At 35.7% G+C, this 60,919-nt stretch overlaps 1 protein-coding gene across 1 annotated transcript; it reads left to right on the forward strand.

Moving 5' to 3' along the window:
- Positions 1-4,981: 4,981 nt before the first annotated feature.
- Positions 4,982-44,041, forward strand: LOC121728387 (fatty acid synthase-like). Its single transcript, XM_042116562.1, has 36 exons — positions 4,982-5,053; positions 10,084-10,273; positions 13,937-14,057; positions 14,143-14,346; positions 15,131-15,247; positions 16,018-16,196; positions 25,037-25,179; positions 26,496-26,699; positions 27,211-27,397; positions 29,012-29,174; positions 29,867-30,036; positions 33,294-33,445; positions 33,523-33,706; positions 35,041-35,189; positions 35,773-35,957; positions 36,082-36,201; positions 36,339-36,448; positions 36,592-36,782; positions 36,874-37,022; positions 37,296-37,550; positions 37,626-37,725; positions 38,070-38,219; positions 38,310-38,422; positions 38,527-38,677; positions 38,761-38,932; positions 39,006-39,118; positions 39,543-39,707; positions 40,288-40,460; positions 40,732-40,881; positions 41,122-41,319; positions 41,542-41,650; positions 41,733-41,886; positions 41,997-42,153; positions 42,241-42,385; positions 42,630-42,909; positions 43,432-44,041. The coding sequence occupies exons 1-36, from the start codon at positions 4,991-4,993 to the stop codon at positions 43,995-43,997; spliced, it is 6,132 nt and encodes a 2,043-aa protein (XP_041972496.1). The 5' UTR covers positions 4,982-4,990; the 3' UTR covers positions 43,998-44,041.
- The last annotated feature ends 16,878 nt before the right edge of the window (positions 44,042-60,919 follow it).

The following is a 60,919-nucleotide window of genomic DNA, read 5'->3' on the forward strand; positions in this document are numbered from 1 at the left end:
ATAATTTCAAATATGTACAGAAATAGTTGGGATTTTGACGAATTCTGGAAAAGGCACTATTAGAGAAATAATTATTTAATACTGTTTATTTAATATTCTTATTGCTTTTACGTTGGAAGTTGGTTTTAATTTTTTGTTAAAAAAATAATAATTGGTGGGATATGACTTAAATGAATATTTTCGAAGATATTACATAATTATTAAAACATTGCGAGACGTAGCTTTTACGGTAGGCCGTGGCCGTGGTTAGTAATCTATACTAATATTATAAAGCGGAAGAGTTTGTTAGTTAGTTTGTTTGTTTGTTTGAACGCGCTAATCTCAGGAACTGCTGGTCCGATTTGAAAAATTATTGCAGTGTTAGATAGCTTATTTATCGAGAAAGGCTATAGGCTATATTTTATCACGCTAAGACTAGTAGGAGCAAAGAAATAGATGAAAATGTGTAAAAAACGGGGGAAATTATATAAAATTGCTTATTATCTTAAGAGCTACTGGAGCAATGTTTATGTTATTTGACAAACATGAAGCATAGACCACGTGAAGGGACATAGGCTATTTTTTGCGGAAACTGTACGGTTCCGTGAAATTCCAAAATTGCGGGTGAAGCCGCGCGGAACATCTAGTAATGAATATAAATCAAAACTGCTGAATCGATTTTAATCATTTTTTCAGTGGCTATAATATATTCTATACCCGTGCAATGCCGGGGCGTGTCGCTAGTCTAGTTATAATACAGATACCTACTGCGCGTCCTAGAAACTTACGTAAGTACATATTATCATAAATTTTGGTTTGAATCGCTATTTAAAAAGGCTAATTAAATCGTGTCTTAGTAGTGTCTGGTGGTCTGACCCTGACAAGTAACCAAGTATTGTTAAAAGTCTAGGTATTTCGATGAATACAGGATGTAAGTATTTGATTCCACCTTAATAATTATGTCTATTGCTACTGTAACAAAATCTATACTAATAGTATAATCTATATACAAAATATAATAAAATCGTAGGAAAATCAACTCTGTACATTGAATATTTTTGAAAAATAATACTTGCGACGTGATCTACAATCGATATGGAAGCCAAAAATATAGTTTTTATAATTTTTGTCTGTTTGTCTGTATGTATATCCGGGATAAACTCGGAAAGTACTGGATGGATTTACTTCAAATTTTGCACGGATATTACTTAGAGGTCGGGTCAACACATAGGCTATATATTATAACGATATCACCTAGGGTGGGGGAGGGAGGGGCTCAAGTTTCATTATTTTTAGTTTTTTGCTCATATAGCTAAAACGATGCGTTGTAGAGAAAAAAAGTGTGGTACACAATGGAAGCTCATAAAATTTCCTACAAATTTCTCCTTTACACTTTGTATCTATCTCCACTCCTTGCTTTGCTATGAGCTTTTATCGCTCTGATATATACAGATTTCGAGTGTCGTTTTTAACCGACTTCCAAAAAGGAGGAGGTTATGTGTTCGGCTCATCAGTTTAAATAGAAGTCTTTGGTTCGGCTGTGGAGATTTTTTTTTTGTATGTTCAACGATTACTTCGCCGTTTGTGAACCGATTTTCAAAATCATGTTAACAAAAATGGTGACCTGATGAAGGGATCCAGGAGTAATCGAGGGAACTCCTCAAAATTTATAAGGAAATATATGGTGATTTTGGTTGTATGAGAAGTATCCTAAGCATATGCTACCAAAACGCAAGATTTGGCACCAAGGTATACTATGGTTCCGAAGATACTAAGAAAACTCCAGATTCCTAATAGATACAAGTTTGGTGGTTTCGGCGTTGTTTTAAGAACTAAAAGCATATGCTACTATGCAAATTACATTCATCATTATCATTACCACGTCACCACCAATGTCACCAAAATTGAACATAACAAATTCAACCTTAACTCCAGAGCGTAAGGCACACATTCCTTCTGAGAAGTAAGTTGCTTCGATAATACATTAATTGCACTAGTATAAATGAAAGGAAACTGAAAATCAATCTACTTGATGTACTTATTTGATATTTATATTATACTTCATACTTGATATTATGATTAAAAGGAATAAGAAACCTAATCGCATTTATGAGTAAAAAAAATACTTCGTAATTGTATTTTTATTTATAATTACACGATTTTGCACCTTATTTCCATACATATACAGATCGTTTTTTTTTATGTAATAAGGGGGCAAACGAGCAAACGGGTCACCTGATGGAAAGCAACTTCCATCGCCCATGGACACTCGCAGCATCAGAAGAGCTGCAAGTGCGTTGCCGACCTTTTAAGAGGGAATAGGGTAATAGGGGAGGATAGGGAAGGGAAGGGAAGGGAATAGTTGAGGGCAGGGAAGGGAATAGGGTAGGGGTTAGGGGATTGGGCCTCCGGTAAACTCACTCACTCGGCGAAACACAGCGCAAGCGCTGTTTTATGCCGGTTTTCTGTGAGAACGTGGTATTTATCCGGTCGAGCCGGCCCATTCGTGCCGAAGAATGGCTCTCCCACGAATTCCTTTGTAAGTTTAATGTCTATACAATTTTAATCTGTTAGTGTCTAAACACACTAGGCTGAATTAGGCCGGCGTAAATTCCGGAGCGTTTCAAACGCAAACAAAATACGGAACGCGATGGACGACACACGAGATTGGAGATACTAATTTGAATCTGGGACAAGGAATATTTTTTGTCCCAGAAAAATGTGCGGTTCCCACACAATACTTTTCTGATTTGCGCGTAAACGACTCAATCTGTGTACGGGAACAACAGCTATAAACTAAAGTCCACGCGGAAGAAGTCGCGGGCAACAGCTAGTTATACAAAATTTATTACTATAGTAGTGCGGTATTGCGGCGCAACTCTGCCTAACTCAAGGGATGCAAGATCGTACAGCCATATCGCTCACACTTTTTTAAATCTTTTTGTGTAGCAAATAGCAATCGAAGTTCAAATTTAAAGGCCTTTAATCAAAGTTCATCAAAATATCGCAACGCAATGTTTGTTTAGTAGTGGTCTGACAGCAAAATATGATGAAATAACAATATTTTAATATTGTTATACACTTCCACAAAATAAGAGATTTGATAAATGTGTGATGCCTACAAGATTTAATAACAAACTGTATATAGTGTATAACGTTAGTGACGTTGGTTGGTTAACATTGGCCGTATTGAACTTAAAATTAGCGAACTTCTTGATAATTAGATATTTAAATGAAAACATTAAAGAGTCATTGTAAGTGGTTTTGTAAAAAAAAAAAAAAGTAGTTGCTTTTCGATATAAATGGCAGTGCACCAAAAAATACTTAATAGGGTACACATCATTCGACGCCGTTAGAAGTGTCCTGTAAATAATTGAATAACTCCAGGTAAATTTTGTAATTTATTTTCCTAACTGCAAATAACATATACATAAATATTTTTGACGTGGGAGAGCCATGCTTCGGCACGAATGGGCCGGCTCGACCACGTCAATAAAAAATAATAACATGTAGTAAATGACAGAACGATTATGAATATTAATTAATAATACCTACTTAATCATAATAAGCATTAAGCACATAGGGCAGCTTGTCTCCACATGCTGTTGGGGAGTAGCGACCCGACGTACCCGAGCTCCCAGGGAAGCCACTCTTCTCTATCTCCGACTTGCCTTTACCGGCCGGCTGGAGTAATAATTGTAAATAAAGTAGTACACAGTAAATAAAGGCAAACATTAGGTACAACCTCCGATTTCGTTGAACCTATATACTAAATCTATGGAGAATTGGATGAAAATTTGGGATTAAGGCGGGGATTAATCTCAATCCAAAACGATATCCTTGCACATAACCAAAGACCAAGCGTATACACATCGCAATAAGATTCATTTTAGCTTAGCATAAAACTGTAACTATTTGGGCGGATCTTCTCTATTTTTCATGTTTTTTTTAAATATCTTTAGAAATAAATATTAAGAAACAAAATTGTTCGGTTAAGGATTTTAATATAGATTTACTAACAATTTATTCAAATAAAATGTATAATTATCCTAGTTAATACTTATATTTCGATGAAATAGATTTTTTTTCGGAGGTGAGTTTGTAAATTAATTACAGCCAAAGTATTACGTTTTATTAAAATGTTTATGGTTTAAGGTATTTTAAATATTGTGCTTTATATCTCATATTTTTAACACTTCGTTTTTATATTGGAACTAGGTAAACCGGGAGTCACGGAATAACAAATTGGGGTTTATCGCCTTAAGTATGTTTTACCCTCTAATTTGAAAGTGACATAATGAAACACAATTAGTTAAGCCAGAATGGTTAAATCTGCATTATTATCGTTTTAAATAAAAGGGGTGGATTTCACCCCTAAAATACAAAAAGCGCAATACCGCTCGTATTGTGTTTCGTTATATCTTCTAAACTATCTGACTTAGATCATAAAAGTAAATGAATTTATTTAAGATGGAAACCTATCTTTTTAAAATTAAAATAAAAAACAGCATAATGGGCTTGATTTTTCACAAAAAGGTATTAATGAAAAAATACAAATCTTTTTCTTAAACTTTGTTTTTTTCCACGAATTTCATAACATATTGTCTGTGTAAGCGTAGTCCACAAGTTAAGCTATCAATTGAGGTCTTTTTTATTTTAATTGGATATTTACATGAGAAGTATTGGTCAGACTAGTGTGAAAGCCCGAGAAAAACTAAAATGGCTGCCATTTTACAACCGTGAGAGAGAGAAGAGAAACAATTTTCCGATAAAAATGCCATACATCATGACATTAAAGGATCGGACACCAGTGTCGAGACACATTGTGTATAACTTGTGTTAACTTCAGACTGTTTTTAATATTTTTTTATTTATTAATATAATATAATTTAATATAATATTAAGTATAGATTATTTTCTTGCATTGTAGACAATGGCATCAAATGCGCAAGAGAATATTTCTAACGGAGAGTGGAGAGACAACGTGGGTGAAGGAATTGTTATCTCTGGAATGGCGGGGCTGTACCCAAATTCCTACGATGTGAAGCAATTATCGGATATATTGTATAACAAGGTAAAATATAATCTATTTACTTTATCTATACTAATATTATAATTCTGCAGAGTTTGTTTGTTTGAACGCGCTAATCTCAGGAACTACTGGTCCGATTTGAAAAATTTTTTTACTGTTGGATTTTATCACGCTAAGACTAATAGGAGCGAAGAAATAGAGGAAAATGTGGAAAAAACGGGGGAAATTATATGAAAGGGCTTATTTGAACGCGCTAATCTCAAGAACTACTGGTCTGATTTGAAAAATTCTTTCAGTGTTAGATAGCCTATTAATTCAGGAAGGCTATAGGCTATATTTTATTACGCTAAGACTAATAGTAGCGAATAAATAGAGGAAAATGTGGAAAAAACGGGGGAAATTATTTGAAAGGGCTTATTTGAACGCGCTAATCTCAGGAACTACTGGTTCGATTTGAAAAATTCTTTCAGTGTTAGATAGCCCATTTATCGAGAAAGGCTATAGGCTATATTTTATCTCGCTAAGACTAAAAAAAGCTAAGAAATAGAGGAAAATGTGGAAAAAACGTGGGAAATTATATGAAAGGGCTTATTTGAACGCGCTAATCTCAAGAACTACTGGTCCTATTAGAAAAATTCTTTCAGGGTTAGATAGTCCATTTATCGAGGAAGGCTATAGGCTATATTTTATTACGCTAACACTAATAGGAGCTAAGAAATAGAGGAAAGTGTAGAAAAAACGGGGGGAAATTATTTGAGAGGGCTTATCTCACGAACTACTGGAACAATATTTTTTTTGTTATTTGGCACAGATAAAAAATAGACCACCTGAAAGATCATAGGCTATTTTTTGTGGACTTATTTGTCTGTGAAATATCAAATTTACGCGGGCGAATTTATTTCGCCTTAATTATATTTAATTATATATTTCGCGTGGTCACGACATCACGCGTAAACGGCTGGACCCATTTTGCTGAAATTTGGTATAAAGATAATTTGAGTCCCGAAAAATAACATAGGATACAATTTGTCCTGAAAAAATGTACGGTTACTGCACAATATACTTTTATGATCAACTCGCACTTGGCCGATTTCTTTTCTTTTTTTAAAGACCACATCGTGAAATTAAATCGGGCAAGTGATTGGTTTTAACTTTTACCAAACCTTAGGCCGTGGTCGCGCCATGCCGACTGTATGGGCGCCGCAGACTCGATCACACAAAAAGCATGTCGTCTGCGATCTCCCCTATTTTGATAAAATTTGGCATGGCAATACTTTCAGTCTCGGGAAAGGACAAGGGATACTTTTTATCCCGGAAAATATACGGTTCCCGCACAATAAACTTTTATGATTCTCGCATAAACTATTTAATCTATTTTGATGTTGTCATGGTGATTGGAGATTCTAATTTGAATCTGGGACAAGGAATGTTTTTTTTTTTTTTCAATTACAATTTATTTATTTGTTCTAAAAGTGTAATACAGTAGGTAGTAATGATGTTCTTATAGTCTAACACTTTTAGCTATATTATAAAATAGCATGCAAATATACATAATTATTATAATAGTTGAGTAATAAATCGTAGATGACATGTCAGTACAATTATTGTTTAAATTAATTATCACGTTTATATTATAATAGGAAAGAAAAACAGAGAAGAAGTTTTGTCCCGGAAAAATGTTCGGTTCCCACAAAATATACTTTTCTGATTTGCGCGTAAGTTACTCAATCGATGTACCCGAACAACTATAAATTTAAAGTTTAAATTTAAAGTTAAAAGTGACATTCACTCTAGGAATACTAGAAATAAGCACAAGCTAGATATGCCAGTGATCAGACTTAGTAAAGTCAGTAAATCTTTTAAAGGTCAATGTATACGCCTTTACAACAAAATCCCAGAAAACGTTCAAAATCTTTCCATTAATAAATTTAAAAAAGTAGTTAAAGAACGTTTGTGTGCCAAAGCCTATTATAAGGTCAATGATTTCATAAACGATGGCACACCTTGGGAGTAGGATGGCTTCTTGCAAGGCTACTTCTTCATTATTATAGGACTTACAATTATGTATGTGGATATTGTATATAATATTTAGTTACAAAATTGTAAACTTTATTTTAAAAGATTAATTTTTTCTCACTTTTTTTGGTAAAAAAGTGGGCCCCGTGCGAGTTTCTTACGCCGGTTCTTCTCGCCGGGTTAGTTCCCGAACCGGTGGTAGGCATCATGTAGGACTTTCTGAAAACATTTATTTTAAATTTATTCAGAAATAAAACAATTTTGATTTGATTTGATTTGATATAAACTAAAGTCCACGCGGACGAAGTCGCGAGCAACAGCTAGTAAAATATAACGGGGCTATGCTCAATATAATACTTGATACAACGTTTAAAAAATTAAATTAAGAAATTAAAAAAAAATCCGCCAAACAACTTTAAAAGTAATGAAATAATATATTTTACTGACATTAAGTTTAAATAATTCCTAAGTCTAAAGTGATATGTTAGTCCAAAATTGTATTCACGGTGTGTAGGGGGACCGCCAACTAGCTAGGTTAAAAAGAGATTTATAATATGATACCTTATAAAACAGAGCATTACTTGATAATTGGTTTTCTTAATTTATTTAGTTAATGATTGAATAACAAGCATTTTCTCGTTAGAGTGGCCTTACATGGCTCAGGGTCCTTACGAGGTATTTTATTTGTATACTTACGATCACAAAACTGAAGAAGGCAAATATAATAATTGTAGTCCAGTGATTTTAGGCCAAATTAGGAATCTCGGAAAATCGACATAATTTCCAGTATATTACCACGTATAAATTTGTATTTTCGTATGCTAAAATAGTTCTCAAAATTCTCATATAATTGGATAGTCGCAAGGTGGTCGCAAGTTTTAAAATCAGGTTAATAATGGGGCCAAGTTCCTATTGGCTAATTGTGCGCCTTAAAAAAAAGTTAAAATCCAATCCAAAGCCAAGTTTAGATGCACTTCAAAATCGATCATAATCGTCATCTCAACAACCTGATCCTTAATACTTCTAAATTTGAACTTGGCATGTTTTCAGGCTATACGTAGCTCTTAATAAATAATTTATTTATTGTAAAACTTTTTAATTATTAGATACCTATTTATGTGAATAAATTAACCTGCCTAGTTCAAATTACAAGTATTATGGAGCAGGCTGTTGAGTGTTGATGAATATAATTATGATCGATTTTGAAGTGCATCTAAACTTGGCATCGGATTGGATTTCAACTCTTTTTTAAGGCGAAAAATTAGTCAATAGGAACTTTTAACTAAAAGGCCCCATTTTTACCAGGTATGTTTTTGGTGGGATCTAATTTTTACTAATAACTTTCATATTATGTAGTATAGAAACAGGCGAACACACTATCACATTTATAATATTATACATTTAATTTCAAATAATTTATTAAGCATACAATAATATAAAATAGTATAAAAGCTAGGTAGCGTACATCACGTCGTCTAATCCCATGCTAAGTAAAAACTTGTGTTATGGCAATCAGACAACAGATGCACGCCGAACAATTTTATCCTAATATATATTATTTACACATTCACCCACACAATCACACTACACTTTATCACGTAAATTCTCTTTCGGCGACGTGATGCGCGCTTCGTTCGGGAGCCTCCCCCGGAACTTACCGGCGGGCCAGAACTCCTCCACCTCGAAGATGAATAAATCTTGTATTATATAGTACTAGCTGTGTCCCGCGGTGTTACCCGCGGTTTAAGTGATATATCATAAAAGACTATTAAAGTACCAATAATAGGGTAAAAACGGGATGACACATGGTTCTATAACGGTTTATGGTAGTGATGATGATTAAGATAAGAAATTTGCATAGTAGCATATACTTACCGCTCTTAAAACAACGTTGAAACTCCCAAACTTGTATCTATAAAGAATCAGGAGTTCTCTCAGCACCTTCCGAACCACGGTATAGCAGGTAAACCTCGGTGCAAAATCTTACTTGTTGGTAGCATATGCTTAGAATACTGCTCACGAAACCGAAGTCACCACATATTTCCATATAAATTTTGGGGAGTTCCCTCGATAACTTATGGATCTCTTCATCATGTCACCACTTTTATGAATGTGGTACCAAATTGGAATGATAACCTATACACCAAATGACAAATTTTGAAAATCGGTTCACAAACGGCGGAGTAATCGTTGAAGATAAAAAAATGAACATAACACCTCCTTCATTTCGAAAGTCGGTGAAAATTGTAGCCTATGTGTTATTGTGATATATAAGCTATATTATTGTAAAGTTTCATTAAAATCCGTTCAGCAGTTTTTGCGTGAAAGAGTAACAAGCATCCAAACATCCATACATCCAAACAAACTTTCACCTTTATAATATTAAAGTAAGAAGTAAGATTATAATAATACTTGTATATATAGTACTATAATAATATACTATGTAATATCAGTAAGTATTAATTTTTTTCTAGTCCATTTTTGATAAACTAGATGTTCCGCGCGGCTTCGCCCGTGTCATTTAGGAATGTCACGGAAACCGGTCATTTTTCCGCAAAAAAAGAAACCTATGTTCTTTCACGTGGTCAATTCTTCATGTGTGCCCAATAACAAAAAAATTGCTCCAGTAGTTTCTAAAGTTCTTCCGTTTTTTCCACGTATTCCTCTATTTCTTCGCTCCGATTAGTCTTAGCGTTATAAAATATAGCTTATAGCCTTCCTCGATAAATTAGCTATCTAACACTGAAAGAATTTTTCAAATCAGACCAGTAGTTCCTGAGATTAGCGCGTTCAAATAAGTCCTTTCAAATAATTTCCCCCGTTTTTTCCACACTTTCCTCTATTTCTTCGCTCCTATTAGTCTTAGCGTAATAAAATATAGCCTATAGCCTTTCCCAACAAATGGGCTATCTAAAACTGAAAGAATTTTTGAAATCGGAACAGTAGTTCCTGAGATTAGTACATTATGCGGAAGCCGGGTGAAGTTAAACTGGAGGTATTACATTTTTAGGCGAGCATGCACTTAAAATATAAAATATGATTTTATTATTTTACAGAAAAATCCATTTACCAAGTCAAGCCGTTGGGTATGTGACCATCCTGAAGTGTCACAGCTAACTGGCCACATCCCTGATCTTGAGTGTTTCGATGCTCAGTTCTTCAAAGTGCACTATCGCCTCTGCAATTTGATGGACCCCATGTCTCGGAAAATGCTCGAGCAAACCTATCAAGCCTTGTTTGATGCAGGTATGTCGAAAGTCAGCTAGTTACTTACTTAGCTTACAGTGATGACTTTTTAACTGACTTTAAAAAAGGTTATATTATATTATCTGTTTATATCTGGGGGCACGGCAATGCCCCCGCCAAGACGAGCCAAGCGAAGTGCCCCTTGCACGTCGCTAGCCGTCTTCGCGGGGGCATAGCAGTAGTTTACTTTGCTAAGCTAAATAAAACTATAAGATTTTTAGAAAATTTTCAGAGATTAATGCTCGTCGTAACCAAGATAAAAGGGTTTGGGAGGATTTCAGGGTTGTAACTTGTAACTAAAAGTGTGTTATACGCACTTATTGTGCGTATTTAATTTTTAGAGAAATTATGAGTTTTAAGTACCTACTTTAAAACGTTTTAATAATATCTCCAAAAAAGTGTAAAATAGAGCAAATTTTTTTCGCTCCATTTGATGTGAGAATTTATTGAACTAAGAGCTAAAAAGTTAAATGCATCGACAAATGAAAGGCTTTTTCTAGCGTTTGAAATATATTTAAACTTCCTATTAAAAGCCAGAAAAAAATTGGGTGCTACATATCTCATCTTTAAAATTTTATTACAAAAAAGGTAAAAACGCAACACAACGCGAAAAAAATTTGTGATGTTTATGGACCTAATGCAGTATCCGTGAGAGTAGCGCAAATTTGGTTTAAGCGTTTTCAATCTGGAAATTTTGATATCAAGTCGCCCTGTTACGGACATTTATTAACTGATGCCATTTTTGAAAAAGAGGAGCAAAATCGGCATATTAGTAGTTACGATGTAGCTGAAGAACTGGGGATTGACCACAAAATGGTTTTGGCGCATTTGAAAAAAGCTGGGTACACAAAAAAGCTCGATATTTGGGTGCCACTGCTCACTGAAAGAAACCTAATGAACCGTGTACTCATTTGTGATTCTTTATTACGACGTAATGAAAACGAACCATTTTTGAAGAAGCTGATTACTGGTGATGAAAAGTGGATCACGTACGACAAGAACGTGCGAAAAAGATCGTGGTCGAAGACCGGTCATGCAGCATGCAAAACAATTTACCTTCAATTCACCTATAATTCACTTTAAATGACAATTCACAATTGTACCAACAAATGTGGAAGCTGTGCGAACTTTGTCAGCTGCTGGCTACCTTGTGGCGAATATCAGGAGCCGTTTGGCAGAGTACACAATTAATACCTTAACTTTTTACATACTTTTAAAAGCTTGGGCAGTATGTATGTAACGGAATCTTAAAGTACGCTTTTTACGTATATTTCGAGGAAAAAGAGTAATTTTAATAAAATATAATAAAATTAATAAGCGTGTTTTTTAGTATTTTTTCTATTATTACGTAGCTATTTAAAAAAAATAGTTTTTTAATATTTTTATATATTAAAGACTGAAGTATTAATAAACCCTAGTAAAAAAAAATTGTCTGGCATAATTTGTTTTATTTGAGTTTCTAAGAATAAAACGGGGTCTATCAAGTCAAGTCATTATAACGATTTATTTTAGGGTGGTTTTAGAAAAATATGGAAACTTTGTTTGCCTATTTTTCAGTTAAAATCAATACTTATTATTTAATACCACTATTGCTAAATAATAATTTACAATGTGTTTAATTTATCCCCTAAATTATGTTAAAAGTAACATTATATTAGTTAATTAAAATCTGTTTTATACGTCCCAAATGTCAGGCCCTAGGCATGTCCGTTCTCCGAAATTTTGTGTTTAGGAATCCATATTTAAAAAAGTACTATGTTTATACTTATTTTTATTAATATCTTTTAAATTGTAGCTAATTATGTTAGTATTTTGTAGTAAAAATAAATAATAATTATTTTTTCTCGAATGAGTTTAGTGTCCTCAACTTTATTCGCCAGGCCCTAGCCACTTACGAATTTTAAAATTTCGCGACATCATACGTTGAATATTATTGGTGAATTTTAGAGTATTACATGAAGTTATTCTCTGACAACACTCGCTCTGCGGCGGTCACTTTATAAATCAGTGCAAAAATGAAAGTTCGTGGGCCACCAAATGGTAATTCCAGTCACTTGTTTAATCCCTAGATAAGTAATTTTGTTGTTTATTGATATTAAATTCTTATGAATTAATCAATATTTATAAGTAATACGTCGGCATTGTTCGAAATATCATATTAGACTTCATAATGTTATTTGCAACAGTATTTCAAGTTTAATTTTATTCCAAACGAGGTATTTTGCCCGCGGCTTCGCTCGCGTTAAGTAGTATTATTAGTTAAAAAAGTTTTATCCCCTATTTTAACCCCATGGGGTGGAATTGATCAAAATCCTTTCTTAGCAGATGCCTACGTCATAACATCTACCTGCATGCCAAATTTCAGCCCGATCGGTCCAGTGGTTTAGGCTGTGCGTTGGTAGATCACCATGTCAGTCAGTCACTTTTGAGTTTTATATCTAAGAAGATAATCAGTCCCTAGACCATCAGGCCCTAGCTTCTATAGGCGCTTGGACTGACGTTTAGTATGAAAACATCAGTACTGTAATGAAATACATATATTATTTAAGCCTTCTCAACTGAAAAATAATAATAGACATAAGAAAAACAATTATTGAAAATATATCAAAAGCTAAAACTCATCAAGAGCAGCCAAACTTCAAACAACTTTGGTCTGGCCCAAATGTTGAAAAATATATGCTTTGGTGATACAGTTCCACTCTTTATATCATATAAGAATTTTCGACCCAGATGTCCTAAAATAATATAAAATCGGATAAGTGCGAGTCAGACTCGCGCATTAAGGGCTTAAAGTTGTCAGTCCCTAGATGCCTAAATTAGCAAAACTCTAAAAATTTCCTAAAATAAGGCATAAAGTGACTGGCCCTTTTAGATAAGACATAATTATTAATTGATCACCTATCATGTACACTAACAGGGAATTTAATAACAAATTAAATATGATGAAGACAAAAAACCTTCAAAAGTTGTCCTATTTTTGTGAAAGCACACTTTAAAAGTTTAAGTCCACCCTGCGGGATCCAGCAAATACCGGGATCCAGCGGGATTGTGATGGTTCAGTCCCGCAAATACCGGGAATGAAATTATTAATATGTTGCGGGATTGCATTCCCTAATTAACAAGGTAACAGATAGTACTATTTATCGTGATAATAATTATGGTATAATTAATTTATTTTTACTCGAAGTGAGATTAACTTTTAAGTTGTGAACTTATGGTCATTGGTCACCCAAAATAACAAATATTACAAAGTCGGTTTCATATTATTAAATGACTTTACTAAATGACGTTCAGTCAACGACTTGACAAGTTGCCTTTAGTCATTCAATTGAATGGATCATTCAATGAACGTGCTAGTCATTCAATAAAATAGCAGATTGAACCATTTGACTGCTACGTAATATATACCGAGTGCTCGGCCAAGGGCACTGTCTCGCCATTTTACTCGGCAGGTGTAATCAGGCCCTTAATAAGTAGATATAATATCAAGTCTATACCGAACGACATAATATTTTAATCGTAGGACCAAAATGGTGAATGAAATTATTAGAATTTGCCTGTTGGTCCTTCAAGTAGCAACTTAGTCTTAATAGGTATGATAATATGATTGGAGGTATAAGAATTTAGGTCTAGAGGAATTTATTGGTGCTTCTTTACATGCAGGTATCAACCCAGAATATCTGTCGGGAAAGAAGGTCGGTGTGTACATTGGTACTTGCTTTTCTGAGGCAGAAAAGGCTTGCTTGTATACAGCCTCTGCAAAGACAGGTCTTAGCATTGCTGGGTATGTACCTTTTCTATAACCGACTTTACGTAATATTTTATTATCACTTTTCCTTGCAAGTTACTTATTGTAAAATTATTTTCAGATGCAACAGAAGCATGTTTGCAAACCGAATTTCCTATTACCTGAACCTTAAAGGTCCTTCTATGTCCATCGACGTATCGTGCTGTAGCTCTGCCTCTGCGTTGGAGCTAGCGTATGCTGCCATATCTCGCGGAGAATGCGAAGCTGCTATAGTGGGAGGTGCTAACTTGTGTCTACATCCACAATCATCGGTACATTATGGAAGGTAATATTTTGTGACCTCCAAATTTGTGTCCATTAGTAATCGAGGGAACTCCTCAAAATGTGTATGGAAGCATATTATGGTGATTTCGGTTTCATGAGAAGTATATATCTTACTGTCACATATTTGTATGTATATTCAATACGCTGTACTTTCCGTTTAATCTGTGAACAAGGGTGTGGGTTGTGTTTACCACTTCCAAACCATAGGCAATTGTGATAACTAAGTTTTAACATGTAACTGTTTATTGTTCCACATAAAGAAAATAAAATAAAAAAAAATAAAAAAAGTATTCCAAGCTTATGCTACCAAAAAGTAAGATTTTGCACCAAGGTATACCATGGTTCGGAATGTGCTGAGAGAACTCCTGACTCCTTATAGATACAAGTTTGGGGGTTTCAGCGTTGTTTTAAGAACGGAAAGCGTACTTTACTACTGTGTAAATTGCATTTATCATCATAATCATGGTCAGTACAATGCTGACATATTCTCGTGTCATGATCTCATTTTTGCATCATGTCTAACCATATTCAAAAGCCTGTACCGTATTAAAAGTAAAACTGCCCAAAGTGAAACTAAAGACGGATATGGTTCGTAGTTTCATCGAAATCGACTTGGACAAGTTGTGTGCTGATGCACAAAGTCTGGATTGGTCACCGGTTACTTCAGCTGATCGATGATAAGATAGAAACTTTTACATCCATGATTACAAAACTATTATAATATGACAGCCATGCACCTCTTAAGGCAGTTAGATTAAAAGTTATTTTATTTAATATATTTTCAGAGTCATAAATATTAGCAAGGACGGAAAAACGAAATCGTTTGATAAAAATGCTGACGGATGCTCTAAGTCGGAGGCAATTAATATTCTGTTCTTACAAAAAGCCAAGGATTCCCTCAGGTACTGAACCATAACATTTCACATTGTTTAAAGCATATTGTCAAAGCTTTTACACGAGTGGTCTATGGGTCAACTATACACAGAGAACCTATAATGCACTCAGAGTGCAATATAATAACATTTTCAGGGCGCTGGTGCGATTACCCCGGTACTGTAGTGCCTCAGGCATGTTTGCAGATGCTCACATTGATGATTTTTATGCTATCATGAGGAAGAAAACATGTTCTGTAGTACAAAGGTTAAGGGGTACTTGCAATATCATCCTGGAAATGATAGCAGGGAGGCTGGACTCAGCAGTTTTGGGTTGATTCACTGAGTTGCATGTGAGAGGTGCAACTGAGTGACTTGACTCACCTGAGTCGTCTCTGGTCTTTTTGTTTTCCTTTTTATTTAAAATCTTAACTAACATAGGATAAGTTTTATGCTACCCACTAACAAATATGGACTGTAATTGTCTGAAATAAATAAATTATAATTTTAATTAAAAATTTAAGAACATACAAAAACATAACATACTTATTAGTATTAATAAAACTTCATATTATGTACAGGGTCATATTAAACTCTAATATTTTCACGGACATTAAGGGAAATCGCAGACGGCACACTTTTTGTGTGATCGAGTCTGCGGCGCACATACAGTTTGCATGGCGCGGGGCCCATGCAAAGTGCAAACTGTATGTGCGCCGCAGACTCGATCACACAAAAACGTGTGCCGTCTGCGATCTCCCTATCAATGATTGTTTCTGAAATATAGACTAATTTTGCAGAATTTATGCTTATATCGTTTACGCTAAATGCGAATACCTGTCATTACCTGAATGTGAAACTGGTGCCAAATATGGCTTCATTCGTAATCCAACCGACATGACTGGATTTCTGAAGAGATTCTACGATCAGGCCCATGTCTCTCCCAAAGCTGTACAATATGTAGAAGCTTTCGGTGCTGGTAAGTTTATTACTATAAAATTAATATAACATATTATTCTTGGCAAACATCGTACACGCAAAGTAAAATCACTCAGAAGTCATTAATTTATCGCTTTAAATATCACTAGCTATTTGACCGAGCTTTGCTCGGTATTTGATAAAACACGAATTTAATGACATTATCTAAAAATGATTCCTAGCTAGATCGATTTATCGCCCCTGAAACCCCCTATATACTAAATTTCATGAAAAAAAGCATAATAATTTCAAAATAAAATTAGCTCGATGTACTCCTTCACCATATTTAAACTAAAACTGTGCAAAAATTTCATTCACCTACGTTTCCCCATTTTTCGTCTAAAGGGATACAAAGTTTTTGGCTCACGTAGGTATATTATAATCTATAAGTATATAGGTATATATACTTATAGATTATAATTTTTCAATTGAAATGAACCACTTATATATTTTGCATATTATAAATTATAATAAATTATTTAAAACAAAAAAACTTTTTGAAAAAAAGCTTTTATTTAAAAATCTAAAAAGAAGAAAATAAACTCCTTAAAATTTTAACTATTAAGTTCCTCAATATATTCTCATTACATCACAATATATTTTCAATTTGCATTATAATAAAAGCTTGTCGCGCGATTTGTAAATAAACTAGTACCACTTTATTTAAATAACTATATAACTGAGTAAATTGATATATTATATTTTTATTAAAAAAAAATATCAAGTACTGATAGATTGTTAAGTCAAGCGACAAGCTTTTATTATCATGCAAATTGTACAATATACTGAGGATTTTAACTTAAGAGTTAAATTTTAAGGAGTTTATCTCTTCTTTTTAGACTATTTATATAAAAGCTTTTTTCCAAAAAGTTTTTTGGATTTAATTTATTTTATGTTTTTAGTTATCTCTGGCTAGATTTCGGCATGACTAAAAATTTAAATTTCATTTAACAAAAGTGACCGGATTCAACCGGGCATTTTATGAAACCCGGCTGTCAGTCACGTCGTTTCACGTCACGTCACGTCACGTGACGTCACGTCATGACACGACACGTCACGTGACGTCACGACAGGTCAAGTCACGTCACGTCTGCTACGCAGACGACACCTACATGCTAGCCAGCGGAGCTAGTTTTGAAGAGGCGATTCGCCTGGCGAGGGTGAGTGCGTCCCAAGTTATTACACGGATCGAGGCGCAGGGTTTGCGCGTGGCCATAGAAAAGACTGAGGCCATTTTCTTCCACGGTCCTTGTAGACGGCCTCCTGCTGATACATCCCTCCTTATTGGTGAAGTCAGGGTGCCAATCGGCAGGGAGATGAAGTACTTGGGTTTGGTCCTAGGCTCCAGGTGGTCCTTCACGCCCCACTTTCGCAGATTGGCACCAAAGCTAAAAAAGACGGCCATGGTTGTTGAACGCCTCCTGCCCAACTTGTGGGGTCCGGGATCCGCCTGCAGGAGACTTTATGCGGGGGTCCTTCAATCCATGGCCCTCTATGGAGTTCCTGTCTGGGCGGATAATCTCAATGCGCAGAGAAGAGCCTTATTGAGGAGTCTGCAGCGAACAATGGCCCTGCGGATGATTCGCGGTTACCGGACGGTGGCCACCGAAGCGGCGTTTGCATTAGCCGGTACCCCTCCATGGGACCTGAAAGCCCGTGTGCATACGGAAATCTACTCCCGCACTGCAGCAGCAAAGGAAAGAGGAGAACGGGTGCCACCAGATCTGGCAGCCCAATGGCGTCGCCAAGCGCGAATGTTGATAATGCGCACCTGACAAGACCAAATGGCATCTCCAACTGCCGGTCATAGATTTGTTGCAGCAATTCGGCCAGTACTGAAGGATTGGGTGGCGCAGCGTAATGGCACTCTCTCCTACCGTATGGTGCAGATGCTGACAGGACATGGGTGTTTCGGTCACTACCTGCACCATACGGGATACGCCAGACGGGAGCCAACGCCCCAGTGCCATCACTGTATGGAGAAGGACGACACGGCGCAGCATACGCTCGTTGCCTGCCCAGCCAACGCACAACGGGCAGAACTCTGCGCCGCTATATGACCAGACCTGACACTCCCGGACATAATAAGAGCATTAGTCCGGTCGAGAGAAGCCTGGGAGGCGGTCTCTACTTTCTGCGAGTCCATCATGACGCAGAAGAAGGCCGCTGAGAGAAATCGGGAAGCCGATGAAGCAGTTGACCCGATAAGGAGAAGACGCGGAGGACGAAGACGCGCTCAACATGAGCGTCAACTCCCGCCATAATAGGGCTCAGGCCATGGATTGGGGAATCCGTCGCCTATTGCACGAGCTCTTCCGGTAGAAGAGCGGCCGGAGCCTGGAGAAATCGGCAGAAGCCGCGCGGATGGTTCTGCTGGTAGAGCAGATGCCGCTGTCTGGGCTGCTGCAGTTATCGCCTCAGGCGGGTCCAGCAGCTCAGCGAGACGTGGAGAGGAGGCACCGTTAGGTTTTAGTGGGTAGCCACGGGTGCTCCTCCTTACCGCAGCACCCGAGGAGTCCCACATATCCAGGCGGCCCCCCCAGGCTGTCGCATGAATGCAGGAAGCATTTCCCAACAAAGCAAAAAAAAACATCTTGGATGGTTGGCCATATTGGATTTAGAGTGATGTCACATACCATATCGTGCATGGTCTTCCAAACTAAACGCGTATGCAAAATTTCAGCTCAATCGGTTAAATATATCTACCTTTAAATTGAGATCCAAAATTCCACCGTAACATACTTACATACATACAGAGCAAGTTAAATAAAAGCTTTTAAAAACGTCAACTTCGACCCACCTTTTGGGATGCATTTTCACAAATACCTGGTATAAATGTTGGGCAGCAACTAAATAAAATGCACTCGTCTGGCAACCCAACAAATTTCTGCGACTGAAATTCCCCGACTCACAACACACAAATCTACGCTCGTGTGGTAGTCCAACAGAATTTCGGCTGGGCAGAATTCTGCCCCGCAGAAATTCTGCGACTCACAACCCACAAATCACGCTCGTTTGGCTTTACCCTTATTAGAATCTCAAAACGCGCGTTAGCAAAGCACGCGCTTCAAAACGCCCAATGTATACCTGCTCTTACAGTTAACGTCTAAGGGCGTGGACATGTCGCAGGCGGATTGCATAGATATTGACACCGTTTGCGGCACCGTGACACGGTGCGGCACCGTACCGTGTTACGGTTGCGTACCGTTGCACGGCAAACGGCGCCGCATCGTAGACATATTGTGTCTGTCGCAGGCGGATTGTATAATTCGGCTTTTTACATTACGGCTAGCTGTTTTAAAAAACAGGGCCGTTTTGTAATGCGACGGTTTAACGCTTAGCCGGATTGTCATTGCGATCATACGTTCTTTAATATGGCGGCACACGTTTAGCCGCATCGTACTTTCCTCATACCGGTACTTTCTTTACTGTTTTACATCGAGATTATTAAAAATTCTTTAATTGCACCTGACAATTGTTCTGACTGATTTCTTTGTTTAATTCACTCAAAACTTCGCAATTTAACAACACACTTTCGGTATCCAACGCCATTGCTGTTGCTATGTCATAGGCAGCGCCAAGAGGCGAGAGTATTAAAAATCGGAACTAAAAACTGTCAATGAGGCGACTTAACTTTTGCTTTATTACATTATGGCTAGCCGTTTTGAATAATGAATGGCGTCTAATACATTTCGGCGATTTTTCATTCAGCTGCATTCAATCCAGCTAATCAATAAATCGCCGCATTTCAAAACGGCCCTGATTTTTTAAAACAGCTAGCCGTAATGTAAAAAGCCGAATTATACAATCCGCCTGCGACAGACACAATATGTCTACGATGCGGCGCCGTTTGCCGTGCAACGGTACGCCACCGTAACACGGTACGGTGCCGCACCGTGTCACGGTGCCGCAAACGGTGTCAATATCTACTATATTTCATAACATATAAAAGGATCTGACACTGGTAGAGGTATACATTCTATACGAGGCGTACTTATGCAAATAGTGAATTATTTTAGGGGTAATATTAATATTTCATATCAACTATACAGTAAACCTGATTTTTTGGCCTTTTTCGCTCGTAATCAAAGATAAGCACTCGAAATATTCATGAAATCCTTAATAATATGTTTACTTTATATTTAACAAAATAAAATTTAAATAAATTATTATTAAATTAAAATAAACGTACAAATCGTTTGGCGAAAAAAAAATTACACCTTTGCAGTGGTATGGTGGCCATTGGGACCTGTCGGAAAAGTATGGCAAGGTGCCGAGCGCACAAGAGAGAGAGAGGCGCTCGACCCCAGAAGACGGCCAAGGCGAAGACGTCGTGCCAACAATGGCGACAACAACGTCCCGCCATAACCAGGGTGCTCAGGGCGACGGTATGGGGATGCCGTCGTCCATTGCACTGAGCCCCCGAGAGGGTCGTGATGCGCAGGGTGCTCGTGTGCATCGCGACAAAAGGCAGTGGAATGGTCTAAGCAAGCCCCTAAAGGGGCCTCTGTTTGGCCTGGGGGGCGAGTAAACGCCCCCACAGAGAGGAGTCTGCAACAAGCAGACGTCCACTGACGGTGATGTGGTGTCTGTACAGTTCCCACGTCACCGTTAAAAGTGGTGGAGAGGAGCACCGCAGAGTTTTAGTGGGTAGGGCCGCGGCACTCACCATCTTCGCCGCGGCGAGCCCCACATATCCGCAGTGGGAGTCCCCATCCCCTGCGTCGAATGCGTAACAGCATTTCTCTGCGAAAAAAAAAAAAAAAAAAAAAAAAAAAGTATGGCAAGGTGATTTTCGTGAATGGCTACTCGACGATGATTAGCTATGCAAAAATTAGCCTGGTACAAATGGTTCAATTTTTTTATTAAAATTAACGTATTCGCGTCGGTATGGCGGGCTGTAAGCCGCACCCGACAAGTATGGCATTACCCTTTCGCCATCTTTTTTTTTCCACTATCTGAAAATACAAGCATTTTTGTGGAACAAATCGTTCGACACTCGTTTAATATATCCGACTTTTTGCCTTTACGTAATTATACCCCTGTAGAACCGCCAGCCTGGTACAAATGACCAAGAATTTTGTGTCAGTATCTCCAGGCCCACAAGTGTTGGGACACATTGTATATTATAAATTATAATATAAAGCACAAAGTTTTTTTATAACAAAAAATCGAATAAGATTTTATGTTTTATTGAAGACCATACAATAAAATATCTTTCTTCTATATTTTATTATCTTCAATAATTCCTGACACGTTTTTAGATAAGGTCAATGTGTCGAAGTCCGTCTGGGAGGTAAGTCCGTCTAGCGGCAATAACTTCCATATTTGAACGACTAGTTTCATATGGCTCAGTAGGTAAAACAATATTGCAAAGTTAGTTTGATCATAAAACAGACATGTCGCTACTAACTACCTGTTACGAAAAAAACGATCTCAATTTTTTTCCGTTTTGTACTCGCAATCGGAGTGTAAGTCTCTGCCAAAAAAATTTTAAAAAGTGGGAATACAAAGGAGTTTTTGGAGTTTATTGGATTACATAAGTAATTCAGTGATCCTTTTACTTATTACTGGTGTTCGATTCGTTAATATTGCTTTAATTTCGTTATTATCACCTGCAACATATGTCTAACCTAAAATTGCAATAATTGGGAAGTCCGTCTAGTTTTCATAAGGAAAGGCCGTCATATGCCGGTCTTGCCTCGAATCAGATATTGACAACCTTTTCAAATATACATGTCTTTATTGGTAATTTGCATTTAAACTATGGACTACTAAATCATAGCATTCCCAAATTTTACTGCACGAAAAGAGCATACAAGAGGGGCTGATAAAAATTGCAAAAGTTATAAACTACTAAGTAAAAAAAGAAGGGTTTGGTTTTTTAATATTCCAAAAACCAAAAATATTTGAGATAATCAAAATTTGAAAAAAGATCCTTAAAGAGCAGGAAATTTTCATAAAATATCCTACCTCCCGGACCAACAACCTTATAATTTTAATTGAGCGGCGAAAATAATGGTAAAAACGCATAACTTTCGCGTGCATGGCCCCAATCTGCCACGTAAACTAAAAAGTTATTTTAAGTAACTAAATATTAATATGAAGGAATAAAAAAAGAGGTACTAAGTATACATATCAATGACAATAATCAAATCAAAATTAAGTAGGGGAGTACCTATGTTGAAAAATGTCTCATCCCATAAATGATGATGAAGCAAAGTTGTTGATTTTACTGCCACTATTTAATATAATTTTGTTGTAATAAACATTTATGTTTATACTTAGTGTTTAATTTTTCAAAAAATGCACTATAATTTTAATGAAAATGTTTGCAACCACTTAGACTTACGATATGCTTGCTTAAAATGATATAAAATTAATTTTCTCTGGAATGCGAACTTTATTACCGACACCTTAAACACATATTTGAGTGGCCGTTTTGCGGCTTTGCTAGAACCGTTGCCATGCATTTTACTTCATAAGTTATGGCTATACTGCTGCTAGACGGACTTATCTCAAACTGTAAGGGAAGTCCGTCTACACGCCGAGTTTTTAAAAAATACCACGTAAGTAAACAAATACGGCAACTAAGATTATTTTTAGATCAAATTAATATGCCTATAATTTCCGATGACACAAGTTTCTTTAAAAAGCGAATCTCAAGTCAATAAATTATGTTAAACTTTAATTTTAGAAAAGTATGCCGGACACATTGACCTTACTTCATAAATTGCAAATAATTTTAAAGTTTCTTGATCTGTGTATTGTAATTACACCAATAAATAATGTTTTGACGCCGATAAAGCGTACTCTATTAAATACCGGGTGAAATTAAACCTTCCGGCCAATTTTTTTTTTTTTATGAAATAAGGGGGCAAACGAGCAAACGGGTCACCTGATGGAAAGCAACTTCCGTCGCCCATGGACACTCGCAGCATCAGAAGAGCTGCATGTGCGTTGCCGGCCTTTTAAGAAGGAATAGGGTAATAGGGGAGGGTAAGGAAGGGAATAGGGGAGGTTAGGAAAGAGAATAGGGTAGGGGATTGGGCCACCGGTAAACTCACTCAGCGAAACACAGCGCAAGCGCTGTTTCACGCCAGTTTTCTGTGAGAACGTGGTATTTATCCGGTCGAGCCGGCCCATTCGTGCCGAAACATGGCTCTCCCACATATAAATTTTTAAATTATATAAATGATATAATTTTTATTGATATTTGTTAAAAATTAAAATATATATGTTACGCTCAAAGACCGAAATCGCTCAGTGAGCGAAAAAAATAGCTCACTACGCGTTGTGGTCACAGTGAAACAGTCACGACGCGTTCTGGCAGTCACAAAAAGACCATAACGCGAATTTCGTGTTGTGGCTGATGTGCTATTCGTTTTTCTTGATTTGTTCTTGATTGATTAATCGTCCATAGGTATGAAAGATTATATTTGAATTACCACGCGTACTATAAAATATTTTTTCTTTTACTAAATCACTGCATAACGCGTTTTTCATTATTATTTGAAAATATCCATAGTTCCATAATATCCGTGCTAATATTATTACTGTCTGTCTATCTGGCGCAATGTGTTAATGTTTGTTGTTGTTTTTTATATAAGGTAATCTGATCTTAATAAATTATAAAAATTTAGTTTTATTTTTATTTATATAATTTAAATATAATACTACCGTACCGTACTAATATTATTACTGTATATCTGGACATACAGTAATAATATTAGTACGGTTAGTATGGAACTATGGATATTTTATAAATAATAATGATAAACACGTTATGCAGTGATTTAGTAAAAGACAAAATATTTTGTAGTACGCGTGGTAGTTCAAATATAATCTTCCATACCTATGGACGATTAATCAAACAAGAACAAATCAAGAAAAACGAATAGCATATATCAGCCACGACACGAATTTCGCGTTATGGTCTTTTTGTGATTGCCAGAACGCGTCGTGGCCGTTTTCATTAGAGCCACGACGCGAATTTCGCGTCGTGGCTGTTTCACTGTGACCACAACGCGTTGTGAGCCATTTTTTCGCTCATTGAGCGATTTCGGTCTTTGAGCGTAACATATATATTTTTTATAATTACTCAGTACTAAAATGTTGAGAAATAGCTTCCAAAAGTTTTCCTAAAAAACAATGCGTCACAGGCGCGTGAGGCACGCGCCTCCCTGACGGGGGTGGCCCCATCACCCCCGCTCTACCAACCGCCGCGAAGTGACCGTTCTTCAACGATTTTAAATGGGATAAAATATGTTATTGTTAAAAAATCTGCCAAGTGCGAGTCGGACTCGTGCACTAAGGGTTCTGTACCGTTATAAAGCGAAAGTAGGGAAAAATTGTGTTTTTTTATGGGAGCCCTTTATAATTTATTTTATTTTAATTTTATTGTTAAATAATAAAAAACACATATAATTGAGGATTTTGTGAAAATTTCGAATGCCTGCAATGCCTATAGACATGTTGCCATTTAATTAACGAGCCAAAAATACCGTATGGGAGCCCCCCTTAAATATTAGGTTTATTTTGTTTTTGTATTTGTTTTCATAGCCGCACCAGATATACACAATCTGTGAAAATTTCAGAAGTCTAGCTATAGCGGTTCTTGAGATACAGCCTGGAGACAGACAGACAGACGGACAGACATCGAAGTATCAGTAATAGGGTCCCGTTTTTACCCTTTGGGTACGGAACCCTAAAAATGAACACCCTATTTGGTTAAATGGACTCTCATTAATATGATCCCTAAGCCCTAAAAAAAATTGGCCGATAGGTTTAGTTGCACCCTGTACGTAACATATAAAATTAAAGTATTATTTTTAATTTTAGCATCGCTTGAGAGTGATAAGATTGAACTAGATGTGATAGACGAATTTTTCTGCAAAGGAAGAAGTAAGCCATTAATGGTCGGCAGTGTAATGTCCAACATTGGATATGTCGAATCAGCATCTGGAACGACAGCTTTGACTAAGGTAAGTATTTTTAATAGATTAGTATAAGTATTGTGTTATAATATTATCATCTAATTAATAGTCCATTGACAATAATTGTTTATAAATACAATGTGTCCCGACACCGGTGCCCGATCATTAATTAATGTCATGATGTATAGCATATTTTATCGAAAATTTGGCTCTTTTTTTCTCTTTCTCACAGTCGTAAAATGGCAGTCATTTAAGTTTTTTTTTAGTTTTTCTCATGCCCTAATCTGACCAATATTTCTCATGTAAATATCCTATGACGATAAAAAGGTCTCATTTGATAGCTAAACTTAATTATGGACTACGTTTACACAGGTATTATGTTATGAATTTCGTAGACTTAAACATAGCAAAACCAAAGGATAAGGGTGTATTTTTTAATTAATGGTTTTTTGTGGAAAATCTAGCTCATTAAACTAGTTCTTTTTATAAAAAAAAATTGAGAGGTTCTCATCTTAAATAAGTTCCTTTACTTCTATACTCTAAGTCAGATAGTTTAGAAGTTATAACAAATTTCTTATGAAGTGTTAGTTAGATTAGTATGACCCATAAAGATAATATTATACCTAGCGGAATAGAGAATCAAAGGCCTGAGCAAGTCGAGAGATGTCACTATCAGTAACACTGCATGTTAAAAAGTGACGTGTGATACAATATGACAGCAGCACTCTTTTTTTGACGTCCAGTCGGCACGTGCCGCACGTTGACAATTTAATCTCATAGGAATCATGTTCAATCATGCTTGTGTAAGTGTATACGTACACATATTTTAACACACAGATGAAACCAATTTCGGTTTCGTTTGACAGCTCGAGATTGTTGCTCTATTCCGCTAGGTATATTAACTTTATGGTATGACCCAGAGATTTTTTTTTTCGAAAGTTAGAGAAAATAAATGTTTGAGAGTCAATTCGACGATAAAAATATGCCATCGATCATAACATAAAAGGATCGGACACCGGTGTTGGGACACATTGTATAATATAATATAATAATATGTTACCGTTAGAATGCGGAATACTTTAATGTTCACATTAACTATGTATAATGCAGATTTCCTGATACCATCCGGTGAAGGGTGAAATTTAATTCTATTTTACTTTAGTTATGTCTTTAATTTTTTTTTTTTTTATATTAGTTGCTGTTGAAAATGTAATATAATAATAACTCGTATAATAATATTATGTATGTTAGTTTACGTAAATGAGCTAGTATTATTAAATAGTAATAATAAATAATAATACTATTTTTATATTATCAACATTCTTCTATTTTCATCTGTTGATAAACTGCCTATCAAAAAATAGGTGCTGCTAGGTTACCATTGCGGCAAACTGGCCGGTAACCTTCACTATAATACACCACGAGATGATATAGCAGCGATAAGAGATGGACGTATTGAGATACTTACCGACAATAAGGAGTTTGTTCCCACATACACTGCAGTCAATGGCTTGTCTTTAAGCGGAAGTTTTTCACATGTTCTTCTGCATGGCTTTTATAAGGAAAAGGTACGTAGATTTCGAAGTTAAAAAAAGAAAATATTTTAATTTATAAAGCGATCAAGCGTTAGAGTCAGGTGTTTACAAAATATACTCGAACTTTCCCAAACAACTCAATTCTACTATACTTGGACTGGTGTGTGCGAATTTCAGCTCTATATTAGCTCAAAGTTACAGGTATTTATAGTACTAATGACAATTAACGATTTACTAATGACATTGGAACCAAATCATGGGATTTGGTCTCAAGTTCATGTAATTTCGTCCATCGAGGTTAAATGGTTTTATTCATTCTTACCAGACTAGTTTGAGTCTCTGTTAAATGTTGTCTCTGTTATTTTTGTTTTTCAGCATATTTTGATAATTCTCAAAATTGTCATGTGATTTTTTAAATAATTATTCGGATTTTTTCAATAGATAAAACACACATTAACGAAGTCTAGAGATATATAATATGGAAACATGATATCCATAGTCATTATCGATGGGTGTAAATTTGTATCTCTAAATTTTATTCTAGGACCTAAACAAATACAAATCAAATATACCGCGTATCGTGTTATGTTCTGGAAGACAGGAAAGCTCCGTAAAAAAAATTATCAATGATCTCAAAAGTCGACCAATCGATCCAGAAGAACATGCTCTTCTTCATCATTTTCATGAGACACGAGTAACTGGGCATTTGGGACGAGGTTTTGTTATACTGGGTAAATTACTCTCCTCTAATTTTATAACCTTAATTTATAAACATTTTTTTTTGTTAAAAATTATGGCCCAAGAGCCAGCAGCAGCCAGACCTTCGTCATTTTATAAAACTACTTATAAAAGTTATTACATATACAGGTAATAACGACAAGCAGCTTGGGAGTTTGGACCACGTATCCTTTAGGAAATATCAAGTGCCGGACACTATTATAGGAGGGGAAGGTTTTAATTTTGTAGTCACTCGAGCGTCATGGAGATCTAGTAGGTTTCTTACATTAGGTAAAACTGATAAAAAAATAATAAGAGCCTTTTTTTATTTTAGCGGTGGGTTCAGAAACTGCAGCTATTTTAAAGTTTTGAAAAAGAAAATAATATCCAGACTATTGCTTATTTAGGTTAATTATAAATATATTTTAGACAACAAGGACTAAATCATTTAGTTTAGTTAGGAAAATATGAAGTTTTATTTTTTATATTTTAAAATGTCTCTACAGGCTTACCTAACCTTTGAATCGTCAGTGCTTTATATGGAAGCTTCTTTGGGGTATACTAAATTGCGGAAGACCGGCGCTGAATATGCCCCTGGGTGTACCAGCACATGCCGAGCATGAGCCAATTTGCGGCTGCAATTTGGAATTGTCTTGTTTTAAAGTATGTGTGCATGTATCATTAATGTAGTTGCAAATAAACTTTATTATTATTATTAAATATCCCCTATCTTAATTTGAGCCAGATCCGATGATATTTCAATATAAAATAAAAAAAATGAACCCACATGTGAGAAATCTGATTTATATACAATGATAACTAGACACAATATGTCGGAAGCCTATATAGTATACAAGCTTAATCTGACACGCTCAAACTTGTCCCGAAATCCCCTCTTCCCCTCCCCAACTACTATTAGTATTATGATAGTTGTTTCCTGCTACTAGACAACCATAAAGTCATTCAAACACTTTAGGACTGTCTGCCAGTGGGAACAACTGTCAAAAATGCCCGTTAGTGTAAGACGAGATTCCTAAAGTTAGCCCGAAGGAAATGAGATAAAAAATTGCTTTTTCATTAAAATAATAACACCACCCTAAATAGATAAAATAGCCACCTGAAATAACCGCGACCAAAACTCCATAGTTGCTCCTGTAGCCCTAGCACGGCCATCAGTAGAAATGCGAAAGTATAGACAAACTGTGGACATAAACTATAGGTGCCGTTCCGATCTTTACTGCGGCCAATCGCGACTGACAAAAATTCAATTAAAATGCCACTTTATGACAGACTATAATATATGTCATAGAGTAGGATATTATTTGAATTTTTTGGACTATAGTCTGTTATTAAGTGGCATTTTAATTGAATTTTTCGTAATGAAAAAAGATCGGAACACCACCTTAAGTTTATTTCTACGGTTTGTCTATACTTTCGCATTTCTACTGGTGGCCGTGCTAGATCTACAGGAGCAACTTTGGAGTTTTGGTCGCGGTTATTTAAGGTGTTCTTACGCCTGCAAAGGACAAAAAAATTACGAAGTTCTGGTTGCCGCTTGATCTTACTATAATTCTATAGTTTCGACAAAAAAATGTTTATTTAATATTACATTATGTTGTTTCTTACAGATACAAAAGAAAATAATAATACTGTAAGTCTAAGTGAAGAATGTGCTTATTTTGACCAAGGAAAACGTCCTCTGTGGTTCGTATACAGTGGAATGGGCTCGCAGTGGGTAGGGATGGGGAAAGATCTTATGCGTATACCAGTCTTCGCTGCTGCTATGGAAAAGTAGGTATTATAAACAAAGAGTGCAATAACATTAAAACTAAATTTATATGAAGTTGTAACCATATGTTTTTTTACGTGGAAGAGCCATGCTTCGGCCTGAATGGACCGGCTCGACCGGAGAAATACCACGTTCTCACAGAAAACCGGCGTGAAACAGCGCTTGCGCTGTGTTTCGCCGAGTGAGTGAGTTTATATTTTTATGATAAACTTTCCTGCTTGTGAAACGATTTCCAACTTTTCGCAGTGTAAAGGACAGTGAGACGGAGGACGGGATGGGAGGACGGCACATCTTTACTAATATTATAAATCTGAAGAGTTTGTTTGTTTGAACGCGCTAATCTCATTACTGATCCAATTTTAAAAAATCTTAACTCATTTATCCAGGAAGGCTATACTAGAGTGTATCAGGAGTTTTTCCTCCATTTTGAAGTCGGTTAAAAATGTAGCCTATGTGTTAATCCAGGATGTCAGCTACCTCCTTGTAAAATTTTGTCGAAATTGGTCCAGCCGTTTAAGCGTGAAAAAGTAACAAACATACAAACTCACAAACTCACACACTATCGGCTTTATAATATAAATAGGATTTAGTTTGATTTTATTTTTAGTATGAATTATTACTTAATGGATTTAGTAACTGAGTAGACTAATGATTGTGCAACAAATAATAATATTTTATTCTTAAACATTTTTAGATGTCACCAAGTACTTAAAACAAAAGGCATCAATATTGTTGATATAATTACATCGGACGATAAAAAAATGTTTGATAACATATTGCACTCATTTGTTGGTATTAACGCTATACAAATTGGACTTACGGACATATTAAGAGCAATGGATATCATCCCAGACAACATTATCGGTAAGAACGTTACATTTTATAGTCTATAAGTTTACCTTTTTTATTTTATATGATATAAATTTTTGTTTATGTGTCGAATATATTTTATTTGCGAATTTGTTTTTATAAAGATCCAAATAAGTGTTATTCATCACAACTATTTAATATACTTACAAACAACAAAATTGTCTTTTCAATCATTCGATTTCAATGAATATCTTAGGAGATATTGCAGTTTTAAAATAACATTGCAGTAAAATAATAATCAACAGATGTATCGGAGAGTAAAAAAAAAAGGGGATACTAATACTTTATATCTAAATTTAATATACGAATATTAAATAGCTAACAGACACAATTTATTTTCACATGGATGAAACCTGTGTGTTTCTGCCATTGTTTCTGCTGCTCTCCGTGTGACACCTAGGCAGGTACCTGTAGCTCTACCATGAGTTTAAAGTATTTATCGATACTTGACACCGACTACGTAAATATTTACTACTAGATGTCCCGCGCGGCTTCGCCCGCGATATTTATGAATTTTACGGAAACCGTACATTTTCCCATAAAAAATAGCTATAGTCCCTTCACGTAATCTACTCTATATCTGTGCCAAATATTGCCATAAAAATTTCTACAGTAGTTTGTGAGATAAACCCTTTCTAATATTTCCTCCGTTTTTCCCACATTTTCCTGAGTTTCTTCGGTCGTAGTAGTCTTACCGTGATAATATTATATAGCCTATAGCCTTACTCGATAAATAAGTTTTTAAATCGGACCTGTAGTTCCTGAGATTAGCGCGTTCAAGCAAACATACTCTTCAGGTTTATAATATTATGTAGGTATAGATTTTTTTAAATTATCGCTTGACAAAGTCGAGTCTCGATCTAAAAGACTATGAAATGGTATAATATAGTAGTGATGATGATGATGATGATGATGATGATTATGATGATGATGAATGTAATTTGCATAGTAGCATAATATGCTTTCCGTTCTTAAAACAACGCTGAAACTCCCAAACTTGTATCTATAAAGAATCAGGAGTGCTCTCAGCACCTTCCGAACCACAGTATACCAGGTATATATCGGTGCAAAATCTTACTTGTTGGTAGCATATGCTCAGAATACTTCTCACGAAACCGAAGTCACCACACGTTTCCCTATAAATTTTGAGGAGTTCCCTCGATTACTTATGCATCCTTCATCAGATCACCACTTTTGGGAATATTATACCAAATTGCGATGATACCCTATATACCAAAAGAAAAATTTTGAAATCAGTTAACAAACGGCGGAGTAATCGTTGAACATAAAAAAATGAACATAACACCTCCCACATTTTGAATGTCGGTTAAAATTGTAGCCTATGTGCTATTCTGATGTATAAGCTATATTATTGTAAAGTTTCATTAAAATCCGTTCAGTAGTTTTTGCGTGATGTGATGATATATCCTAACAAACTTTCACCTTTCTAATATTAGTAGGAAGTAGGATGTAGAACTTTACTAGTGGGATAGTAGGAAGTAGGATAGCGATTTTAGTTCCGCAAGTAACCACTAGAGGCGCTATAAAATTTGCCATACTAAAAATTTACGTAGACGGTATCGAGTATCGATAAATACTATAGCTTTAAACTCATGGTAGAGCTACAGATCAAATTTGTTTGACCGATGAAACATAACTTTGTTGTAGTTACCTTAACCCGGCGAGAATGTGGCAGGGTATTTTACACCCTGCCCATCACTAACATAATATTATGTAAAAGTCAGAAATGTAAAAATAAGTAAGGAGCTTTAAAGCGTCTGACAAAATTGTTGGTCCATGAAAACTGTCTGACACTAAGGCTTAGGCCAAACCTACGCGACCAAGCAACTGCGAAGCGGGAGCGTCAAGTTGTCAAATGTGTGTTTTGAATTCAAAACACACATTTGACAACTACTTGAACAAAGCATAATTCATGAATAGATATTTTTATAATTAACACTAGAAAGACAGGAGCGGTCAAATGACCGCATTTTCGTTTTTATTTTGCGATATTTTTGTTACCGTGAAACTGGTAGCGTGAAATTCGTTTTCCTCTCGTGACATTTAATAATTTTCGATTGTTAAAATTGTGATAACGTGTTTTTATGATTGCTCAATAAATATAAGTTTTAAATAACAACCTACCTAGAAAGACCGCAGCGGTCAATTGACCGCTTGAATAAGATTTCTAAAGAAAGTGGGTTTTTCTTGCAAGTTTTTTTTTCTTTCAAAATTTTTATTATTATTATGTTTTCTTTGTGTATTGTATTTGAAATTTGATTTGAAATTTTTAAAAAACTCGACTGAAATAGACTTGTCAATGACTCATAGGACAAAAGTGGAATAAATGCTTTTATTTACATAAATGGTCTAAAATTTCACATTTTTATGTAAAAATAATGGTAATATGTTTACAAATATAGTATGTATACAAATAAAATCTTTTGCCTTGCCTATTTTGATATTGTAACGTATTTCAAGTTTTTTGCCTAATAAAACCCTGTTTTTTGAAAATTATCAACGTTACTACAAAAATCTGTGTCAATTTTAATAGTATTGTTGCGTGAGTTGACCTAACACAGCCAGGGTTTATTAGTAGTTCGAATTTCAATAAAATATTTATGCTGAGTTAATACTTGTGTTACCTACACAAACGAAGCAAATAACAAACTAAATTTTGCGAATTGTAGTTCTATGAAAATATGATACAAACTATTATATTTATGCTAATTTTAAGTATATTTCATTTCTAAATCATATTTTTGTACTTTTTTAGCTTTAGTGATAAAAGATTTTTATATTGTGACCAAAAATACGACATGAAAAAATAATAGTTTTGTCCTCCAATAGGGTATTTTCATCAAGATGTTCATGGCTTCTAGACGTGAATTACTGTACATAAGAGTAACTTTACCATTCTATTGCTAAAATGAGAAAATATAAAATCTAAAAAAACGGTGTTTTATCCTCAAAACAGGAACAAAACCAATAAATCTTGTGGAGTCATTATAATGTCATTATAGAAGTAGCAGGTCTATAAAATACTTTTTTAAATAATTTTCTTGAATATTTGTTCTATAATTTAATTAAGTTACATTTATAAATAATTACACGATCAATAAAATGCAAAAGCAAAATAGTAAGACACACAAAAAAATATGAAAAAACATACGATGGGTCATTTGACCGCTCTTGGTCTTTCTAGGAAGTTTAGAATTCCGGTCTTTCTAGTGTTAACTCTATAATTTTAGGGCACAGTGTAGGTGAGATTGGGTGCGCTTACGCAGATGGATGTCTCACGGCCGAAGAAACTATTCTGTGTGCTTACTATCGTGGTCTGGTTTCCGTACAGACACCGTTCATTCGCGGGTCTATGGCAGCCGTTGGTCTTGGTTACAAAGAGGTTAGCAGCTGATATTATAAAAACATAGCTAGCTGAGACTTACTTACTTTTTTAATTACCGTAGATACTTCTTTTAGATTTCAAAGATATGTCCGCCAGAAATAGAAGTGGCCTGCCATAACTCTGCTGAATCCAGCACTATCTCCGGCCCAGCAGAGATCATGAGTGAATTCGTAACGAACTTAGTCAAAAAAGGGATATTTGCCAAAGAAGTTCCTTGTTCTAATATAGCATATCATTCAAGATACATTGCTGAAGCTGGTAAGTAATAATCAATTAGCATCACTTTAGCTTTGTTGTTATTGTTAGGTTTATTGAAATCAAGAAAGATCAGAAAACCTATTTTTAACCAACTTCCAAAAAGGAGGAGGTCATAATATGTTCGTCTGTATATATATTTTTTGTATGTTCAACGTTCACTGCGCCGTTTGTGGACCGATTTTCAAGATTTTTTCACTATTGTATCGGGTTTAATCCGAATTTGGTACCATGTTCATAAAAAAGGTAAGATGGGATCCATAAGTAATCGAGGGAATTCCTCGAAATTTATACTAAAAACCACAATTTATCAGGATGACATTTCGATTCATCTGAAGTATTTCAATTTAAATGGAAACATATTACTATGGTGCTTTTGGATGTATATATGAAGTATTCTAAATAAATCTCACCAAAAAGATAGATTTTGCACCAAGATATACCGTGGTGAACAGATCTCCGGCCTCCTCATAGATACATATTTGAGGGTTTCGACGTTGTTTTAAGAATTTAAGGCATATGCTTAGTGTACATAAGATTAATCATCATCATCGTCACTGCCCTTATACCTTGCAAAATCACATTACGACTCTATTATCAGTATTATTAGTGTTTTTCATAGTTGTGGACCGATTTCAAAAATTCTTTTGTTGTTGTATAGGGTATAATTCGAATTTGGCACAATGATTATTGATTACGAAGGTGATGATCTGATGATGAAATATAATATGAGCAATAGAAGGAAATTCTTGAAATTTACGTCAGTTTAAATAGAAGTCTTTCAAAATTTATTAAAACACACGTGGTGGTTAAGAATATTATGTTGTTTCTAGTAACTCAAACATAAGTTGCAAATAAATTAAATGTCATACGAAGGTGTCTTTGGATCCAAAGGCACTGAACAGAACTCCTCAATCTTTAAGATATAACTTTGGAAATTTCAGAATCGCTTAGATAACTGAAAGCATTTACCACAATTTCGCTTACAGTAACTTTCGTAGTGGTTATTTAGGTACGCATAACGTGGTCTTGTACACTCTGTATAACTAAAAAGAGTAAAATTATTATTTTTTAACAAAAAATTTAACCCGACTTCCAAGGTAAAAACGATATTCTTAAAATTATATAAAAAGTATGAAATAATTCTTATTTTCCATTAGTGCTTTTTCAAAATTCGACTAAACCTCAACTACTTTTGAAAACGGCACTAATGAAGAATGAGAATCATTTCATACGTCTTTTAAGATCTTCTTAAGAATATCGTTCTTACCTTGGAAGTCGGGTTAAATTTTTTGTTTAAAAATAATAATTTTAAAACGCATTTTTTCTGAATTCAGGACCCGCTTTACTACAAAGTATGAAAAATATTATTAAGGCACCGAGACTACGCAGCCCGCGTTGGGTGTCCACATCAGTTCCGGAAGACCGATGGCATGAACCTCTAGCCAAGTATAGTTCTGCCGAATACCACACCAATAATCTTTTGGTAATTATAATTTATAGAAAAAGTGTATACTGCTTATTATAATCTTATCTAGCCATAAAGTGCATAACATTTGATCATATTTAAAATAAATTATAAACAAAAAACTTTTTGAAAAAAGCTTTTATTTGAATAGTCTCAAAAATAACTATTCCCTTATCTTGGATGAGCCGCTATGTTGGATGTAGAATAAAATTACATTCGTTTTCGAGTTACTATCAAAAAACCCTTTCATTTTATATCCATATTGTAGGACTTGATAGAAAATAATTATTTCGCTATCTTGGATGGTCGGCCATATTGGATTTAGAGTGATGACTGATGTCACATACTATATTGTGCATGGTCATCCAAACTAAACGAGTATGCAAAATTTCAGCTCAATCGGTTAAACATATCTACTTCAAAATTGAGATCCAAAATTCTACCGTAACATACATACATACATACAGAGCAAGTTAAATAAAAGCTTTTAAAACAACATACCAAATAAATTTTGTAAGTCTTGCCCACGTCTAGTAGTATATATTCAAATATTTTTTATTTTTTATTTCTTCACTTAATACAATATGATACATTTTTACAGAGTCCAGTTCTGTTTGAGGAGACCTCTCAAATGATTCCACCTGATGCGGTGCTGATAGAAGTGGCACCTCATGGACTATTGCAAGCGATTCTCAAGCGCTCTCTACCTAAATCCTGCAAGTTACTTCCCCTGACTCGTCGCGGTCATCCTGATAATTCTGTTTACTTGCTCGAAGCTATTGGAAAGTAAGTAATTGTAGAAAGTACTTAATGTAAGTGAAGACTTATAAAATACATTTTACGAAATTCGTTTTAAAGTTCTATAGTTCTTAAGCCCAGATTCTATGTAAATATTTATGTTATTTTACAGACTTTACATGGAAGGATTTTATCCTAAAGTACGGGCTTTGTATCCGAAAATAGAGTTTCCAGTTTCAACATCAACTCCTATGTTGTCGCATTTAGTGGAATGGGCTCACCAAGAAAAATGGTAATATTATAACATACGAGTATAATCTTAAGTTTTTATTAAGATAAATTATCATTTTAATAAAAACTTAAATTGATAAAAGATTATAATTGTAATAGGTCTGTAATTTTATCATATTTATTAAAAAACCTATGCAGGAGTTTACCATTGCCATCAGCAGGCAACACGATTACAGCATCGGCATCGAAAGATGTCATATCAACGTATGACGCTGAGCACACCTACTTAAAAGGACATGTAATAAGAGGTACGAGAGATGAAAAGATCCTCAAATTAAAATTATGTCGTGTAAGTAACCACAATATATAAAATTGTCGTTACTTATACGACTAAAAAAACTTTGAAAATATTTATTTTACACAACCCTACTAATTTTAATTATATTTTAAGGTAAGAACCTTTATCCCTTTTCTGCGGCTCTGGTTTCTGTATGGAGAACTTTGGCTGCCAGCTTGAACACAAGACCAGAAATTTTATCTGTTCAGTTTGAGAATGTTTATTTGTATTCTCAACCTATACTGCATAATAAACGCCAATTGTATATTGATGTAACTCTACATAAAGGCACGGGCCTGTTCGAGGTAAATATTTACACTTCTATTGCAAATCCATTAGTCACTTGCGTATTTGCGAATATTATGTACTGATGATGATGATGTAATTTTTTACCAGGTGCTAAACGAGAAGTCCCTTGTGATTAGAGGAACTATTGTGCCAGAAGTTACCAAAACAAAACAAATCGATGATACTCCAATATCGAAAACAAACGTTAGTTCTAGCGATATCTACAGATTGCTGTTCGCTAAGGAGTATCAATATCAGTAAGGCATTATTATTATAAGTAAAATTCGAGATACAAACTAAACACTAAAAATTAAATCTAAAATATACAAATATATTTTAGATTGAATTTGAATATATTTTAGACTAAATTATACAAAATTAAAGAAAAACTTCCCCAAGTCGTCCACATCTGGCAGAATGCCTAGCAAGCTGATAGCATTGCCACGTTGGATGGCAATTGCTATCCGCTGTGCCAGGTAGACACAAATATATAAAAAAAAAAACTAAACAGTACCACCTTCGCCTTTCAGGAACGAATTCTGCAGCATATACAGTGTTAATGAATCTTTGACCGAAGCAAAAATTGAATGGAAGGATAATTGGATTGCTTTCCTGGATGGAATTATACAATTGAATATTTTGAAAAGAAAACATCATACTGTATCTAAGTTAAATTTTATTAGAAAGATGAGTATTGATGTTAATAAACAACGTAGTAGTGCAATTACAAACGATGGTAGAATTTTCCATAATGCAAAAATATTAAATTTATTAGATATAACAGTGTAAGTGTAAATTATTTATTCTAATTGATAGGTTTAACAATTAATTTTTTTTTATATTAAATTTTTTTGTTATAGTTGCGGTGGAGTCGTAATAGAAAACCCAAAATTCATTGATTTACCTTCTCTAAATGAGGATAGCATTATTCTTAAAACTCCTGCAACCAGAAATAATAATGTAAGTAATATAGTAAATACATCAGCAAATACAAATCCATCTAAACATTTGGATGGATTTGTATTTATGATACAAATTGTATTATGATATGAATGATAAATACAAAACTATTCAAATGTTTGGACGTATTTGTATTTGAATGTTGCACCCTCTTTGTAATGGTTACAAAGAGGTTAGCTTAGGTAAGTAAAATAGGACATCAACAAATACAAATCCATCCAAACATTTGTATTTCAATGACCTAACTTAGCAAAATAATTTTGTTTTGAACTATTTAAGCATCATTTAATACGAATACATATTATACGTATTACTATTTTTGTTTATGTGTACTTTATATTTAGAAAGCACGTGAGGGAGATTATAACTTGCCATTAGAAGAAACAATTAACCGTGATTCCGGCGTAACGCTAAAAATTGGACAAGTTGGAGATCTTGACTCAATTAGTTGGGTTCACGCCATTGAAAACAGTAACTTGGGAATTGATGTTCAAGTACGTAATAAAATTGATCTCCATAAAATTATTAAGGTTATATTTAAGCATAATATAACTTCTAATTACGTTGGAAATAATTATTTTAAGGTAGCCTATTCTGGAGTCAACGTGGTCTACGTTAACAAGCTTATGGGAACGCAATTTATCGAAAACAATGATCAAAATAAAAGCGTCATTGACTTCAGCGGAACCGCAAAGAGGTAATAAATTGCAGGACATTGCCGATTGAAGACTTTAATATTATTTTTGATCTAAACGTTAAAATTGGATATTGTTTTCTAAATACTACTGTTTTATTATACAGTGGTACCAGAGTAATGGGAATTGTACAAAGGGAATCTATAGCATCGCCAATTAAGGTTGATCCTGAGTTTCTTTTACCAGTTCCTTCGCATTGGACATTGGAAGATGCAGCAACAGTTCCATTATCTTACTCATTGGCATTTTATATTCTGGTACTATTCGTTTTCATAGTTGATTTAATAACTTTGCGATTATTTTATATACTACTAATATTATAAAATTTGTTTGTCTTTAGTTCGTCAAGGCAAAAATTGCCGGAAATTTTCCAATTCTTATTCAAGGTGGAGCTGGGGCCTTAGGTCTTGCTCTAATAAGTATAGCTTTGGCTCATGGTTGTGAAGTATTTACAACAGTAAGCAGTAAATCTAAAAAACAATTTCTGAAAAAAATGTTTCCTCAACTTCAAGGTAAATAAATAGCTTGTGTAAATAATAATAAAAAAAATATATTTTTGTTGTTACAATTTCAAATTCGTTTCAGATGATCACATCGGACATTCAAGTGATCTCAGTTTTCTAGATTTTATTCTTCATGCTACTCAAGGAAATGGTTGCCAACTTATTGTGTCTCATTCCAAAGGGCAACTCAAAAATGTAAGTAACAATACATACGGCTGTAAGAAGCAGATAATTTAATCCCACTATATGTATAATAATTATTTAGACAAGTCTCATGCTACTTAAGCACAATATCACGTACTTTTTTATGCGTGTTATGTTGGGGAACCCGGCCCCCTCTGAAACTTCGGTAAGCTACACCTGCTGGTCAAAACTCCGACGCTACAATGCGGCCAAAACTTTCATCGCAAAGAAATTGACTTTGTGGCGGGAGTGCAGACACTAGACCCTCAAAGAGTAGATGGTCTTTAAATAACCAATCTTATAGAATTACTTAAGTCTTAAATCCTAAGAGATTAAGGTGATCAAGGTCCATCTGGTAACTGTGTTCAAAAGTATGTTAAAATATCTACTTAGAATTCTAAACCTAATACATACTTGAAAAAAAATATTTTTACAGTTCCACCTTAAGTGTCTTGGATTTAACGGAAAATTGGTTGATACAGCAGTTATTCACGATCATGAAGACTTCAATTATGGCATGAATAATTTAACAAGGCAAAGGGCATATATTCCAATCGATATATCTTCTCTCTTCCAGCCAAAGTATAAAGAAGAGGCACTAGTAAGTCTTAAATTAATGATTTTTACCAAATCGTTAGTACCATTTGGGTACCAAATGACGAAAAGTGATAGAACGAGAGTGTTAAGGCGGGGATTAATCTCAATCCAAAACGATAACCTTGCAGACAACCAAAAACCAAGCGCATACGCATCGCAATAAGATTCATTTTAGCTTAGCATAAAACTGTAGTTACTCGGATCTTCTCTATTTTACATGTTTTTTTTTAAATATCTTTGGAAATAAACATTAAGAAACAAAATTGTTCGGTTAAGGAGATTTTAATAAAGATTTACTAACAATTTATTCAGATAAAATGTATAATTATCCTAGTTGATACTTATATTTCGATGAAATAGATTTTTATCGGAGGTGAGTTTGTATTTTAATTACAGCCATAGTATTACGTTTTATTAAAATGTTTATGGTTTAAGGTATTTTAAATATTGTGCTTTATATCTCATATTTTTTAACACTTCGTTATTATATTGGAACTAGGTAAACCGGGAGTCACGGAATAACAAATTGAGGTTTATCCTCACCTTAACGGCGATATTGATTTTAATTAAATATTTAATTTCAGTACATAAGAAGCCTGATGGTCGAAGGTATAAGGCGTGGCTATGTGAGACCGTTACCGCGCGTTACGCTCGCAGCCGAGAAGGCGGCGCATGCCTGCCGATTGCAGGCTGCCGGTTGCAACCGTGGCAGAATTCTACTCGACTTACAACAAATCAAGGCCTCTATACAGACAAGGTACCATCGGGGAAGTTGATTCCTATGCAATTGACAGACCAACGTTATTTGTTCGAATATGTCGATTCAATGTTAATTGTGATCTGTCAGCTGGGTTTGACGTAACGCAACCAAACTACTTAGGTCCCCGATTTGCATAGGAATCAACTTCTCTGATAGTACATAATCTTAAAAAAATCGATCAATATTTTTATATCTTTAAAGAAAATATTTTTATTTAACTATGCTAAATGAATGGCATTATAATGAATTAATGACATTCAAATTTCAGAGTCAAATGTTCAAGTTCATCGTGGCAATTGATTATATCTGATGATGAAATAGTTGCTATTAAACTAGCTGAAAGATTAATGAAGAGGGGTGCTAAGAAATTAGCTTTCCTTTTAAGCAATATATCTAAATGTATTGATGTTCATACAACGTAAGTAACCAGTAATGGTGAGATAATATATATCTCTACTACTGTACTGTAATAACTATAAAAATGTTAAGATATTATAGACGACGGTTTATAATGTCGTGAATTTCACAATAGTAATTATTTGCTAGATGTAGAATAATATATATAATATCATATTTTAAATGAAAAAGGCAAGAAAATTCATGTTACAAAAAAGTTAGTGGAATTCGTTGTGATAAAACAGGCATTATATTATTTTAGGATTTGGAGTGATGATCTTGTGGAAGTAAAAGTCACAAAAGCTTCTTTAAAGAATATCAATTCCTCTTTTGTTATTCAAGAGTGTGAGAAAAACGGTGGTCTCGAAAATTTGTTTATAATAACTTCGAATGAAAGAGCAGTAGATATGAAATGTGTTGTGAATAGTCTTTCAGCTGCACTTTCTAATTCAAAAATAAAGTAAGTAATTAAAATAATTTGTAAACAATTAATTCTTAAGCGGGCCGAATTATGTTGAACAGAGCCAGATCATCACATTTGACATAATCCAGCCAAATGATATAGGTCCGCCATCTATCTATTAATTTCTTTATAATATTTTGTTATTAAAATGTATCAATTAGGTAAATATAAGTTACATTAAAATATTATCGGAACATCTGAGAATCTTAGTCTTTTCAGACATACTACATTTGTTAGTTGTGTAAATGAAGAGCTGGAGCCACTTTACAAATCAATAATTGGAAGTAATAAATCAGTATCACAAATTAAGTTGCCTGAAATAAAATTGGTGAGTGGTATATACCCATCGTATAAAATTAATTACAGACTATAATTTCTTACATATAAAAATTTATGTGATTTTTTAACAGGTCTACAAAGAAAACCTTAGCCGGGATATGATATCGATCAATAATGCTATTGAAATTATAGAAAAAGCATTATCCTCTTCAAAAGAGAAGGTATTGGCTCAACCAAATAACAGTAAAGGAAAAACATTGCTGGAACAAATACTTCAGGTTGCAGGTGAAATACAATACTTGTAAAACTACAACAATAGGCTATCATAGGTAAGGTAATCATAGGCAAATTATCATAGTTACATTTATTAAAACTATTTTGTATTATTTTCTCAGGTCTAAAACTACAAGACGTACCAGAGAATGCAAAGGATTTTGTTTTGAGTAATTTAAACCTTAACAACTCAAATCTATTAGCTATACAGGGATTCCTAGGAGACGTATATGATGTCCGCTTAAACATAGAAGACATACAAGAACTTTCCTTGCAATCGTAAGTACCGTTTTGTGTCGATATGATTACTTTGCATCATCTTCCGGGAGTATTCTGTATTCATTATACTATTTTTATCTATTTCAGAATATACGAACTCGAAAGAAATTGTATCGAGTTTGACTTTACTGAAAGCCAAGGTGTTGATGCCTATTTTCCTAAACTGTACACCGATGAGTTATTATATACTTCGGATGTAGTGTTTATGACAACATTAAGGTCGACTAATTTGGTATGTTGTGTTAATTTTTTCGATTTAAGATTTAACTATAATTATTTATTATTTTTCCATTATCATAGTATTTTATTGCTATTAAATTATTATATACCAATAAATTATTAAATAGTTTTATATGAACGAGTTTCATTTTCAAAGTACCTAATAAATAAATTCTAATTTATTAGCTATAATTAGTTTAATCAAATTGTAATGATCTAAACAATGAACGAACCTTGAACATTACATTTTATTCCAGTATGAAAATTATATAAACAAGGAAGAAGCATTTTTATGTATTATCCCAGGCGTGGAAGGACATTTTTCTGCTTTTACCAAATTGTGTGAAAGACTGAAGCTTCCAGCACTAACATTACAGCCTGGATTAGATCATCCCAATGAAACTGTATCTGAGCAAGCAAATAGATATATTGACACTCTGTCCAAGAAAGCTGCGCTGAAGGACAATTTCTATTTGGCTGGCTATGAAAGTGGAGTTATGGTTGCGTTGGAAATGGCATCTATACTAGAAAAAAGAGGTAAAGAAATTTAATGATGTTAAAATGTTATTTTTCTTTAATTATTAAGTTTTAAAAACAAAAGAACTTCAACTTTGCTGTCATATTATTTTAATGTTATTATCAGAGTGAGCGAAGCGACCCCTAGTATATCCCACAATCTGAGCACTTTTGTGGTACACTTTACGGAAAAACTATCACGCCCATTGATTTGTGCTTTAACATAGTAATTTTTATTTATTTGTAGATGTGTTATTATTATCGATCAGTTAGGATTTGGCTACTATTAAAATATATAAAAAAAAAACTACCTTAAAGAACCCTCACAAAGCTCGGCTTTTACCTAGTCATATTATACATAATATTATTATGTCGTAGCTCATAACACTTAATTTGCAAATATTTGATCATCGCTTGAATTGATTATTATTATTATAGATTTGATATTGTATTTCGTTACGAAGTTCACCACACGTACACACTGCTTTTGACTGTTCGATGTTCGTGTCAAGTTTTACCCATTATTTTATTTTTATGTTGCAGGTTTAACTGGAACAGTATTTTGTATCGGCGGATCCCCGTCTGAAGTTATTGATAACTTTAAAAATAATTTGAAGACTTTTAAAACTACAGAATATCTACAAATAGCAGTTCTGAAACATGCGTATTTGCTTATTACTCATAAATACCCTAGCATATTTGATCAATTGGATAAAAATATGAGTTGGAAGGAAAAAATTAATACGTTTACGGATACAATACTCGGAAAGTACCCACATTCTATTCAGTATACAAGGAAGTGGATCGATTACATTTATACGAAATTGTCATCTTTATTGAATTGTAAACCTGAGTTCAAAAAGATAAGCTCTAAAATAATATTTCTTCGCCCAAAATCTTTTAGTAGTGTAGACTCGTCTTTGCAACATTTTTCAGATAAAAAAATAATTTGTTATCAACTCGAGGCACCACTGTCTTCTGCTCTACATGATTTGATGTGTACTTCTATAATAAACCAACACCTGGACAGTGGTGTCTTAGAAAAATTCAAGAATAGAAACATATGTCAAACTTACGTCCTGAATGCCGATGGGTTGATGACATCCTAATTTATTCAGTTACTTATTATAATTTCATAATGTGTGGGTTAAAGTTTATATGCATATTATAATAAAGATTTTTTGTTATGTTTAATGGAGGTTTGAATAAATAATGTAGAAGTATCTATAGTTCTCATTTACCTTAACAACTTTTGTAGGTACATTATTCGGAACGTGAACGACATATTTCAAACGAAGTTTTAGGGGCATGTGTCAAAAAAAAAACAACAAGACTTTGTTTATTTTGTAAAGATTATAGCAAATAAAATATATTTAGAACAATAATTAATGGTATTTGGGTTAGATTTAGTTAAAAACGACTTTTGTTGTGTGTTTTGAGAGTGTAAAATACTCAATAAGTTTCAAGGCCCAATTTAAAAGGCAATAAATTGTTCTTAGCAGGACATGTAAGGGATGTAGAAGAGCTAAGAACTAATGGCAATAGTTATATAATATGAGCCAATATAATTCGCCAAACATCGGTGACTTTAGCACGCTATAAAACAAGTTTAAACAAAGTTCAAACGTAAGTACTGAATCAACCAAAAAACGTGACAAAAAATGTATATAAAGCAAGTCTAAACACTTTTATACATTCTTACAGATAGATAATATTGCTCGGGTTGTTGCTGGAGTACAATGCTGCTACGTTTATAACCTGAGTGGCAAGTGCAAACATATTGCTGCTTTAATATTTAAATGTTTCACAACAGTAACAAAAATACGTGTAATACTTTTTACCTGAAAAAAATAAAAAGGAACGTTTTTAAAGATATTATTTTATTTATTTTTTCAACATAAATACTCTTGAAGAAGATTGGAGTCTATAAATTTACTAAACCACTGCAAACATTGTTCATGTTTCTGAGTCTTTGCATTACACTTTCAAGGATTCTTACTCAAGCAATATAATAAGTCCTTTCGGTTTCTTCTTGAGAGTACTTACTCGTTTTGTTTTGATCAAAATGGGGGCATAATAATTTTAACTTTTTTACCCCTTTCATTTAAAATTTGCTTAATTGAAAAACCTTTTTCATTCAAAACTCTATCTCCAGCTTCTATAAGATCAGATAAACCAGATGTAGTAGGTTTATCGTCATTTGTGAGTCACTGTTTCTTCCACCTGATACTTTGGATTTAAATGAAATATTCTATGAAACTATCACTGCAAGTTATGTCGTCGGGTTTTGGAGACCATGGTGATCCATCAACAATAGTTAGGTACTCAATTAATATCCTATAAAATGCAACTTAAATAAAATGTATTTGATTGATAATGCAATTTTAGGTTATATCGAATCACTTACTTTGTCATTTTTACAGCAGCTATCCATTTATATGTGATCTAATTTCCTAGTCGATTTAGGAAAAACATTATATTTATTTATTTTATTTATTCTCTTTATGTACAAAATTAAGACATGACATGTATGTCTGTCTGTCCGTCCGTATGTCACAGCCACTTTTCTCCGAAACTATTTATTTATTTATTTCACGCGGTCACTTTTATAAATATAAAAGTGACAATATAACATTGGCGTACTTATTTATCTCTTTAAGAGATCTCTTCCAGCAAACCATAAACAGTAGTGGATATAAAATGGTGTGAAAACAGGGCAATGTACACTAAAGACACAACATTTAAACTAGTACAATTTTAAGACATAATACTAACACTTAAATCCTATAACTAAATTCATAATTTATTAACATACATACTTAAATAAGTAACATAATTATAATAAACATACATAAACAATACTTACATACAATATGAATGAACGTAATTTTAACTAAACTTAAATAGTAAAAATCATAGATATGTGACTACTACTACTGTACTGCTGTGATATATATCTACTGACTACCTATATCTGCTGTTATTTTTGCAGTCTCCGATACAAAAACAATTAAGACCAATTTCTAAAAATTTCAAAACAAGATTGACAAATTTGTTTGACTACTAACTGCGCCCGTTTTGTTACATATTTTGGCCGCGACAAGCGCGTCGATCGCTTTCTTTACCCCCTCCACCCACTTCGCACGCTCCGAATACAACATACATAATAATTAATATCTAATACCTATACTAAGGTCTACAATCGACCTTTTCACAAGTAGCCTAGCTTCTATTAACACCGCCTTTCTAGGCAAACACCCAGACATAAAAAGATGCAAATGTTATTAGTTATTAGGTATTTGTTTCTCTTTTTTCATGTGTTACTATTGTTTGTACTTTGTATTATATAGATAAGGACATAATATAATTGTGGTCAAATGAACAATAATTAAGCAAGAAAAAAAAACAATAATATTAATTAGTCTGTCACCACTTTGTTATTTGTTAATAAGTCTTATCTTTTTTTTTTTTTTAATCTTTATTAAGGACTTGGTTCACAAACAGAGGCGACCATGTCGTCCTCGTAAGGCCACAAAATTACAATTTAACAATTTCTTACATCTAAACCAAACTTAACTAACTTGTACAAACATATAGCATCACTAGACAAAGGTTCCGAGAGTACAATATTAACGCCCCCTACGCTATTAAACATAAACTTATTAGATAAGCTATTTCTAAATGATGCGTTCCGAACACATTCCACTAAAATATGATAAACGTCTTCAATAGTCCCACATACAGCACAGTTTGAAGATTCATTCTTCTCCATTTAAAACGCAAACCTATTCAATGGAATGTGTCCAGATCGTATCCTAAATGCCAGAACCAAAATATTTCTGCTTAATTTACTATAGCTAAACCAAGGATATAAAAACTGCTTAGACCGTAAAGTTCTATACCAGACGCCCTTATTTGACGACATATCATCAAAGAAATCTAACCAAAGCTTGTGAACTTTAACTTTCAACTCAGGTAAAACATCAGAATAAAAAGGAACTATACTCGTATCATAAGGTATGCCGTCAACAATGGCTTCGTTTGCCAGCCTGTCTGCTATCTCATTTCCCTCTAACCCGACATGAGACGGTATCCACTGAAGGTGAACAGTTACCCCAGACTCCACCAACTTTTGCAAAGTATTTAAAATTTTATAAGCTATCGGTACTCCTCGAAAACTCGAGGTGCACCGAGCTAAATGTTGCAGAGCACTTCTAGCATCTGTGAAGATAATTTATATTAGGTGTAAGATCTTATCTTACACCTAATATTCCAAAGTTATTGTTTTCTGTGGAGGCTAAGTGGCTTTTTCTTTTCTATCTTTATGCATAATATTATAATATTGTTAGCTGTAAGTCACCCAAAGAAAATAAAATAAAAATTACAATAATATCAATTTTGTACGTAGGAGTTTACCATTACCGGCGGCAGGCAACTGGATTACAGCATCTGCATCGAAAGATGTCATATCAACGTATGACGCTGAGCACACCTACTTAAAAGGACATGTAATAAGAGGTACGAGATGTAAATACATCACAGATCTCCCATCACCTCTAGGCTTATTTCCTAGGGGAGGAACGAGGATTTCGTAGGCAACACGCGTAAGGGTCAATTCTGACTGCAACGCGACGCGCAGATGCATTTCTAAAGTATGGTTTTGACATATTTGCAAGACGTCTCATGCTCACGAAATCTGTCAATTCAGTATGTATTGACTTTCGTGACGCCTCATGCAATTGAAGACTGTCAAAGAAATGGATCTACGTGTCACGTTGCGGTCTGAATTGACCCTAAATCTTAAAAACACACAACTTTACATTATATTAATTAAGTACTTTTCAAATTACGAAAATTATCAGCTCGTGGACTTGATGACGAATAAAATATTGGAAACCTTCATGTAATAATGATGTTTATAAATGATATAAAGTGTCCCAACACCGCTGTCCGATCCTTTAATGTACTTATATTTTACTAGATGACACCCGAAACTCCGTTGCGCCATAATTCGTTTATCGAGCAGGAACCGTACATTTTTCCGGGATAAAAACAATCCTATGTCCTTTCTCGGGACTCAAAGTATCTCCATGCCAAATTTCAGCAAAATCGGTTCAACGGTTCGAGCGTGAAGATGTAACAGACAGACAGACAGACAGGCACGAATGGGCCGGCTCGACCGGAGAAATACCACGTTCTCACAGAAAACCGGCGTGAAACAGCGCTTGCGCTGTGTTTCGCCGAGTGAGTGAGTTTACCGGAGGCCCAATCCCCTACCCTATTCCCTTCCCTACCCTCCCCTATTCCCTTCCCATCCCTACCCTCCGCTATTACCCTATTCCCTCTTAAAAGGTCGGCAACGCACCTGCAGCTCTTCTGATGCTGGGAGTGTCCATGGGCGACGGAAGGTGCTTTCCATCAGGTGACCCGTTTGCTCGTTTACCCCCTTATTTCATAAAAAAAAAAAAAAAAGTATAGTATGTTTTATTGACAAATGGGCTATTAATTTAACCCTTCAGTAAGTGCCAAAATCTTTGCAAAAATGTAGGGTACGTGGTTTGCAAAAAAAAATGGCACCCGGCCTACCCTCTTTGTACAAATAATGTAATAACATTACATCTAATCCATATTTTATGTTTGAGTGAAAAATATTATAATATATATTAAATTTTCTATCTATCAAGCCATCATAATATAGTATTTAGTCAGATGTGATATTTGTCTCATCACTGTAAACTTTGAAATCTATGTTTCTAACTATTTCGCAACAAATATATTAATACATTATTATAATCTCAATAACACAGAGCTATACAAACTGTTTATGTAAACAATTCTTTGAAATAGCTTAACTTGTTATCAATAAACAGATAAGAGATAAGAGTAATAAAAACCGGTTTTGGTATTATACACAAGCAAACTTCGTCCTTAGTGCAATACAAATAAAGTTCAAAATGGCCGCGGCCGGCAAAAAGCCGTTATAAATAGGTAATTTTTATCTTGATTATTTTACTAAAACGATACTATTATATACTATTACTAGGATCTAAATCGTTTTGTACACGATAATATACGCTTTTAACGTCAATTATTTACAAAAATATTAAACAAATCGCGTTCAAATCACATAAATAACAACCAAATTTTCTCGTGTAAACTAGAAGTTATTACGATGTAAGTATTTCTTTCAAATGATTATCTAAAACTATTTATAAATTATAATTAATAAATTAAACTATTTTACTACTTACATTCGTTAAATCCATCAATAATATCAAACAAACAACACAACATGGCAGAACACACACGAAAAATTCACGATTTTCAAATGACTGACAAATATTCGTCGACCACAGATTGTATAATATTTTGCATGCAGAATGTGGCAAATTTATCGTAGATCATAACTAATCAAACTTCTTCATACAAAAGTAGTCTCTAAGTCAACGAAATACGTAATTCAATCGAACGAAAGAGCGCGGCCACATCCGGCCGCTTGGGTGTAGACGGAATGGCTGCAGTATAATCTGTGGCGGCCGGATCCGGCCGCTTGGGGATTAAAAGGTTAATATATTTTTTCTCATCCTTTTACTTTTTTTTTCTCTGGCTCTCATACTAATCTCACGTATAAGTACTTACTTCATAAGCAAATCGTTATCTTCTAAATTATCTGAGATATAAGACAAAGGAGAATGGTCACGTCCCATAGAAAAAAAACCCAGGGCCGACAGAAAAGTGACATATCTCAGTTTTTTTGCTATTATTTATAGAGTCACATTATATAGTTTTTATATTCGAAAGCAATTCATTAGCATTTCTTAGCTCCTATTAGTCTTTTTTTTAAAACGGGCTTTGGCCCACCACACATTCCCACCACTGTATCTCCTGTGTCGCCAGGATTGACAGCGGTATCCAACCACGAAAACCCTTTGATATGATCTCAGGGAGCCCGAGGGACATGCTAAAGCTGTCTTGGGACCCGCAACGAAATTAATCAGAAGAAAATAGGAGGAGTAGGAAGAATTCCAGATTCCCTCCCCATATAAAGCGGGAGACAGCACAAGGTTGCAGTGACCGAAAGTCAAAGAACTGGAAGGGGGAAGCACCACGGGAATAAACGTTAATAATAATAGTGACTACTACGCTAGAGCTAAATTAATTTATTGTGTTAGACTGTTGCCAGTAGTAATTGTGACAAAAACGCTTGAAGGCACGGAAGTTCCTAGCGCTGTCCACGAGATCACCGTAGTATGCGACACCAGATGTACAGAGTAGGTTGTTTAGCATTGTAGTTATTTCGTCCTGCCAGAGACTGCACTCCCAGAGAACATGATGAGCTGTTTGTTCAAACATGTTGCCTTCAGTCGAGCACTCGCACATGGGTGATGCTACTAGATTAAATCCGTAGAGTTTGGCCTTAAAATTTCCATGACCGGTCAGGAATTGAGAAACGCAGTGATCAATATCCATCCAATGTTTGGATAGCCGTTCACGAATATTAGGGAAAAAATTATAAAGATGTCGCCCTTTGGTGGAACAGTCCCATCGCGTCTGCCATTCGGAGATTAGGCTTTGCAAAGAGTTTTCTAAAGGTTCAAACAATCTTGCTATTTTAATTTTATCCCGAGCGCTTAAAAAAAACGGGTTGTCAATGTTTTTATTATGATAGTACATTGTCGCACGACGCTGAATCTCAAGGTCAACGGGTAAAACTCCGGCTAGCACGGGCAAGGCTTCGGTGCTTGTGGTTCTGTAAGCTTTGCACAAGAATATAAGAGCAAGACGTTGGCTTTGTAGCAACTTGCGACGAGCCGCGCCGATAGTTGCTCTGTCGGCCCACACGGGGGCCCCGTAGCAAATGCTGCCAAGGTAAGTAGCAGTGTAAATTAATTTTAAGGTTTTGAATGAGAGGCCCCATGTCGACGTAGATATTTTGGTAAAGGAGTAAAAGTTGCGTTTCGCTTTCTCACCGGTTTGAATTATATGTTCTAAAAATGTAAATTTATTTTCTAAGTAAAAACCAAGATAACAGAGTGACTGTTTGCGTTTAACGTTAATATTGTCAAGTTTGATGCTAGGGGAAGATATAAGGGATCCTTTTAAAAGAATTTGGTAAGTTTTTTGCGCGGCGAATTTCAGACGATTACGCTTACCCCAGTCAGATATTAAATTAAGACTACTGTTGGCTTTAGACTCAATTTCGGAACGCGAGTTTGCTTGAACGATAAGAAACCCGTCATCGGCGTAACCAACTAGTATACAAAGCGGTGGAAGTGGAAGACTTAACAAATCGTCGAATCCGATGTTCCATAATTTAGGCGAAATTACCGATCCTTGAAGGCAGCCGCAAGTTAAATCTTTGGCGTGTGTACAATGTCCTAGACGAAGCTTAGTTTGACCGTTAGAAAAGTAAGAATGTATTATGGAATAAATATTACAGTAACACCCTCGATTTTTTAGTTTTAATAGCACCATCGGCCACCAAGCATGGTCGAAGGCCCCGGAAATATCTAATGAAATGGCGACCACATATTTAGTTTCCGACAAGTTAACTATTTTTCTTACTTCTAACGCCGCGTCAACAGTCGATTTCCCGGCGGTGAAACCGAACTGATGGCTATGAAATTTAGGGCCACCAGGAAGCAGGCGAGGTACGATGAGACGTTCTAGTAATTTACCTAAGCAAGGCAGTAGCGTTATCGGACGGTAAGATTTTGGGTCGTCAGGAGGTTTGTTTCCCGCTTTAGGTATTACTTTTATGCAACCGGAACGCCAAATTTTTGGAAATATACCTTCTGCGATACATCTGTTGTAAACATATTGAATCGATGAATTGGCCGCTAAACATGCTTGCTTTATCATAATATTCGATATTTTATCCTCACCCGCAGTTTTTTTTATAGGTAAAAGGTTTACTATTTTAATAAACTCCTCCGAAGTTGGTAAATCTGAGACCGGTGTATGAATGGGGTCTAACATTCTACTCCTAATGTCGCGTTGGTGTTCATCATCCAAGGAGGGCTCGTCGTCTGGGATGAGAACGTTTAGATATGCCTTCGCCGTTTCCTCTAAACTACAAGTGTAAGAGTTGTTAATTTTAATATTTGAGAAAAAGCTTGGCTCATTACTGCTACTGGGTTTAAGCTCGTGGTATAAAGAGGACCAGGGACCCTCTTTATCCAGTCTATTCGCGGCATTCTTCAGCACATTATTTTTCGCTAACGTAACGGCGGCACGATAGCGTGACCTTGAAATGCGTAGGTTATTTAAACTAATTATATAATTATCATCCGAACGGTCGAGGCCAGATTTACGAAGATTATTAATTTTGCGCCTGGCCCTTCTAAATTCTCGACGAAGATTAAGAAGTTTACTGTTCCACCATTTACAGTTGTGATCTTTTTTAAGAGGTCTACGACCCAAGGCTACATCGGCACAGTAAACAAATGTGTTTGTCATAATTTCCGCGCACTCATTGACGTTTAAATCCGGCCGAGTGAAGTCTCCGGCATGAGCGGTAATGAGGGAGCGGAATAATTTCCAATCGCCGTTCTTAACATTGTATTTATAGTCATTAGAATTGACTACGGTATCACTCGGGACCGCACGAGAAAACTCGTACACCAGTAAGCGGTGATCACTACATGACGCATCGGGAAGGACACGCCAATTCCTAATCTGGACGTACGCGCTAGATAGCGTGACGTCAATCGACGATTCGCCCGTAGGGCTACTAAAGGTAGGTGGTGCATCGGGGGTGTTATGAATATGGAGGTTAAACTCCGCAATAAAGTCTTCTACAGCGGTACGTCGGTCGCGGTCAGTGTACCTAAGCTGGCCGTGCCATAAGGGTGAGGATGCATTAACGTCGGCGCCTATAATGATTTTATTACCCGCAAGAGATTGTAATACGCGTCGAAGTTGATGTAAATGGGGGCTTACGGAATCCGAGTACTGAAAGTAGCAGCTTACAATGTAAACTCTAAACTGAGGACCCGATACCTCGGCTACCGCACAGTGCGACGTCGAAAGGTTTTTTTTTTTTTTTTTTTTTTTAAAGAAGGCAGGTCACTGTAGCCCTGACGTCACTGCGACCCATGAGGATCTATTGTGACTCCTTCGCACTAGAGTATCATCCCCAACCCTATACTGCTCATAAATTGAACGATATGGTTGGGGTTGGTGCCACGAATTTCCTCTGTGGACGAGTATTCGTGGCGACCAAGGTGCCTGTTCCTGCTCTGTAGTAGAGCAGGGCAGTCGAGGAGAAGGTGAATAGGTGTTTCATCCTCCTCCTCACAGAATCTGCAAGTCATTATGCTACAAATACCCATTCTGTTTAGGTGTTTGTTGAGCTTGCAGTGCCCAGTTAGGCTTCTGGTAAGGATTTTTAATTGGTTCCTACCCAAGGTGAGCACTAATTCTGATTGTTTCTTGTTGAAGTCAGGAATTAGTGCCTTGGAGTGTTCAAGGCCAGGGGTCTCAGCCCATTGCTTCCTGCATAGTCTGTGACCCCATTCGTTGAGCACTTGCCTTGTGGTACTGGGAGTTATACCACAGAATGGTTCTGGACCATATATGAGACTCTCGGCCCCAAGCCTAGCCAGCTCGTCAGCGGTTTCATTGCCGGGGACGTTGCTGTGGCCCGGGACCCATACTAGGCGGATGTTGTTGTTCCTTCCCAGCATGTTTAACGTCTCAATGCATTCCAGAACTAATTTGGACGAGACTTCTGCGGCAGTCAGTGCTTTAAGTGCAGCTTGACTATCGGAGAAGATAAAAACGTTTTTATTAACTAGGGCCATCTCCAGGCTTTCTAGTGAACAACCGAGGATAGCGAAGACTTCAGCCTGAAACACGGTCGCAAGCTCCCCCAAACAGGCGTATTTGCCTTTTGGTGGCCTGCCCCCGTAGATTCCGGCTCCCGCACGGTTGTCTTTCCTTGATCCATCCGTGAACCAAACTATGTCGCTAGGGCGGACATCGATTGGATTTTTCCTTTCCCAGTCCTCCCTGGAAGGTATAAAAACCTGGTACTGCTTCGAAAAGCTATACACCTTAATCATGGCATCTGATGGCATGGCCATGATAGGTGATTCACTGAGAGACTGTTCCAGCTGTCGAAATGGGGTGGAGACCCAATTCGTCCCACCCGCCGTCCTGGCCCTGAGAGCCACCTTTTTGGCCTCCATCTGAACAAGCAGAGGAAGCGGAGTTAAGTTGATCAGGGCCTCGAGGGAAGCGGTGGGTGTTGACGAGAGTGCACCCGTGATTATTAGACATGCCAGTCTCTGTACGCTGTTTAGTCTTTTGTGACAGTTTACTTGTTCAGCCTTTTTATGCCACACTGCGCAGCCATATGTGGTAATCGGTCTCACTACGGCTGTATATAGCCATAGCATTGCCTTCGGCCGAATACCCCATTTAGAGCTGACAAGCTTCCAACAGGAACCCAGAGCACATCTAGCCTTTTTCGTAATATACTCGATGTGCTTATTCCAAGTGAGTCATTTGTCTAGGATTACTCCTAGATATTTGACATCACCCGCAAACTTAATAGTTTTCCCAAAGAGTGTTGGGGGTCTTAGTCCCTCCAACTTCCTCTTTTTGGTGAAAGGTATCAAGACCGTCTTATCAGCATTTACTGTTAGCTTGACCCTTTGGCACCAATTCTCGACGACTCTTAGTGCTGACTGCATCAACCCAGCGACCACCGATGCGCATTTTCCCACCACCATAATCGCCAGGTCGTCAGCGTACCCTTGAGCGTAGTAACCTATGAGGTTCAGTTCCCTTAGTAGCTCATCCACTACCAGGGACCATTCCAGGGGTGACAGCACACCTCCTTGTGGGCAACCTTGTGTCAGCCTGATTTTGAGTGTCAGGTCCATAATAGTTGATGAGGCTACCCTATTGTCGAGCGTGGCTTTGATCCATTTCCTAGTTGTTGGATCTATATTCTTTGAAGCCAGGCCATTTGTGATAGAGCCGGTTGAAGTGTTGTCGAATGCGCCTTCAATATCGAGAAAGACACATAACGCAATCTCTTTATCTTCAATTGCTCTATCAATCCGATCTACCAAGTCCATTAGGGCCGTCTCGGTAGATTTGCCTTTTTGGTAGGCATGTTGTCTTTCATGCAGCGGCATTTTAGTGAGATAGGTGTCCCTTATGTGTAGGTTGACCACCTTCTCCATTGTTTTAAGCATGAAAGAAGTGAGGCTAATTGGTCTGTATGACTTTGGTAGAGCTTTGTCTCTGTCCCCACTTTTGGGTATGTAGGACACCCTTACCTTTGTCCATGCCAATGGGATGTAGCCCCACGCAAAACTTGCTCTGAATATTTTCAGTAGCATAGGAAGGATAATGTCCTTGCCCTGCTGTAGGAGGGCCGGAAATATATTATCCTCGCCGCCGGTCTTGTAAGGCTTGAAACTGTCAATTGCCCAAGTGACTCGGTCAGGCTTAAAGATCACGGAAGCTCTTCTCCAATCGTCAACTGATGGTCTCGTTTTAATAATCGTATGAGAGAAGGCTTCGTGATTTTCGAGATGGATACTGTTGGGGAAGTGAACGTCGGCTAGTAATCTTAGCGTTTCTTCCGCCGTTTTAGTGTAAGTACCATCTGGCCTTTTCAGAGTGCCGGTCGAAAGGTTAGTTAAGGCCGTGATTGAAAATCTGGACTGAGGTGTGTATATACCCGCGCGAGCTAGGTTATTCATTTGTATCATTTTCGACCGAGACGACGCGAGTTGATATTGTTCTTGAACAAGTACTAAGTCCAAATTGTAATCAGAAACTAACTTTTCTAACTCTAAAGTCGCGTGCTTGTTATTATGGAGGTTTAACTGTCCTATATTTAAACTATCCATACCTAGTTGTTAAAATGAGTTGCTCCATTTTAGTCTTATACGTTGGACAGTCAGGGGAGCCCGTGGAGTGGTCGGAGGGTTTTTTATAACGAAGGCAGCTACCACAAACCGTTTTAAAATTGTCTTTATCTTTGTTGGGGCACGATAGCGAACTATGTTTTCCTGCGCAGTGATAGCAGCACGGATTAGGATCGCGACAGAATTTAGCGACGTGTCCATACTGTTGGCAGTTGCCGCAGCGGACGAGCTCGACGTCGTCCACGAAGCGACACATCGCCCAATCGATGAAAAGTTTTTCTTTTGAATCGATCAGGTGTTTACGCACTACAGGGTCTAGTTCAATGCCTATCCATTTCCTGTTGTTATAATCTTTATTTAAAATACGACGCCTTACTATTTTTGTTGTGCGCAAAAATTGTTCTTGTGACATATTAATTTCGCCGTTTATATTTTGGTTGTAAAGTGCGAGTAAGAAATTATCGTCCGTCATATGTTGCGGTACATCTTTTACTAGAATACGCGGGTTACGTCCTTTTGGCGACTCAAGTCGCAGACCGGCCGATTTGAGTGCTTCCACCGATTTTAATTTATTGACTTGCGACTCGCTAGTTAGTCGCAAGATCCGCGGCGGAGACTGGTTGTATTACGGGATTAGTTTTAGCAGCCAGTAATTCGCGTTCCATATTGGCTACCTTGGTTTCCAAGGACGAGTTCTTAATAGCGAGGAGTGAAACGATTGTAGTTATTTTTTGTGTCATACTCATAATTTCTGACTTATTGGCAAAATTATTGCGACGAGATACGGTATCGTTTGCGAACTCATTAATCTTTGCTAAGTATGAGCTGGCTTCGCGGACAAGCTCGTAATAATTGCAAGCATCGTCGGATGCGCGGCTTGTATCTAACAATGACGTAACGGGGGACAGCTGCGGCTCGTCCCTAGTGGGTTGGTGACGCTTCTCCACGGGTGACAAGGAGGAAGGGGATAATTCCGACAACAAACGTTTACCGGACGAGTATGTCGGAGAACGAGGAGTTTTGTCACTTCTACTAAACGGGTTTGTATCTTTATCAGGCGGCATATTATTTTGGCTCGACATTGTGTGTTAATGTAAAATTTAAATGTACCAATTACACTTATTAATTTACTTTAGACGTAACAAAAGTTTAGCTTAATAATCACAGTCAGCTGATCGCAAGACCGGCCGGCGCCGCGCGAGCGGTACCGACACACACAATATTTTACCTACCTACAATTCCCTAAATAAAAAGTGAACAAATAATTTACTTACCGAGTTAAATCCAAGAAAAAAACGAGCAAATGTGTTAAAAAACTTACAGTACACGTAGATTACACCGTTGCCTAGCTATTTATACACACTCAGCACGAATTCAACGATTTAAAAACACCGAAAATAATTTTTAATCCCGGAGCGCACGTCAGACGATGTTAACCGTTCGGTGTCCGCGGGGGGGAGGATCCTATTAGTCTTAGCGAGATAAAATATAGCCTATAGCCTTTCTTAATAAATAGGCTATCTAACACTAAAATAATTTTTCAAATCGGACCAATGGTTCCTGAGATTAGCGCGTTCAAATAAGCCCTTTCATATAATTTCCCCCGATTTTTCCACATTTTCCTCTACTTATACGCTACTATTAGTCCTAGCGTAATAAAATATAGCCTATAGCCTTCCTCAATCAATGGGCTATCTACCACTGAAATAATTTTTCAAATCGGACCAGTAGTACCTGCGATTAGCGCGTTCAAATAAGCCCTTTCATACAATTTCCCCCGGTTTTTCTACATTTTCCTCTATTTCTTTGCTCCTATTAGTCTTAGCGTGATAAAATGTAGTCTATAGCCTTCCTCGATCTATGGGCTATCCAACAGTAAAATAATTTTTCAAATCGGACCAGTAGTTCCTGAGATTAGCGCGTTCAAACAAACAAACAAACAAACTCTGCAGAATTATAATATTAAAAGTAAAAAGTATAGATATATTTATTTATTAGAATTTCGGGTGAACATTTGGGCTGGCCACGTTACCCTTACCCCTATGGCCGCTTTAGGCGGGCCCTCGGGCAAAGCGGTTTTTTGACAGGTTGTCGTAATATGTGAATAATGAGCTAATTTTAAGATTTGGTTAAATATGAATTATACACATAGCAGCAATATAATAATTAATGCACACTTAGCACGTTGTAGCACATTTTTTATTTTCAAATATACAGGGTGTAACAAAAATAAGTGATAATACTTTAGGGTGTGTACGTGTTCCTTGTAGAGAGTTCACTGTGAAAGTAGTAGCGCTGAAAGACCAAAAAATTTTTTCACTTTTGTATGGGCAAGGGTCCGAGCGTCACGAGTTTCCCCATACAAAAGTGAAAAAAATTTTTGGTCTTTCAGCGCTGCTACTTTCACAGTGAACTCTCTACAAGGAACACGTACACACCCTAAAGTATTATCACTTATTTTTGTTACACCCTGTATAATATTTCGTCTTTTTTTCAAATTGAAAAATAAGGTGGCCTCTTTTAGCTGACCTCCCCTATGATTGGATGTTTGTTACTCTTTCACGCAAAAACTACTGAACGGATTTTAATAAAACAATACAATAATATAGATTATATCTTAAACATCAGAATAACACAAATGCTACAATTTTAACCGACTTTCGAAATGGGGGAGGTGTTATGTTCGTTTTTTTATGTTCTACGATTACGGGTCAATTCATATTAGCGCATAAGCGAAGTATCAAAACCGAACATAGCAAATCCAACCTTAACTCTAAAGCGTTAACGCACACATTACATCTGAGAATTTCTGAATCTGAGAAATTCCGCCGCGTAATTTTAAAATTCTCAGATGTAATGTGTGCGTTACTGCTTTGGAGTTAAGGTTGGATTTGCTATGTTCGGTTTTGATAAACATTACCGCCGAATCGCTGCCGAACTTTACGCTCGACTCGGCTCGACGGAAGTTCGGCTCGCGACGGAATTTCGGCATAGTGTGTCGTCCATCGCGTTCCGTCCGTACTTTGTATGCGTTTGAAACGCGGCGAAAACGCGGCGGAATTTATGCCGGCGTAATGTAAGAATCGGTACCTTTTATTTATTAATGGATAAGAACTCTTATTGGTTATTTTTATAATCAAATTAAATTAAATTTAAGCCCAATTACAATAATACATACTTAAAAAAATACTTAATTTACAAAATACAGAAATCAGAGTCACGAACGTTGCTATCAACTTTTATATTACCCTGACTATTTTAAAAAAATTCAGAGCTCCTCTGAGCCTGAGCAACCGGTTCATCACCATTTATAATAAAATCAGATTTTTAACTATTAGTTACGTTTCTTCAATAAAATGATAGAGCTATTACATAATAAGAAAACATAAGTATCTACTTTAAAATAAAATATAGATAGTCAAGTAATCACAGACTTTACATTTCTTAACACCTACAATCACAGTTTAATAGTTAAATTACTAAATTCACCTAACAAAATCACAGTTTGTTTCAATTATTAATTAAAAAATAAACATTAAAATATAGCATACCTAACATAATAAAATCACAGTTTGTTTCAATAATTATTAATTAAAAAGGAAACATTAAAATATAGCATACCTAAAATAATAATATCACAGTTTGTTTCAATTATTAATTAAAAAGGAAACATTAAAACATAACATACCTAACATAATAAAATCACAGAATATATAAAAATAGTCATTCAAGTAATATAAAAGTTTTTTTTTTTATTTTAGTTTAGTTTATAAAAGTTTTGTAATCAGGCTTAAATTAAATTTAATTTGATTATAAAAATAACCAGTATGTGAGTTCTTATCCAATAATAAATAAAAAGTACCAATATTTTATTTTTAAAGTAATGGGGATTAATGAACTTTTTTAGTTCATAAATCCCCATTACAAGAAAAAATTTCGTTAACGGGGATTAGTGAACAAAAAGTTCACTAATCTCCGTTGACGGTGATTGTCAACGGGAAAAAGTGGAATTAGCCCATGACAGCAGCACTCTTTTTTTGACGTCCAGTCGGCACGTGCCGAACGTTGACAATTTAATCTCATAGAATTCATGTTCAATCATGCTTGTGTAAGTGTAGGTATACGTACACATATTTTTCACACAGATGAAAACCAATTTCGGTTTCGTTTGACAGCTCGAGATTGTTGCTCTATTCCGCTACTATACTAGGTAACTAAAAAGAGTGAAATTATTATTTTTAACAAAAAATTAAAATCGACTTCCAAGGTAAAAACAATAATAACAAACGTTATAAATCAATACATAAATTATTATTTTTAACAAAAAACAATAATAACATCCTTATAATATGAACTAAAAAGTATTAAATAATTTTTCCTATCTAATAAGTAGTGCCTTTTTCCGAATTCGGCTAAAACTACTATTTCTGTACTCAATCTTCATCATTTTGAAGTCGGTACCAGATAGCTGAATCTTCAGTCTACCAGAATATTTGAAACTTTTAAAACTGGCACCGACTTCAAAATTATGAAGATTGAGTAGGTACAGAAATGGTAGAGTTTTAGCCGAATTCGGAAAAAGGCACTATTAGGTAGGAAAAATTATTTAATACTTTTTAGTTCATATTATAAGGAAGTAATTATTGTTTTAACCTTGCAAGTCGGTTTAATTTTTTGTAAAAATCATAATTAGTATTTGTTGTTATAAGCTATAGCGTCAAAATAATATTTTATACGTGGGAGAGTCATGCTTCGGCACAAATGGGCCGGCTCGACCGGAGAAATACCACGTTCTCACAGAAAACCGGCGTGAAACAGCGCTTACGCTGTGTTTCGCCGAGTGAGTGAGTTTACCGGAGGCCCAATCCCCTATCCTATTCCCTTCCCTACCCTCCCCTATTCCCTTCCCTTCCCTTCCCATCTTTACCCTCCCCTATTACCCTATTCCCTCTTAAAAGGCCGGCAACGCACCTGCAGCTCTTCTGATGCTGCGAGTGTCCATGGGCGACGGAAGTTGCTTTCCATCAGGTGACCCGTTTGATCGCTTGCCCCCTTATTTCATAAAAAAAAAAATACACAATCTGTGCCCTATAAGTCTAGCTATAGCGGCAGACAGACAGACGGACAGACATCGAAGTCTC

The sequence above is a fragment of the Aricia agestis genome, chromosome 6 (genome assembly GCF_905147365.1).
Source record: "Aricia agestis chromosome 6, ilAriAges1.1, whole genome shotgun sequence".
Taxonomy (NCBI): Eukaryota; Metazoa; Arthropoda; class Insecta; order Lepidoptera; family Lycaenidae; genus Aricia; species Aricia agestis.

Bases quoted from the DNA above. Each gene is read 5' to 3' on its own strand.
- LOC121728387 (XM_042116562.1), top strand. From the start codon at position 4,991: ATGGCGGGGCTGTACCCAAATTCCTACGATGTGAAGCAATTATCGGAT. The intron at 14,058-14,142 runs GTATGTACCTTT...AATTATTTTCAG, and splicing joins ACAGGTCTTAGCATTGCTGG to ATGCAACAGAAGCATGTTTG. The intron at 38,220-38,309 runs GTACGTAATAAA...AATTATTTTAAG, and splicing joins ACTTGGGAATTGATGTTCAA to GTAGCCTATTCTGGAGTCAA.